Below are 70,937 nucleotides of genomic sequence, written 5' to 3' on the forward strand. Positions count from 1 at the left end.
AACGTACTATGGGTTTGTTTATTTTATTTAACTTTTTATATATTTTGGATTTCAAAGTATTTATTCTTCGATCCTGAAAAGATGATTAATTATATATTTACAAAAGTTGTTACTTATAATTGAATGCAATTAATATTTATGCGTTATGATTACAAGTGTCCAAAATAAAAACTATATATTTCGATCGTTAAATTACTTAATTACTAGTTTATACTTATTATTCATATCTATATGTCTAATCATGATTCTGAAATACTTATTCTGTGCCTAATTCAGTACCTCGGTGCATGATTTAATGTGTGTATGATCGATATTATATTATATTATATATAATTTTATATATAAGTCTCAATAAGACAATAACAGAATAACTAGTACGTGGCTTATAAAATAATATCATATATATATATAGGAAGTGATCCCTATACAACTTATTTTTGTCATACACAATAAATATATGAATTAAATGATTGTACTGTACAACTGTATAATGCACACAGTATTGTATATGGCTAAAAATTGTTGTGTAGGGATCGTTTCCCTATATATAATCTTGTTAGCACTAAAAAGTAACTAAAATAAAACAAAGTTTTTAGATCGTCAAATTTTTGATCAATTGGAAAAATGCAAACAAGATATGATATGATGGTGCGTCTTTATATACTTATTTTGCAAAACTTTAATTTGTATTTAATAGAGTCCATACGGCTAGCTACCGATCAAGTGGCTCATCAAACCATGAGCCAATTGTGAATTCAAGTTTTAGCAAAGATATGGTAGATTTTTAAGTGTGTAAAATGAATATGTAGTAGTACTTTTAATAAGGAAAATGATGGGAGTTAACTGCTGATGTAGCATCTATCATATATAAGTGTTATTTCTCCTACAAACTTTTTAAACAATATATATATATATATAAATAAAGTGTATATACCTATACTCTCTTATAAAGAGTATTGGATTTTTTAAAATTCAGCACTTTTTGTTTTCTTTCCAAATTACCCCTACTTAAACATAAAATCATTATATACCATCCTTTTTCACATTCTTTCTAATCATTACACATTCTTATCGATCTTTGATCATCCTCCTCCACCGCCTCCATCGATCTCTACCACTGCTTCCCTTTTATATTTTCATCACCTTTTAGCCGGCACAACGCTCAGACACTATGCTCGTATTTAATAAAAGTGTCACGACAAACGACATGGAAAAATAAACATACATGTTATACATCCCTTCAAATTAATTTATAATATATGAATATAATTGCCTTCATTACGAAATTCTATCTCCATCAACAGATTATATCTAACCTTACTTGGTGTTTGGTAAAAAAATAATAAAAAATAACATAAATTTAATGGAGAATGAAAACAGTAACAAAAAGAATAAGTATTTTGAATAAAAACAGTGATAAAAAGAATAAAAAATAACAGAAATAAATTTATATACGAGTATAATCTTTCATAATATTTTTTTTATTTCCATTTCATTATACCTAGCACCATTTTGACCGCGTGCAACCAGAAAAAGTTTCTAAGGATGATGGCAATGGTCTAGGCATGGGGTTAGGCATGCCCATGCCTAGCGGCAAACACCGCCGCCAACGTCAAGGCATGAGCTAGGCATGAGTGATTTTGGCATAGATTGACGCTTAGGCATGGAAGAAAGAGAGAGAGAGAATATCAATGATTTAAAGAGGGATAGGAGAGAGAGTGGGTATGATTGGAGGAAAATAGTAAAGGGATGGTGAGGCATGGAGAGACATGGTTGTCATAGGTTAGACATGGTTAGATATGAATTAGGCATGAAATGATGTGTCAGTATATTATTGATAGATGGCTAGGCATAGTTAAAAATGAGAATGACTATTGCAATCATCCTAACTATCTGAAAAGTTGAAAGTCATGACTACCAAAGTGTTGCTTTAGAATATTTAAAAGAATTAATAGAAGTATTTCATGTTGCAACTTAAATATGCAAAAGAATACATTTAAAAATGCAAAAGAAAACATGGGATTGTAAAGATAAAAAGAAGCCCAGCACCTAGGAATCATGGGAATATATTTCTATTTTGGGAGAAAGACCATATTAAATTCATGGACCAGCTCCAAATAGGGAGTGTAACCCTTGGCCGCACAATCAGATTCTTGGATACTACAATATCAATATGAAGGAGTGCCATTAGGCGTTGATTAGACATCCCACTGGAATAACTTTGCTTTACATTTTCAAATGTGTTGGTCTTCCATAGGCTATATAATATAGTCCTAATTAACATCTTGTTTTTATTTTTTATTTATTTAATGTCGACAAAACCAGGGATGGAAAGACAGCTACTACATTCGAAACTAGCTACTACAAAGAAAAACTACATTCGAAAACCATTTAAACAAATCAAGAAAACCAAAATACTAAAACACATGCCTCATTCTAAACGCTTGGTTTTTAATTTTAAAATACCAATCTCAAGTTCAATTGTATGAGCAAAAGAATTTACCCCATTGAGGCCACAAAGCAGCTGATGGCTGCCCTAAATATAGACGGTTCGTGAAAAGCTCTCAGATACTTAATCAACAGCAATGGAAAGTATATATGTCCGTTGGAAACCGAATGAGAACACATTGGCGGGATAGGATATCAATCATATCATACATTCATACTTAATAACGGCAATTTTTAAAAGTTGAGTAAATGGAAGAAAAAAAAAATGTCAAAACTTAACCAATCTTTAGTTACAGACTATCAAACGCTCTTGGACAACAATATGTGAGGTGGCCCGTCAATAAAGAGATTTTGAGTTTTAATTTCATGGTAGACAAATTGTAAAAAATAAAAAATAAAAAAAAAAACATAATTGTTAGACTGTTTTATATACGAGACAATATATATATATATAGTTTACAAACTCTACTTACCAACTAGTTGCAAGTTACGACCGGCCAATTAATTGGTTCCAAGCAATGTTTTAAATACCGGTAAATACTGCCCGGTATTACTGGTAATACCGGTATCGGGGGTGCTCTGATATTTTAAGCCCGGTATTTTTCCGGTATTTTCAATATTCAATACCGGCCGGTATTCCCAGTATTTTCCGGTATCCCGTTCCGATATTTCCGGTATTTTAATTTTATTTTTTTTTAAAAGCTATTTTTATGATACCTTAATGTTATATTTATGTTATATGTGAACTTTAAAATTTATATTTTGCTATAAAATACTTATTTGGCATTATTTTTGTATGGATTATACTTGTATTTTGACTATTCTCATTAAATTGTAATAAGTTTTGTAGTATTTTTATAGAAAAAAACTAAAATAATAAAAGATAGTCGTAGCGGCCGGTATGTTCGATAATACCAATAATACTGGTAATACCGGAAAGTTTTTCAACACCGGTATAAATAAAATACCAGTTTTTAAAACATTGGTTACAAGTGAGAAAAAATGAAATTGAGAAAGCTAAAACAACCACAAACAAAATTTTAGAGACCATCAACGTTGGCCATAATTTATGCTAAAAACTAGACACTAGCACATACAAGGACCATCAAAAGGATAATGATGTAGACAAGATATGGGACTCGACCAAAAAAGAGTACCACCTGCAGCTAAGATCATTAGCTGCATCTTTTAAATAACCAAAGGCCAATTCCATAAACACACACCACCAATTTGGCAGCAGCCACAATACAGAGATCATGCAGCAAGACAATAGCCAAATAGAAAGACACATATCGTGATATCGTCATGAACTCCCAAACTATGCTGTATATTCCAAGGACTTATAAACCATTCAAAATCCATCCAGGGATATGCTTTTTCAATATATTTGATATCCAATAATAAGAATTCATGGCACTTCATCACAATAAATTTATCAAAATTGTCATTGCTATTTTCAAATAGCTTCTTGTTGGGGGCTTTCCAAGTAGTAGCATATAGCATGGACAAAAACACCGCTTTCCAAACGAAAAATGATAAACAACATATTTTATTTGGGTTATACAAGTAATTATTTTTGGAATGATGCATTTCAAAAAACAAATACAGGGTAGACGATAGTGTTTTAACTATGCCCTGGATAACCCCCACCAGGTGTGCCACTTTAAGGAGCTCACAACTTTGTGGGTAAAGCCCCATACCGGCCTCAACCAGCTGAGTTATATTATTATCATTGGTTTATTTTGGTTTATCAAAAACAGACAGAGTTCGACTAAGATAAATAGCATGAAAATATTAGTTTAAACGATGCCAAAAAAAAAACAGACTAATAAGTATTAACCACTCTATTAAGTTAAAAAACTCATCAAAATTTATGTAGATCTTATCTTGAGCTTTGGTGAACTTATTGCTGCAATTTCGATTCCAAAGACTCGTGACGTGACATAGTAAAGCTTTTTGTATTACATAGCATATGCTCTCAAGATTTACTGTACATTGATTTTAGATTGAACACTTGGTACAATACCAGCATTTTTTTGACGGTAAGTGCATCAAACCACAAATAACTGCCTGAAAATCTAAAAGACCAACGCAGCCTTGTGGAATTGGGTTCTGGGGTTACCCTTGATCTGCTTCTATTTAAGCTTCGACAGCAGATACAAGCAACAAGAAGAAAGTAGCACAGAGCCTGAGAAGCATAGTAAATCTATTGGGGTTAGAATGGCCGCCCTCTTACTTTTTTCAAATAGTCCAATGAGCAGAAGCATCACTATGACATGACCAAGTTTGGTTTTGAGCTCATTAACGGATTTTATTTCCAGCCATTTTGGCCTTTCCTGAAACGTTTCAATAAGTAGAAAATCAGTCGATATAAGACCAATGCAAGTTTCAAGGAGATACCAAAGACACTATAACACAAGACCAACCTTTAGAACAAATAAGCCAAAAAGATTAGATTTGTGAGATGTTGATTCTTCTGATGTTGACTGTCCGATATCTAGATTGCTAATAAAAAGCTCATACAGACCCATGCCAAAAACCAACATGACTGTTCCCAGAAGATACACATCTGGTAAAGAATGAGCCAAAAACAGATCATGTCAAAAGATTTAATACATGTTAATAGTTGGTTGATATACTGGATAAAAAACTCAAACTTAGAAATTTGTATCAGTAAGGTCATTTAAACAGCCTTTAAATGATTCGTATCTTCCAACATTGTAGGGAGTAGATGGTTCATCTGGATACATAAAAAAATTTCTGTGTCTGCAGGGCAACCAATACAAAACCTTTTGCAAAATAATATTCCACCAGACTCGTTTTACAGTATTTTTTGTAATGGTAGCGCGAGAACTTTGGAACACTGTTTGGTTCATTATCATGTCATTCGTGGATTTGGAAAAAGCTTTTTAGTTGGTAGAATGGTTCAACCTATTGAAAACCTGTAAATTTCATAGATCATCAAACCCCACCCGCAAAACATATCATGTCTAGGAGCTTTCAAGGAACCTACTACATAGCTGTATGGGTCATTTGGAAGTGGCATAACAGGATTGTATCAGCCAAGGACTCGGAAATAGATAAGATCGAAACAGAGGATCCCTTCCCTTTATACAAAGGCTTTCTCTTCTCTGGCTCAAGAACCACAATAAAAGCATCGGTTCTGTATGGGAATCGTGAATTCTTGACCTATGTAGTAAAGGCTTTCTCCTTAGGCTATACTGCCCTGTTGCCATCCCATGTTCTATCAAAAGGTAAGAAAATTCTAAAATGTATGCAAAACTACTGGTTTCTAATTGGCTACCCTTCTATGTTTGTTATATGGGGTCAAAATATTAAAACTTTGTTGATTTACAAAAAAAAAAAAAAAAAAAAAAAAAATGTACATTACACATTACACATCTGAAATGAGGGCAACGGGTCACACTGCCTATCGCCAATAGTCATAAGCAAGCATATGTGTTTTTTTGTATTTTTTATCTTAAACTAAAGATGCCCAAGGAAACAAAGATCAACTGAAGACATGAGCAGAATCACAAATAAGCATATGTATTTTTGAAAAACAAGAGAAAAGATAGAATTTACCAGTGGCATCAACCAACATGAAGATCCCTCTCCCATGGTTGACAAAGAAATCTTGGAATGATGCCAAAACATATGCACAACCCTAGAAACAGCAGTATACACACTCTAATTAAAACCCCAGTTTTTCATCATATACAAAAAGAAGACTAATGTTAAATGGGCTAAGCGTTATGTTCAAACAAAAACCACAAAAAAAAAAATCAAAAAAAAAAATCAAGAACTACGAGAATTATTCATGCATGACTAAGTTCATTTTTCATAATATTTGTGGTTTCTGTTTCAAACCTTTGGCAGTGGTCTAGATATATAAGTGAGACATTAATAATAATAATTATAAGGAGGTTGAAATGCTACCTTAATAAAACATAGAATTGATCCAATCAAAGATCCCATAACAGCTAAAAGAGTAAAAAACCTGCAATTATATATAACCTGCACACAAACCCACCAATAAAAATATAATCTTTAACACAAGTACATCATCCATATCCAATAAGAATTAATAATAATAACTAAGAAAAGTAAAGATTACTACTTTCTCTAGAGTCTCCTCCCAAAGCTGTGACTTGGGTGCGGGAGAGGGCGGCGGCGGGACGTGAAACATGCCGGAAGAACCAACGTCGACGATGTTGGGCGCCAACTGGGTATCATGGGCTGAGCTGGTGGCCAAACGGAATTTAACACCCGGTGGCCGAAAACGACCATAAACCCAATCAACATGTGAAGTCAATTTAGGTGCTGTAAAAAAGATTGGTGTTGAAAGACTAGTGGTTAGTAATCTGGTGGGTTTCATGTTTTAGAAAGAAAGAATAAAAAAATAAAAAGATTTTGCATAGATTGATTGATAGATTTTGGGTGAAATTGAAGATTGGGGAATAAAACAAAAATACAATGTGACAAAAATTAATCAAGTGAAATGGAATGGAATGGAAATAGAGAGTGGTGTGGAGGTAGAAATACGCAAGTGTCAATTTTATAAGTGGCCGTGTGGAGTTGGTGATGATTCAATGTATGTATCACGACCTGCCACTTTTAGATTCTCATCTTGTCTCGTTACAAATATCTTCAACCAACAACGCTTTGGTTCTCGCTGGGTAAGTTTTTGATCTGGATATGTTACTTTTCTTGTTTGGGCTTATTTTTAATTTGGGCCAGGCTTTTGATATTTGGTTTTCATTGCATTTTATTACATGTTTAGCTTCTTTTTTATTTATTTTTTTCCTTTTCTTTTTCATAAAATAAATATATCAACTTTTGAGCAAATATATATAGAATGAAGTGGTTGTGATATTGCATTTAACTAACTTAGAGACATTTAACATGATAAACTTTTGATCAGACATACCTATATTATAGTGATTTTGGTTTTGCTTTGAAATCAATCACTTATGGGTTTGTTTTTACATATATTCCTTGGTTTTATTTTTCTTGACGATGTTTGACAAACTTTACAGCAAATATATCTACAATGTTATGATTACGGTATTGTCCTTAAAAAATAATAATAATAATAATAAACAACCGCTTAGCCCATTAGTTTTGATTATATATATTTGGACTCATGAATCCAAATACCTACAAATGCAATGCAATGAAATGGTCGTCTACTTGCAAATCGGAGAAAACCATATAAGCCACAAAACCTACATGACGTTCTCTCGTAGTAATATTCTCGTTGTAGCTTTCCCTTTCCCAAATGTACCATATCTATTCTCAATGCAAGCAAAATAAATATGTTGATATTTAAAATGAAACCCATATATTCATCCAAGTCAAGTAAGGAATATGATACTTTCCCCAAAGACAAATGTTTAAACTCAAAGAGTTACTAGAGATATGTGGTTGTAATTCGCACACCATCTTTTTCTTTCTCAACAAGTGACATGATCGTATCTTGTTTCTAGACGAGGGAGACATCATATTCCAAATAACCTCTTTCAAAAATACATGTTTACATATACATACATATATATATATATTTCGACAATCACCTAACATTGTACGGTCTTCTTCAGATAATGCCACCAGACCATACCTTGGCCTCTAATGACCAATTCATTGAGATCGGTGGCCCAACTAACCAGCTCTATTGGTGTTATCAATGTCATCAAACAGTAAGAATAGCGTCTAATGATAACTCACAAATAATGTGTCCTAGGTGCTTCGGCCAGTTCATCTATGAAATCAACATAGCCAGGCCACGGCTTGTGGTTGACTTCACTGAATTTGACCCCTCGCCTGAAGCCCGTTTGCTAGAAGCTCTCTCGCTCATGCTTGATCCTCCTGCTCGGCAAACTAGCAGACAAAACGAAGGGCTTACGGATGTTGGAATCCAACCGCCATGGAGGCGACGTAGGGTGAGTAGGGACTCACCCTTTGATGACATGGATGGGTGGGGCCCAGAGTCTGGAATTTTAGCACGACCCAGGGCCCCATCACGCTCTTGGATTATTCTGACACCAAATAACCTCCCTGCTAGGGTTCCTCACAGTAGGAACCCTAATCATAATAATAATAATAATAATAATGATAACGATAACAATAGTGTGGTGCCAAGAGGGGTTGATCCTAGAAACTATTTTGGTGGAACCGGGTTAAACGAGTTGATTGAAGAGTTGACTCAAGATGACCGACCAGGCCCATTACCCGCACCAGATTCCGCTATTAACAGATTACCAAATATTAAAATTACGGAAACACATCTACTCAATGACTCACAATCTTGTGCGGTTTGTATGGAAGATTTTAAAGTTGGTGGAGAAGCAAAAGAGTTGCCATGTAATCATATCTTTCATTCAAATTGTATTGTCCCATGGTTAAGACTACATAACTCATGTCCCATATGTCGAAATGGGTTGCCCGTGCCAATCATCACCACAAACGGAACAACTTATTCTTCCTCTTCTGATGATGATGATATGTATTCTTCGTCCATCGATAGTAGGGGAAGGCGACGACAAGTTGGTTACAGGTGTCGAGGATTAGCGTCTGTGTGGCCCTTTCAACCGAGGCGCCAACGTACTAGCTCACATGGTCGTGTTAACGTTTCAAGTCGTGAAGAATCCAGACTAAACTCGTGTAACATCCTGTAGCTAGCTAGACCATCTATACTTGTGTTGTCCATATATAGTTGAATTCATTCTTGTCATTTATGTAAATCGTCTAGCTATATATGAAAGCATGATTTATTTACGTGAAGCCTTATTAAAAAGGTAAACATAACGACACATTTACATGATATAACATGAAATTCGCCCAACTGCATGTACTAGCTTAATTAACAATACAACCACTAATTATACGAGGCCAGAGGCCGGCTTGATTTAAAATCTGGAGATGTATTTTTATTGTTGCAATTTAAACTGGTTTTAAACTTTTATCTCAGTCAATGAAAAAGTCAACTTTACAGGATGTTGACCAAATTGCAAGACTTGTGCAGTTAAAAAAAAAACTCGTATAATAAAAACACAAAAATTTAGTCCTAAAATAATAGATTTCAAAGATTTTTATCACTCAAAAGTCAAAACTATATTCTCGTACACGAAAATGAAAACTCAAATACCCAAAACAAAATATAAAATAATCAGCCGATGCAGTTTTATTCATCGTTCGAACTTTCTGTAGTTTCAATGAGTATTTAGAAAAAAAAAAAAAAAAAAAAAAAAAAGTTAAAACCCGCATAACGTCATCAATACACACGTGTGAAGTTTTCAGTTCAGACTGTCATCATTAACGTGTCGCTCATTCCCGTATCTATGTCGCCGCCTGTGCATATATAATACACAATTATATTACTCGTATATATTTATTATACATATATACACATCTATCTCCATCAGTCTCACTTTCACTTATCCTCGCGTAACAAAGGTGCATTTATCTTTCTGTTTTTTGCATTTCATTTCCTCCAAGTATTCAAGATGTCTTTTTCATTGTCTGCATGCATATAACCTGTTCGATGATTTGTCTAGCTGAAAAACACTTTCTGGTTTCTTTTCTATACTTGTTACAAATAAAGGGTTTCATTCCTTTGCTATGATGTGTATATGGGTCATGCATGTTTTTTATTTTTTCTGTACCTGTTGGGTTTAGTTCTTGGGTCAATTCTGTAAAGAATGATATAGGTGATGTAATTACTGCAGGAAATTGGTAAGTTTGTTAAGAAAAATTTAGACTTTGAGATTACCATTAATTAATCTTAAAAGAATTAATCTTGAAGAATAGAGATTTGCTTTCAGAAGTTCACAAAATTGAAAAATTAGCTTATTAGCCAAAGAAAAATGAGCCACAAAAAGCAGGTTTATAAAAAGTAAACCGATTCGATAATAATGCGTAAGCTTCAATAATTAGTTGTCGAAGTATTACATAGAAGTCCAGAAAATAAAATTGTTGCTTTTATATCTTCTGGCATTAGTTGGTCTATTGTGATGAATGCTGATTATATGGTATTTTTGCCTTCAAATAAATGCAGAGCTTCCAAGTTAAAAAATAATTTTGATTGCAAAAGGAAATGGCAGAAATGTAGATTGATGATGGTGGATCAATTATATGTTGGACAGGTTTGGTTGCTAAAGTTGTGGTTACAATGTTGGTGATAATACTAAAGCCTTTCTCACTTTTTATAGCTGGTCTAAGGGGAACTTCTATACTTATAAACACTTGGATTGAGATGTTAAGTGATGCTATATACTTCGGTATAAACTTGTTTTGGAGATTTGTGTTTTGGACTCTGTCTGTAGTAACTCTACCTGTCCGCGCCCTGCTTGCACTACGCAGGGAGAAACAGGTCGGTGCCGTCTTCATTCATTTGTATTTATGTCTCTTTTCATATGGTTGTCCGCTCCTTTACCACTTGCATTTTCAGTTGGATTTGTTTTGTTTACACGTAGTGTGAGTGTGTGACCAGACATTATGTTTACATGAGTGCTGTACGTCCTAGTTTATTGGATTGGGGAGGGTATTTTTTGTGAATATTAGTTACACCTTGCTTCTTAGTTCTTACCCTTTTTGACACCAAAAGGATTCTTGACATTTAGGATTCTCCGTCGTAACGCTTCACCTGGACATCTTTTGTTTACAAAGTACTAAGCATAGCCGAAATGTCACGGGTTTAGATTAACTGCGTGTTGTACATGCTTGGGATCAGTTGAATTACCAAATGGGCTGGATACCAGTGTATTGAAAAAATGTGGTCTTTAAACTTGGTGCGCGACCGGAAGCTTCTAATCATTCTGACCACATAAGGACGTAACTACATTATTTACACTGCCATTATAATAAAACGTATTCCTTGAAATAGTTCTAACGAAATAAAAGAATGTAATCCCTAATTCATCATGATCTTGCCTCCCTTAGATTCTCTAACCTATATAGTTCATTAGATGCTCAAACCTATTGTATTTGTTGCTGTTTGCTGCTACCCATTCCCCCAGCATGACAGGCACCATAAGTGATGAAATAGGTAGTAAGCCATGGTTGTTTCTTCACAAACTCACACGTAACTGCAAGTTTTGGTTGTTCTTTAAGAAGGAAACATCCTCTTCAGAAGAAAAGTTCAAACTTTGGTGGATAAACCGTAGATATAACAACACATGAGGATGAAGTCCATAGATAAAATCTAGCTTTAACATTTTTTAATACTCAAGCCTTGAACAATAGGATCGGCTTTGAAAAGTTTAAATGCAGATTGCTTTTTAAACAGACTATGCACATGCCACTCATACAATAAACGGTACCCATTTTGATATGCATTTCCATTTTGGAACTCACGTAGGTGTCAACAGCCAACCCTGAACTCGCTTCTCTTGTTAGGGTTCCGGCACCTATATATAATGTGGTTGCATAGAGGTCAAAGATATATGATTTTTAAGCTAACGCTTTCTCTGTTTACGAACATCGACACACTATATCTGCCGGGGTTATCCAAAAAAAACATTGACCTGGTAATAATTCGTTTCAACTTCCAGTTACCAATATACAGGGCATAGTCTTCACGAAGTTTGCATCAAACTTGCATATTATCGATGCTTTCTTCAATTTGTGGTATTGATGCTTCCTTCAATTTGTGGCTTTATTCACAGATCAAACGTGTACTAAATCTCGATACCGGGAGTTTCACATATAGTAATTGAAACATGAGTAACCTGCTCAGTTTATCTATCGAAATTTTTATAGTATAATTTTAACGTTGCTTCTTTAGTTTCCAGCTTTCATGCTTATATTTCTTCCTACTTAAGAACTTCCGCCTGCAAGGAACCCTCAAATATGAACTGTTCTCCATATAATTTTCTTCCGATTATTTATCAAATTAGAATACTCTGTGTAGCTGCATGAGCAACTCTGTGAACTACAAGATAGATTGGATTCACTTGCATGGGATAGGAAGGAACTTCAAGAACATTTACAAATAGCCCTCAAAGAACAAGAAACGTTAGAAACGGTATTAGGTGAACTTGAAGATGAACATGATGCAGCAATCCATAAGATTAAACTCTTGGAGGCTGAGGTATGGTTTCTGTGTTCAAATTCTGCTAACATGTGTCATTATGTAACTTGATGTTTTTGAGCAGTTACGAGGCCTCAAGGATGAAAACCTGCGGCTGAAGGAAGCTTATGGCAAATCACAATGGGATACTGATAGTCGTGTTGATGCGACCTATGACTGTGGGAAAAAGCGTAAGGATGGAATTTCACTATGGAAATTCAATCACTGTAATGGTGGCGTATCCCTCACCGACGTTCTGATGCACAAAGATACTCTGAAGGATGAAAATAAAGGTACATTTGATGCATGTGATTTTTTCAAAAATGATGGTACCTCTATGATGCATCGAGTTACACCTGGTGTCATTGAAAGAAGTGTATTGGATAATATTCATGGTGAAAGGATGGAAGTTGCTTTTTCACAAAGTTTATTTAGCACAGTTTTGTCACTTTTGGTTGGAATGACCATATGGGAGGCACAAGATCCTTGCATTCCATTAGTAACAGCTCTTTTTATGGTTGTTTGTATGTCATTAAAGAGTGTGGTGCAGCTCTTTACCACCATTAAGAACACACCGGCCTCTGATGCGGTAGCTCTCTTAAGTCTAAATTGTTTCCTCCTTGGCACTCTCGCGTACCCTACTCTACCCATAGTTGCCCGCTTATCGGCGCCTTTGTTCTCGAAGTCATTGGGCCGGGCATTGGGTGAGTTTCTTTTCTTATTCCCTTTGATTGATCATCTTTTATGCTTTTTTGGTGGTTTCAATCAAGTATATATCTATGTTTTTGCAGGATGGTTTTGGTTTTGATATCAAGTTTAACTGGACCATTTGACAGTACATGAGCAACCCGAGTTAAGTTTTATGTTGGGGAAAGAGACATTCTTCCCTTTTTGTGTTCTAACTGGTGTCGCTGCTAGCTTGTTGTGTTTGGTTGTTTACTATGTTGGGGAAAGAGACATTCTTCCCTTTTTGTGTAAGTGTTCTTGTATCGTGCTTTTTCTTATGTACAAGGATAGTATTGTACATAGCTAGGCAATTTTTTCGCTGTTGTTCAGAAGTATGAATGTAGGTGGGGATCTCATGAAACTTGAGTTTTGTAACTGAAATTCGGGAACCATTTCACAATTAGTCATGGTCATTCCCACATACGGACCATATATGTCTCATAGGTATACTTGTATAACACATGATGTAAGATGTGTATATCTCAACTTACCAAACGATAATGTCTAAAGGTTTTCTACTGAAGAAGCAAGTAACCACTTGTAGAGACGAAGCATGGATTTCACGATTCGACTAATGAAGGTATTGGGCACCTGGGGCTCCAAAATATGGACGATGGTATGACTTCGTATGACTTCTTTACATCGAGTGTTATCTAACTGTTATCCATAATGCTTGATTAGAAGTTATATCGGATGGTTCAGTAATAATAGGTGCAAAATCCAGTATGGTCTATAATGAAATGACCCTGAAGGCGATGTGGTTTATAGCTGGTGTTTATCAAATGTTATTGACTGAATCTGATATGAACTGATCTGTCGGTAAATTCTATCATAGCCTCATAGGAATAAGTATCCAACCAAGTGATATTTCCATAAAGCAAGTACGCAAGGAAAAGACACTAGCACAACATGAACACACTGGAAGCCCCCAACTTTGCTACAAATACGTGATATGGAATCTCTTAAAAAGATCTTTAGCCTACCGACAGTTGAAAAGCTCCGACGACTAAAATGTTCCGTGTTTGAGTTTATTGGGAATATATATGCAAATATGCAAATAAAATATTAAGAAAAATGATTAATCCTATTAACCAAATAATCTAAAAATCATTTTAATCACCACATGTAAAATTCCCCTTTTCCAGGTATTTGTCACTTTGTTTCAAACTGATTTTGGGCAGTGAAGCTTATAAAAACACTCAATCACTGTACACTGTTTCAGAACTGTGGCGGAGGTAAAGAAAAATAATAAGTGGATTACATATATCAAATGCTTATGATATTAAAATGATTTTTAGGTTATTTTTAAGAGGATTAATCATTTTTCAAATAACTAAAAGATGTATGTATGGCAAGTGTCGTTTAATTGGTCATGTTCAAGATAATCGGGTTATTTGGCTTAAATCATTTGTCTATTTTTATCAACTATTAAGTCACATTATATACCAAACTGGGTTTATGGTCACCGGATCCAAATCACCGGGTTTGGCCTAACCTGTCAACTTTAATAAAAAACTTACATAAAACTAGGTTTATGGTCACCAGATCCAAATCACCGGGTTCAGCCTAACCGGTCAACTTACATAAATTTCATGCAGTTTATTTAAATAGTCATCTATTTGAAGTTTTAACCATTCAGATACTTTCTTGATTATTTGGACTATGCTATTATGGTGACAGATAAATGGTATTTTTTTCGTCTCATTAGAAGTGTAATATTTTGAATTTATAAAATTTTTATTTTCAATTTTGACCTTATATAATTTTGTTGGTATAATATAATAATTGATGAAATTTATATAAATTGATTGAGTTTCAAATATAGTTTTATTGGTATAATTTTCATTAACTGTTAACAAATATATATATATACTAGGGTTTTTACCCGCACGATGTGCGGTTATTTAAAACAATCAATTTAATAAAGTTTTCATTGATATTCTTTATTTGGTAGATATATAAAAATAAAACAATATCATATGTAATTATATCTAATCACATGAATAATATCATCAATAGTAATACTTTTCATAATAAATAATTATAATAGTATTAATAACACGAAGAGATGTCCACCAGCTACCACTTTCTAGGAATAACTTGAGTTCGAATCTTGTCAGAGGCAGAATTAAATTTAAGTGGTTGACTTACCTTGACACTATCCTTGTTGGAGGTTACATGGGTACCAATTAAATGCATGGGATCAAACGGTTCTCATCAATCTACCATTTTTTTTAGTATTAATAACATTAAGCGGCCACATAAATCAAAAGATGATGCATTGAAAAAATAACAAAGATATACGGAGTATAAAAACTGCGAAAAAAAATAGAATGTGAAACTTGAACTCTATTAAATAACAAACTCTAGTTCACATCCATTTCACTCTCCCGCTGATAGCCTGACCAAAAGTTAATTGAACAACAAAAGTCAATAAATGTAAGACCCATGTCAACAACGATTAACAGGAAATTAACAAATCCTTAATGGTTTATGTATGTAACTAAAAAGAAAGAGACAATAATACATACCCTTGGAAATTATAGATAAATATACTTTACATTTTTTACTCATATCAATCATCGCATCTTAATCAACTATTGTTAAAGTATCAAACTAAAGATCTGAATATAAGGAACTCATAAACTTTGAAAAATCATTGTATTAAATATAAAAAAAAGTATAAATATAAATTAAACTACAAACCAATAAAACTAAAACATGTAAGAGAAACATATCATATATTCATATTGAATTGGAGATGGATCATATATATTGAGAGAAAACCAATCTAATAAAAACATTCATACGGTGATATGATATCATCAATAGGATTTAAAGTATAACGATATATTCTAAGTAATATAGAAAATTCTTAAAATGTGATATTTCAAGTAATATAGAAGAATTTTAAAATCTAACCTAAAAAAAGAGTCTTAAAGTAATATAAAAGATTTGTTTACAGTAATATACGTAACTTCTTATTCTTATTATAATGTAATGTATTAAATATCTAATATACTTTTAAAATCAAATATATATGGTTAATTTGGAAGGAAATAGTTTTATTTTATTTTGAATCTATAATAATAAATAAAAAATAATAAATGTTGACAAAAAATTGTAGAGATGCCACATAGGATAAAATCTTACATGGCAAATTTATAAAATAGGTTAGATTTTTTAGAGGCTTTAGAATCGTTCGGTTTCCTACTGTTTTAATAATTATATAGATATTTTGAAAACCTTTTTTTTGCGAGAACCTTTGAGAACTTTTCAAATCAAGCCCAACCGATGATTGTTCTTTACATGAAAATTGTTTTTTTGATTGTTTTATTAATAACTTATGTGTAATTTTGAAGTTTATAATTGTGTGCAACATGGATTATCATCCGTTATACAATTATGTGGAGATTTAGATTTTTGATCACATGTGCACGAATATTGCTATTGCTATGATCACATGTATGCAAGTCGATCACATGTAATCATAACAATATTCGTACACATGTGATCAAGAATCCAAATCTCCACATAATTGTATAACGGATGATAATCCATCCCTCCACACAATTATAAACTTCAAAATTACACATAAGTTATTCAGAAAACAATCAAAAAATAATTTTCATGTAAAGAATAATCATCGGTTGTGCTTGATTTGAAAAGTTCTCAAAGGTTCTCGCAAAAAAAGGTTCTTAAAATAACTTTTCAATATATATATATATATATATGAAGTCGAAGTTAAAAAACAAATATTTTAAATATTTAAAATGTGACACTATAAAACAGACTGTGTATGACTTTCAGACTATTTGAATTATCGTCATTAGATATTTTTTTTCAAAACTAAACACATTCATAATTCATGTGTAGGCTAGAGCCCGATAACGGAACTAGAATCGAACTATTAAACCAATTTGCTCTTCGAATTCCCAAGAAAGTGAAATCAAAATCAAAAGCTTTAGATGAAATCAACCTAATCTAAAAGCCCAAACAGTAAAAGGATTAAATAAGATATCCGATTAATTGGGACACGACTATGTGTTTGTATGTATGAAATGAGAGAAGGAAGCATAAGCTTTTCTCTAGTTAATGGAATAATGGGTAGTGACTAGTGCGTATTGCATGGTACAAATTCAGAGCCTCACATGGACATATCTGAGGTTCTCCTAATTCCTAATGAAAAATAAATCTATAATATAACTAAAAGAGAGGTTGGGGGTACACTTGGTACCCCTAATCTATCTCTTTGAGTCTAATCTTCTCTCCTTATTAATCTTCTAATTTTTTTAATATTCATCTAAATTAATTTACACTTTAACCCCAATCTAAAACAATTAATTTACACTTTTTACTTTCTCATCACCAATTTACACTTTAACCCAATTTAAAATAATTAACTTACACTTTTTGATTTTTCATTACCAATTTACACTTTAACCTAATTTATATTTAATTATACTTTTATATATATAGTTTACACTTTTAGAATATAAGAAACTGTAAATTTTTTATTTAACTAAAGTTGAAAAAAAAAGATTAACTGAAATCAATATTTATATAGAGTTAATTTTCGTATATTTCTTCGTTGGGCGGATAATTTTTAGAGTATTTTGACCGATGGAGTAGCTATTCAGCTAGCAAATTTTCAAGTTGATTTCGGTATATCTATTTAATATATTTGAAATCCAATTTTTTAGCTTTAATTAATATATTTTGAGACTACCCGTCCATTGGACGGGTCTGACCACTAGTAAATAATAAAAGGTGAAAAAATAATAACCTTTTATGGGCGTGAGGGTGTGAGATGCGTTTAATTCATTGATGCTTGATGTGTGTGTGTTTTTTTTTTGTTTTTTATTTTCTGGTTTTTTTACAATATATATATATATATATATAGGAGAGAGATCAAATAAGAAGGTGTGTTAAGGAGAGAAGGGAGATAAGGTTATATTAACTAATCAGAGTGTGACACGTCGTTTTTAAAAAAATATTGTGCGGCGACATTTTTGTAAATAAATCAAACTTTTGGTCAGTCTGGGTTCTGGGTCAGCTTGGGTGGTCAGCTTGGTTGGTCAGCCCAGGTTCTGGGTCAGCTTGGTTGGTCAGCTTGGTCAACCCCAAGCTAACCCAACCCAACCCCAACCTGACCCAACCTGACCGAGAACCCAAGCTGATTCAACCTGACACAGACCCGAAGCTGACCGAACGTGACCCAAGCTGACCCAAAACCCATAATCTACATTTGTGTAGATTATGTGTAAATTGTGTCAAGCTAACCCAACCCCAAGTTGACCCAACCAGACCAGACCCCAAGCTGACTCAACCTGACCCAACCTAACCCAGAACCCAAGCTGATGCAACCTGACACAGACCCGAAGCTGACCCAAGTGACCCAAGCTGACCCAAAACCCATAATCTACATTTGTGTAGATTATGTGTAAATTGTGCCAAGCTAACCCAACCCCAAGCTGATCCAACCTGACCAGACCCCAAACTGACCCAACCTGACCCAACCCAGAACCTAAGCCGGTGCGCGACCGGAAGCTTCTAATCATTCTGACCACATAAGGACGTAACTACATTATTTACACTGCCATTATAATAAAACGTATTCCTTGAAATAGTTCTAACGAAATAAAAGAATGTAATCCCTAATTCATCATGATCTTGCCTCCCTTAGATTCTCTAACCTATATACTTCGTTAGATGCTCAAACCTATTGTATTCGTTGCTGTTTGCTGCTACCCATTCCCCCAACATGACAGGCACCATAAGTGATGAAATAGGTAGTAAGCCATGGTTGTTTCTTCACAAACTCACACGTAACTGCAAGTTTTGGTTGTTCTTTAAGAAGGAAACATCCTCTTCAGAAGAAAAGTTCAAACTTTGGTGGATAAACCGTAGATATAACACATGAGGATGAAGTCCATAGATAAAATCTAGCTTTAACATGTATTAATACTCAAGCCTTGAACAATAGGATCGGCTTTGAAAGTTTAAATGCAGATTGCTTTTTAAACAGACTATGCACATGCCACTCATACAATAAACGGGCCTAGTTTTGTTTAAGGGCCCAAAAGTCTAATTATTTGTTTGCTAATATTAAATATCATATTATGATACCCAACAATTACAATGTGATATTGTGTTCCAGTTTAAAGTTGCTCATTATAAAAGGTATTTTGTTCTTTTATAAAACGAGAGAATACCTAAATGATATAAAAGAGGCCCTTATAAATAATGCAATGTAGGGCTTTTAAAATCCATAGGACGGCCCTGATCACCATGATACCGTACCATCATCGTCACCACCACTTATCCACTACCACCATTGTCGACGTGTCACGTGAACATCTATCTAGACTAGAGACAAGGAAAGTGTCGAAACATGCCTGGATCCAAATACATAAATGAATAAATGATAAGATGTGTATATATACACAGCTTAGCGATATGTAATGTTGATAGATTAATATGTTAATAGGTCAAAATTATACATCTCCATTTAATTTGTTTTCCCCAAGTCTAGGCTTTGGATAAAAGATAGAAAATGTGAAACGCAAAGTTTCCATAATTCCATAGACAATTTACATAACTTTTTGAAAAGATAAATCATATTCGAATCAAAAGTATCCCCACACATATCGAAAATAATATTGTGTAAAGTTAAATTATTTGTCCATTTTCTTTCTTTTGTGTGCCAAAATGTCAAAAAAGTTGTGTTGTAGACATTTGTGAGTTGTGAGTTGTGACTCATCAATATCTTTTTGAAACTAGAATAATCGGAAAGTTTCTTCCCCGAATTGCGATTGAATCAACTCAGAAAAATAGACACATCATTAACTACCACAATTGTATGCTTGTTACGATATGAGACCTTACGATTAAAAGGAACAATCTCAAATAGACCAAGATCCAATTTCCCCCCAAGGCGAACGAAGTGACGTGAGGCGAGCGTCTAGGGAGTTGAGTTTCACAAAATTCCCTTAGATTGCTTTCATAGCTTTCTTTATGGTATTTATTAAAGATATACCTATTTAGTGCAATTTTTTTAGAATTGCTAATTAGTTATGAGACCAGCAAATAGAACTCTAAAACAAATTACTCGTATAATGTTAAAATCGATACCATCTATAAATGTATCAATATTTATTAAAAAAATAAAAAATATTTCTACATTAGGGCGCAATCAGTGACCTGATTAAAGTCAAAGATATTTTAATAAACTCGTGGTATTAAGTTATAATAATGTAACAACGATTGTAAAAAGCTTAGACGGTAACAATAAATAAAAACTAACTTGCACTACATAATGTAAAGCTAACTTCCTACATCTTGAGGACTCTTCTGATGATATGGGTAAATGGAGTTATTGAAGTTTTTCTTTTCTTTTTGTAGCTTCATTTGGTTGTATCCTTATCTTGAAACTTAATTCAGATTGTATCAAATATATCCGAAGTCATAATTTGTGGCCTGGCCTTTGTTGAGGAGTTCTTTTTGTCGTGTTTTAGATAAATATAATCGGGTGTGAAATTTTTTTCAGCTATTTTGCAATTTTAGTAGTTAAAGTTCTCATGTAAAATCGAGTAAGTATAAAAAAAAATATCTCTATATTCTATAACTTTAGCCTTTAATAACTTGTTGGATGATCTTTGATATTATTTTAATAATAGTTGTTGTTCGAAAAAATAAAATAAAATTGAGATCAAAATGCATATCAGTTACTAAAGACATTTAGTTGGATTGGTTAAAGCATTCACGTGTAGTTTAAGTGATACCATATGTTGGATAACTGATAGGCTTCGGCTAAAGGTGTTCAGATTTTATGACTAGTGAGTTTTCGGATGGATGAGCTTACCTCGAAACTTGTTGTATTAGGGACCCTGTTTGTTTGATTTGTGCCAAGTGATACATACCATTAATCATTATACGCCGCTAATGCCTAATGTTATCTTAGTTAGTCTCTTTAAAATATCATATATTAGCATAAATTATACTCGTATTAATAAAATCCATAATTTAATTCCGTGGGCAGGACTAAATTCCAAATACCAACAAATTTGACTTGATTCCAGAATAGTCAAACTGAAACCCCGCTCGCCGACCTCCTGTGACGCATCCTCACACCCTTTTACATTTCTACCCTTTTTTCTCTTCCACAACCACCGCCTCAAACCAGGGGCTTATCGTCAATTCACACAAAAACGGAATCCCGTATTCTGGCACTATATACTCGTATTATATATTTCAACTACCACCCCAGTTGCCGCCCTCCAATAAATTCTCACATTACCTAAGCCACCTTCCACATGTCGCTATCTCATTGGCTTATTTTCTCTCTAAATAAACCACACTTTACGCCCCATTTTCCTTCACAAACACACACAGATAGGGTTTTTCCGTTCCTCCTCCGTAGGGGCATACCACTGTAAATATTTTTACGAGTTGTTTCTCATTCGCTTGGTGCAGGTCGGGACGGTATTGCCCTTATTTCATTACTAGTCCCGCCTTGCATCAACTGAATCAGAAACTACACGCACCACCTAAAAACGCCCCAGGGATTCTCGATTTCTTTGGATATATATATATATATATATATTTATAAGTTTAATTGCATCTATTATTTTGCTTATAATTATTTCCGGTTCGCAACGTAATTAATAGTGATTTGATGTTTATTTGTTTATATATTGTTTAATGATTTGTTATGGTCGTATGTTATATACGGAACTGGATATAGTTTTTCTTGTGTGTGTGCCTGATTTAGTTGAGAAATTGCTATTTTAAACAACGTTGTTGCCAAATGCGCATCTACAAACCTGAATCAGATATTTATTTATTTTTGCGATATATGCTTTAGCTGGCTAGTTAGTTAGTTGTACCTCTGAAGTTTGTTAAATTGACTTTCAACTTATAATCATAGGTTCTTATACTGAATTTTAAGCTGTTTATTACAGAAATATATGTGTTGGTACCTAGTAAGACACTACTACTGCTTCTAAGTTCCTGGCAGATAGAGCGGGTTGCAAATCAATCCGATTTCTTCAACTTAGGGCCTGTTTCTTTTTTTATTCGTTAAGTGCTGAGTGGATTAAGTGACTGAATAGATATATAGGGGTTGGGTATTGTAAAACAAGTATTAGAGTAAAACAAATAAGACAAGATTTAACCCTTAGATCATGGTTAAATTGATGCACGATGATTTTCATGATGCACAGTGATTTTCAGTGGGGAAACCTATTGTTATATTTGTTTTACTTTGATACTTTTTTTATTTTACCTAAAACCTAGATATATAAAAATATAGGTAATTGAAGGTTATTTTTGTTTATTAAGTCATAAAAGAAACATGAAATTCGACTAAATGATTAAGTTCTTAATTATTAACTTTATTAAGATAAAAAAAGTAACAGGGCCTTAGTGTACTTGGTCTTCAATTTTGCTACATCAGTCATTCTGTTTTTGGGCTGTATTCTTATTTATTATACTTTTAGTTTCCGACAAATTTTTTTATTAGATTTATTGCAGGAGGAATATTGATGTAGCTTTCATTGCTTCTTGATCAATCACGAATCTATTTGATATGTGATGACCAAGTGGCGATAGTAATTTTGTTTGTGTTAGAGGCCGGTTCAGCCAGAGGTATGTGGATTTTATGTCTTTTGCTGTGGAAAGTTTAATGGCTTTAGACTTTAGAAATTATGGCACTAGTCTTGATTGCACATAACCTATTATAAGTGATTGTGAACAGACCATTGGTGAAGCATCTTCATCTTGAAGGACTGGACCATTAGGAATGAGTGGGAATGGTAACAGTTTAATGGCTTTTTCTAAAGTTCGGTCCAAGTCCTGATTGATTGACGACTATAGGTAGCTAAATCATGACTTCATGAGAGTGTCTGGTCAGAAAAGAGTACCCATGCATATATATTGCTCCATCTTGGAAGCTATACAGATGATATCTTCTATTGTTTGAATGATTCCTCTGAGAAAAAAAAAAAACTTTGATTATCTGACGAATTGTCAATGTTTGATTCACTTCTTTAGTTCTTTATCCTACAGTTCTTTGTAGGTAACTAGGTATGTAGCTTCTCTCAATATACGCTAAATTCTGCAACAATCATATTCATACCATTTCTTGTCCGATATTTAATATTATCAATAGGTTTCTTTGGGGATGGTAAAATCTAATTAGAATTGAACTCTTATCATAATATGTTCAAATTATTTATAATGTGTCATTTTGCTATCCAAGCCGTCAATACTTTGGTTTACAGCTCAACTGGTACCCTAGGCTCAGAAAATGAGACCACTAGAGTTACTTTGGGTGGATATTAGATCTTAGGTTGAAACCTGGCTTCAGCGTGCCCCCCCTGAGACAGGGGAGTTGACGGAGCCATCCCCTGGGCAGAAAAATGGCTGGTGTGAAAGGCACCCGTGGACCGTGGTCCAAGGTGTTCCGGGACACCTCTACCTTTTGGGTGGGATACTTTGTCTTGTTACTGTCATATGGGTATTGGAGGACATCCGTCTCATCAAATGTGGATGTGGTTGAACTTCTTAATCATCAAGTAGTTATCAATTGTTGTGGAAGTCGAGTCTGTTCAACGGAGTGACTATCTAGTCAATTACTTGGAAAATGTGGACAAAAACATCATAAGAGCCATCGTAGTTCTCTTTTGAAACGTAAATCCTTAATGGAACAAAGGATGTATCCGTTGTTAGAGCATTGAGTGTGGTATATACGACCTATTAGATGACCACGGACATCACATTATTTTTTCATCCCACAACATGCATACCACTTTAAGCTATGTTGTGATATATCATCACCCTGAACAATCATGACCCACGACCCACATGCATACCACTTTAAGCCATGTTGTGATACATCACCACCTCGAACATCATCATGCCGGTAGACATTAGATATGCAGAGTGACACCGAACACCACGCTGTTTGTTTTAAGTCTTGAGTTTAGAACTACGTGATTCAAAAACTTGATTGTTGGGGGTGCTTCATTGTGGCTTTTGGTGGGCAATCACAGGTGGTGTGGAGAATGGGGATATTACTCCCGTTTTCAATATCAGTCATCTTCTAAATTAGATGAAGTATCCTCTAAAGTAAATTGCTCAATAATATCTGTAAAAGTTTATTGAATTTGGTAACACAATCTCGTCATTAAGTAACACTACAAGATATAAAATAAAAAGAACACACCAAACTATAATATTATGCATATAAATCAGCAACTGCAAATGAACTTCAGACTGCCTCTTTCGCAGGTATAAATCACACTACAAATTTTTTTAAAATCGACAAATAGACGGGAAAATAACAAAATCATACTAGCCAAAAGGGAATACAGGCAAATGCTTATCATCAAAACCTATACATAAATTCTTACTGAAAAATTTGTTCATATCGAGGAATTACTTGTCACCAACAACAGAAACCAAGCCCCCATCATTAGCCTCTTGTTCATCCAAATACAAATCATCAGTGCTCCTGATTCCGGCATGAACCACCACCAAACCACCCCCGATACCTATAGCCACCAATAGAATCACTCCCACATCCGTACAAGCCAACGCAAAGATTGTCAACAAACTCAAAGCCATCAACACAACACGGTCGTCAAACACATGGTTAAATATCACAACAGGACTACGTGGATCGCGAAAGAAGTAAAGGAAAAACCAACCAATGAATACAACCAAAAACGTGATCATCGACACTGGCTGATATATGAGACTGAGGAAAAGTATGAGAAGAATCACCATTGCATAATTCACACGAAAATAGTTAAGGTTTCTCTTGATTCTACGTGTGGCATCGTCATAGCTTAATGGCCTTGTCACAGCTGTGTAATCCAAAAACTCTCTCCATGGACGACGCCTAGCGATAAAATTCTCCGTGTGGAACCTTGCCCGAGCGATCAATGTGTTAGGAGTCGTAGGCAGGGGCATATCAACTGTGGCACTGCTGCTGGTGATGGTGGTGCTGATGGGCAGTGTGCCATAACCGGTGGCCGAATGCTTGGACATTTTTTGATCAGTGACAAAGGGATAAACAACGGATTGTGGATTTGAATCCTGTTTTTCGGTTTCTTTAAGGAGGACCAAGATCTAGACAAAAGCGATGTAACAAAAAGTTAGCTTTGAAAACATGTAATCATTGCATTGCAAAGACACCCAATTGTTAAGCATTGATTATACATTCCATAAAATTATACGTTTTCAATCTATCAAAAAATGGTACTATAAAAATTTCAAAGTTTGAGTAACTATTTTTAAGTATAAATTTGGAAATGATGGTTGAATCTGTCAATACTTTTGACGAAAAAGTTGGTGTCATCAACCAACAAATGTCAGGCTGTATTTTAATTCAATTCAAATTCAACATAAATACAAGTATATTCATTTATAGTAAATGAAATGTTTTATAAGAAATATTGTTCACCCCTTTAATATAACTTTTTTAAGCTAGTTATATGTCAAAAACTGTTCACCCAAAATCGCTATTGGTAGTGTTCATTTTTATTAGTGCATTTTGTCGTATTTCTCTGGAATTAAAGTTGGGGCTGTGAAAAGTAGGGGTGTTCGTGGTTCGGTTTGGTCCGGTTTTGACTAAATCTCAAACCAAACCAAAATTCGCGGTTTCAACTTATTTCAAACCAAACCGGACCAGGTGTGTTGTCAAACCGGGCCAAACCAAACCATGTAAGCCGGTCCGGTTTGACCGGTTCAACGGTTTCGTAATTTCTTTTTTTTCATTTTTATCCCCAAATAATTTTATGCATATATATTCCGTATATATATTTTTTTTCTTTTATTACTCAAATAAATATCACGAACACTATGATCGTAATATTATTAATAAAAACACTAATAAAGTTACAATTATATTATGTTTTATACTTACAAAATATGAAATATTAAAGGTGATGAAGGACTCGAGTCTTATAATTTTGATCTTTGAGTGAAAAATAGTTAAGTAATGAAGATGAAAAAAATAAAAGGATAAACTAAAAATAAGAAAGAATGAAAGAAAAACTATATTTATATAATATAAATAAATGTTTATTAGTTAATCTTATAATTGTCTACCAAAAATTTTTTTTATAATATATCTGAACTAAAATACCTGATAATATATTGCACATAATACTAAAATATGTAAGTAGAATATCTTCGGTAAAAGTTGATAAATATGTGAAGTATATATATTATATATATACATATATATCTTTTGATCCGGTCCGGTTTTTACGGTTTACGTTTTGCTCAAACCGTAACCGGACCAAGGAACCCGGTTTTTCAAAAATTAAAACGTCAGACCAGGCTTTAACAATTCAATCCGACCAAACCAATTTAAGTACCCCGGTTTAATCCGATTTTGACGGTTTGACGGTTTTATGAACACCCTAGTGAAAAGCAATACATTGAGTACTAAGTTTTTAAAAAAAAGGTTAGTAACTTTTTTACTCCGTACTACAGCGCCGTATATTTTATTTACATTGAACGGAAAATTGGGCGGTCGTTGAATCCCTGTGTCACCACCCATCATTCCCCGCCCTGCAAAACCAACCCAAATTCAAAAGGCTTGGATTTTTTCATTTCTCTCAGGTTTGATCAAATCAATTCCCATTATCAAAATCAGGTATGCTAATCTCATAGTTCTATATATACAGTCGTACCCTGTTCAAAGAAAGGTACAAAGACTGCTTCTTTTTAACTCTGTTATATGATTAAAAACTCTAAACCCTAAATCTAAAACAATGAATCGAATTCCAATTAATCAAACCATTCTCAAATCCGTTTCAAAACCCTTTCAAAACCCTAATCTTTCACCCCTTCAAACTTCACCTGATTCTTTAATAAACCCACTTTACAATTTACTCCCAGACACCCAAAACCCTAACAAGATTGTTGATATAATATGCACTAATTTACAACAAAGAAAAAGCACATTTCTTGATAAAGATATGATCCCTCATTTGGGCCCCCAACAAATTTCAAGGGTTCTTCTTAGATGTCAGTCTGATTCATTTTCGGCGTTTTCGTTTTTCAATTGGGTTAAAAAGGATTTAGCTTTAGTCCCATCTGTCCAAGATTATTGTATAATGTTGCATATATTAGCTTGGTCTCGTAACTTTTCGCATACTATGACGCTTTTATCCGAGTTAATCGAGGTTAATGTTGATAACGAAGGAAAAGTAAGTATTTTTGAGAATTTGGTATTGTGTAGTAAAGATTGTAGTTGGGATCCAGTTGTGTTTGATTTGCTTCTTAAGGCGTATTTGAAAGCGGGTTTGGTTCGGGATGGTTTTGTTATGTTTAGGAAGATGGTTAAGCATGGGTTTGTTCCGAAAGTTGTTTCGGTTAACTTTCTTTTAGATGGGCTTTTGAAGTTGAATCGGATAGATGAATGCTGGGGGGTTTATGAAGAGATGGAGATAATTGGGGTACGTTGTAATACGTTTACTTTTAATATATTAACTCATGTTATATGCAAGAGTGAGGATGCTGATAAGGTGAATGAGTTTTTAGAGAAAATGGAAGAAGAAGGATTTCATCCGGATATAGTCACGTATAACACATTGATAGATTGCTATGTGAGGAACAGACGGCTAAAAGATGCACTTTATCTTTATAATATAATGTATATAAGACGTGTTATGCCGGATTTGATTACTCATACGTGTTTGATAAACGGGCTTTGTAAAGAAGGTAACGTAAGGGAAGCTCATAAATTATTTCACCGTATGGTTCAAATTGGGTTGAACCCAGATGTGTTTGCTTACAATACTCTTATATGTGGTTATGTTAACCAGGGCATGATGCAAGAAGCACGTACTTTGCTTCTTGAAATGATCAAGGAAGGAATGCATCCTAATGAGTTTACTTGTTTAGTACTCGTAGATGGATATAGAACGAAAAACGTTTTAATTTCAGCTGTGAATCTTATTGTAGAGCTGCAAAGATTTGGAGTATCGGTTTCTAAAGATCTTCAAATCAATCTAGTTGTGGATTTATGCCGAGTAGATAAACCATTTGCAGCCAAGAGTCTGTGGGAACGCATTGTGCAAGATGGGGAAGAAACACGTAAATTGGAAATCTACAATGCAATGATTGTTTCGTTTTGTAAACTGAATTGTGTAGATGAGGCTATACAGCTGAAAGATGAAATGTTCTTCAAAAGTATAAACCCGGATGTGGTCACCTACAGAGAAATCATAGGGTGTTTGTGTAGACTAAATAGAACCATTGAGGGTGAAGCCTTCATGAGGGATATGACGGAATTTGATGCTCACCCTGATACGATAATTTGCAGATCTTTGGTATATGGGCACTGTAAAGAGAAGAATTTTGATCAAGCCAAGTCATTATTAAGCTTCTTAGCTGAAAAGTTTCAAATATGTGACAATGAATGCTATAACGAGGTCTTTAAATTGGTCTGTGAGAAAGGTGATATTGCTAAGTCAATGGAATTTCAGAGCAGAATGCAGAAGATCGGATTCACTCCGAATAGTCTGAGTTTTAAGTACGCAATTGATGGATTGTCTAGAACAACAGCTTGTGGTATGTTGTATACATCTTTGAGAACGTAGCTCTTGTATCATGTTCTTTTTTCTTTCTTTCAAACTGGCTGAGAATCATTTAAAATCATTGGCAGGGTCTGCGGTTACTTATTCTGATATAGACAACCAAGCAAAGCATGTTTTATAACATTATCATATTATTTGTCAAAAAGAAGTTCCTTTGCCTAAGCTGTTGAATTACACCTGTGTCTGTTTAATGAGTGGCAGAATCAAGCTCAGCGTTTTGCTCTTCTTGCTGATGTCTCCTGAAAAGGTCAGTCATTTTCATACATCTATTGACACCACTGATTGCCTATTTAAGGGATTCGTCTCTCTTGATTATATGTTATTGTATGTTTTATCCATCTTGCCATATCTTCTCTAGTGGCATGCGTTTTGGTCTCCTGACCGAAGCCCATGTATCCAATCCAATGACTAACATAGAGCTGTAGCCTGTTGGCCATTCCTTTGTTCTTAATTTGTAGTTATGGTTCATGGTAGAAGTGGAAAATGGGAGGCTCGAGAGGATTGGGTAATGGGTTAAAATGGTTGATCGTGTCTTGATTCTGTTTTGTTTTCTTTCTAGAAATTAGTGTGTCCAGCATGATCGCAGAAGTTATATTATTTTAATAATAGCCTACTTTTTCCAGAAAATGATAGCGGTTTTATACAATGAAATTATAAAAACACACTTTGGCTACATTTGACCCGTTCAACCCGTTTAACGTGTTTCCTTTTAAGCATTTTCTACACTTAGTTACATGTTGGAGATTAAACATAACCTGAATCAATCTATTAAAGGTATATGTGTTGAAGTTGCCGCCTTTAGTTCATAGAAAAGGCGCTAATTACTTGGACCAGAAAAAAAGGCTTAGGATCAAGAGGGCGACAAACCATAAAGTTACTCTAAACTTTAGAGAAATTGTAATTTGTAAGCTAGACCTCAAGATTTTATAGACCACTTTTGAAGACAATATCCATTAGAGTAACTCTTTCTTTGTCACACAGAATAACATGTACACGAGCACATATTTATCAGAATTTATTTACATATATGGGATTATCATTTACACATATCTACTTATGTAGGATGTAGGATTTATTTCTCTGTAACTTAATCGTCATTTCTGCTCATTACCCTTTTGTGATTATCTTCTTAACAGGAGTTTGTTTCCAGTAAATACGACCCCCATTGATTTCCTTTCCTTCTTTTGGCATATAAACTGCATTCCTTGGGGTTGTCTTTTTTGAAGCAGGGGGCCATTGTCCACAAGTGACTGCCATGTCTTTGAGATTCTTGAGGCCTTCAAGGGTTTCTATTATTGCAGGCATTTTTGGTCTGTCTTTAGGGTTCGGGCTCACACAGTACAATGCTAAAAGGGCCATCTCTTTGGCCCCCTTAACGGAATATTGACCAGCCAACCTAGGGTCAATTATTCCACGAACTCTTCGGCTACTACTCAGGTATGGCTTAGCCCAATCCACTAGATTTTGCTCCTTTTTCGGTCTCTTTTTATCCATTGCTCTTCTTCCAGTCAATATTTCTAGCAATACCACTCCAAAGCTATAGATATCACTCTTTGTGGTCAAGTGTCCTACAAATAACATATCATTATCAATTTATAAGCAATAGACATTGTATCTGTCTATAATTGTATTTCCTTGTAAATTTTGAGTTTAAATACATAGGTGCAATTGGTAAAGAATCAGTGATATATCAAAGTTTACCAGTGTTGACATATTCAGGGGCAGCATATCCATATGTTCCCATGACTCTAGTTGTCACATGAGTGTTTGATCCTTCTGGACCCATTGTTGCCAGACCAAAATCAGATAACTTTGCATTAAAGTCCTGCCAATAGTTAATGGACCAGATAATCAACAATTATACATCTAGTTTAGCAATTTGATTGGATCGAAAGGGCTTTAAATCATACGGAATCAAGTAAGATGTTCGATGTTTTGAAGTCACGATATATAACAGCGCTTTCAGCACCATGCAAGAACGCAAGACCTTTGGCTGCACCTATTGCAATCTTTATCCTGATCCCCCATGGCAGACAAACTGAAATTCCTGCAAATGTGACAATGCTTTTCTTAGCTTACAATTAGATTTTATCTAGATATAACCACAGCAAGGAATGAAAACTTACTTTTGAACAAATGGTTCTCCAAGCTCCCACGAGGCATGAATTCGTACACGAGAACTCTCTCTTCTTCCTCACAACAATATCCAAGCAGTCTTACCAAATTTGGGTGCCTAAGTTGACCGAGAAATATCACCTCTGACTATAATCACACAATTGTCAATCAGTCACAGTTGTATGTTAAGGTTTCTTAAAATACAATTATTAATTATATTAAATGTAGACTTCGTTTCTTGAAAGATTAAGCAAGTTGTAATCATGCCATGTGATCAAACAAAACATTTAAGGAAATAATTTTCATTAAGGAACAAATCGGAAGGTTTGAATTATAGAGATAGTAAGTAATATAGACAGAGCTTACAAGCCACTCGCGGTGACCTTGCAATCCTTCGATATCAAGAAGCTTAACAGCAATCGGTTGAGCCTTCAATCCAGGCCTCATGTTCTCGTCCACATAACCTTTGTGAACCTTACCGAAGCCACCTTCCCCCAGCAAGAAATTACTGCAGAAGTTATGAGTTATGGCTCTCAACTCACTCATTTTAAAGTCGCACAAGTCGGGCCCAAAAGTTTGTGCTATGTCTTCACTAATACGTAAGGAAGATGACCTGCTAAGGTCTGAGAAAGACATGCGCCTGAAAGATGGTGATGGTGCCACGTTCTTGGAGAACTCGGATTTAGAGGGTCTGCAACGGCTAAAGTTGCAAAAAACCTTGTCGTTGGCGGTACAACAGTAAGGTTTCCAACGTTTTGGTGTATCTTTCATGATTATTGATGGAAATGATTAGTGAGATGGTGATCAGTGGATGAGTATAAGTATTAACCATCTGGGGTTATCTTGATACAAATCTTGAAGGATAATAAGGTTAGAGAAAAGGCAACTGCCCTTCAACCACTCTACTAGAATGAGGTACTTTGTTGCAATCTTTACCAAGATGATATTGTTTATGCTTTTAATTTTGTCATTTTGGTCTTGTCTTCATGCCACAGGGGTCTATATGTTGGAAAACTTATGGAGAAAACCCTCTTTGCTAGCCAATAATATTCTATACCCTAAGTTGAATTTGTTTGTTTTATATACAAGCAGTAATAATGTGTATACTTTAAATATAGGTAAAAAAAATGTCACCTTGAGGTGGTGGAGCTCAACAATGGATTTTAATTTTTGCATTTTCTTAACTTCACCTTTAATCTTGATTTAGAAATAGGCGTACTTAGTTAAGCTTTCCATCAATAGAACCCTAAGATTACTAAAAACGACCTTTCCTAAACATTTACAACACAATACACATTCCCTCAAACTCTAGTACTATTACGTAACGAGTGATAAGGATTTCGCTCTATCTTTCCTCATCTTCACTTTCAATATTATCAAGTGTCTTGATTTCACTTTTTAAGCATACAATTTTAGTCACATGTATCAAGTAAACCAAATAGCACTCTGTTACTTTTCAATTAACGTAATCCGTTGAAAAGTGTAAGAGATACGCGGAGTGATTGGTAGCAATTCAATTAACTAAATTAAGTGATTTGGGTTGCTACTTGCAATTAATATAGTTTTATATGGGTTGTTGGATACCAAATGCATTTGAGCATCTACACAACCACCATGGATGTTTTTTAGCACATTTTTCAAACTTGTGGGGAGCGTTTGGAATAAAAAATTTTACAAACAAAGAATTGTTTCTTGCACGAATTGTCCTAAAATATATTCAACCTATCATTTTTGGCTATGATTGAGGCCATCATTCATACCATTGGTTAAGTATCCAATGCCATAATTGTGTAAATATCCTAAGAGCGATCAGTTTTGTGAGTTTTAATTAGCCATCACTAGCAAATATATCATGTGGAAAAAAGAGAAAATGCTTGGTACGATGAACATGTTACTACATATGCAGTGGTTCGTGGTTGATTCATGGTTGAACATGATCCATAGCACACGTTCTTAGCATTAGCCTTATATTCATACAAGTTTACTAATAGTTAATTTTTGACGACCTTTAACAATACTTAAAAGAGGTTTTTGCAATCTTAAAAAACTTCATTCTATGGTAATTTCGACCATTGCAAAATCATTATTTAATAAGATTTTTTAAAAGATTATAATCAACTCAACTAACTTGTATGTATAATATTTTCAAGACTCAAAACACTAACATAGGAACATGTAATGCGAATTACCCCTCCCTTCCATATAGTACCTGATACATGTGTTTATATATTCGTAATTGTATCAACACTACTTGTAGATAATCCTGCCAAATTATCAAGGCATAAATTTCCTTCTTATACAGTTTAGATAGTTATGACACATGAATTATGATACTCTTTACAAGGTCAAATTGGTAATTTGAGACTTCTTTTGGGATTGTCCATGTATAGCTCCTCATGCTGTAGTTTTGATATTTGATCTTTATCTATCTATAATCAACTTAAAATGTTATGAATCTTCTAAATTTAATTAATATTTTTAAGAAAATAGTAAATATTGCCCCCAAATTTATATTTAAGAGGTTATTTATGCATTATCATTTTATAGATTAAATATAGCCATCTTTTAATTATATAAATTATATTCTAAAATTCCAAAGTTTTACGTATAGCTTTTTAAAAATAGCTTAAACAAAATTATTGTATATCATTTCCTTATTTTCAATTCTATTGATTTATCTGTTCCATTATTTACTTTTGACTTATTATCAAAATCGACTTTTTCCTTGCTTGAAAAACTCAGAGAACACAAATCCTTTCTTATAAATGTCGGGCATCAAGCCTCCCACGTAACAATTGGTATTGCGAAATGATATTTCCTCCTAATTAATCTTTTTAAATATCATCTTAACTATAAGATTATGATATTTGTCAAATTAATTGGTGAGATTAAAAAAAAAAGAGTTAGTAGAATTCACATGTCTGATAATGTTTGATATATTTTCAGGAAAATCTTTAAAAGGATTAATCATTTATGTTGATTTTTTGACCATAGTTAATGTAATGTACATTTTAATATCTAGTGATAAATTGGTCATATAATTAGTTTTATCTAATAAGTATTTTGTATGAAAACTTAACTTCTAAAGAAAATAAGTAATTTAATTATATCTTAATTAAAGTTATATTTGTATGTACAAACTATATTATATTATATTAAGTTATATTTGTATGTACAAACTATATTATTAAGTTATCAGAAAATATACTTTTCAAATAAAAAAATTATCAGAAAATATAGCAAATGATGTATGCATGGACCCACTATAATCCTTGTGTATTGAATTACAATATGAAAAGAACAAGAAGTACAAGGTGATGACGAATATAATACATACAACTTTATGTTTAAATAAAGATAAAGATTTTCTTTTTTTTTTTGGTTTGTAAAAAATGATTTTTATGTAAACCGTTGCCCTCTTGGCATAACATATTCTGGTACATAAACTAGTTGAGTGCTGATATATCATATATTTAGAGATCATATAAAAAAAACTCAGTTGTTTTGTTCATAAACTAGTTGAGTGTTGATGGGGAAATGATTCAAAGTTTGGTTGTTCATAAACTAGTTGAGTGTTGATGGGGGAAATGATTCAAAGTTTGGTCGACCTGTTTTATGGATTATAATGTCGGTCCTTATAGAGCATCGGACCTGCGTCTTGGCCCCGTCCGACGCACCAGAAGCACCAGACGCTAAAAGCACCGTCTGCGTCTTGGTGCTTACTTCCGTTTTTGGACGCACGTTGGCACACATGTGTGGCCCGAATGAATGTAAAGGTTATTTAAATAGTGTTAGAAGTGGGGTTAAAAGTCGGGGTTATAAGGAGGGATGTGTCTTGGTGTGTCTAAAATAGATGAATAGTGTTAGAAGTTGGTAGAATTAGTATCCTATAAGGAGAAGCCTAAGTAAAGCATAAAATAATGGAGAAAGGATGAAAATGTAGATAATGTCATGACACAGACACAAATAAATTGATAAATTCTCTTGGTTGATGATTTGGTGTGAGGTCATTAATTAAGGGGTCAAAATAACATTTTTTATATTATTTTTACGGGTTACAGACTTACAGTATTATGTTTTTAGTTTCTGTTTTATAAATATTTGTCCAACATTCTAATCATTAAATCATATAAGAACTTCAATCACTCCTATTTATTTAATGATTTAGGATTAGCTAATACTTGCTTTGTTTTTAAAATTTGAATAGTCAGAACCTGTTTGTTCTACTTGTTGGCCTTACATTTTTTGGGTAGGATGTCATTAATTAAGAAACCACACAGGGAATAAAACCTCCTATTGATCCGTCATATGGTACACTGATTAATAAGAGTAAATATTGCCTGGACTCCTGCTCCGTACTGGTCATTAAGGTTTTGCCACAATGATTAGTAGTTTAATACCTTGCTTATTGTTCGTTGTTTTTCAGATTAGTAATCAATATAAGTCAACAGTCTCAAATCCGAGCTTAGATTTATTTGTGGTTCTTTTTCAAGTGTACTTTTATGTGTTATGTTACGTGAGTAGAATAAGAAGACCCAATGACAATGTTAGCGTTTCTAACGAATATACAGAATTATCATTATTCTCGTTGAAAATTTATTTAAAATCTAACAACTATTATATGTGTCATATATCGATGGTCCAGTCCAATCGGCTTTCAGTCAGTTTGATGATTTACGTACGACACCTCTAGATCTTCATATAACCCCATGTGTTGACAAGCACGAAGTTTTTTTCTTTTTATAAGTTTCAACGTACCGACAATTATATATAGTGTTTTAGTACTTAATAACATCAATGTAATTCGAGAACAACGATACATGTAAAACCATGTTTCATTGCTAAATAATTAAGGTCGAGTTAAAATAAATAATGATTACATCTCTCCTTGATTGTCAAGTACTCAAGTCGGCACATGACTCGTAATGTAGCCGACAAATTGTTTTTAAATCAAGCAATGACAAATGCTCTTTGACTATATGAAAATCATGAAATGTTGATTATTTAGTTAACTATATTTATAAAAAAAAGTTGTTTGAAAACTTTGCACATCATTACCATTTAAAAGCTTTTAAACCAAATACTTTATCCAAAATGAAATGTATCAGAAAGAAATATTAATATATTAATTATTACAGATATACGAGTAATATAGCATACTTTTACCAATTATAGATTTTCAACATTTTTTTTTACTCGTTGTAACATTTTTTTTTTTTGAACGACATTCTACTTCTACTGGTAAATTACACGTATGTCTGAAAATCAGGACTCTCGAAAAACCCCTATTAATCCACCCTCACAAATATGAGAAGTGGTACTCGAACCCAGGTAAATCCTTCCAAAGTCAAAAACCTTAACAATGAGCCACCAACCTCATTGGCTTACTCATTGTAACGTTAACTTGAAATAATAAAAGATTGAATCCTATTCACAGATTATGTCTACTTTGTCTGATTTTTCTGAAATTTTCTTTAATCTAATCTAATTTAATTGTTTTAAAAACAGTATCCAATGTAGTATGTTTATTAAACTGCAAAATAAATCAAACAATATTCTTTTTATAAAATATAAATATGGGAGAAGTTATTTGGAGTCGTTGGTTGGAGGTTGATGTCATGCATGATGAAGATTGAGTTTCCCGTGTATGTTTTTTCCCTTTGGATGATATACACGTACTATCATCATCATCATACAATATATATATATATATCGTTGTACAAATTTTTATGCCTATATAAGCATACCCTTAAAAGTTACTGTAAAAAGCATTGCTTTTTTGAGATAATGGATTGGATTAGGTAACTATACTTAATAACATTTGGGTCACAATTTTTTTCTTTTTACAACCCAAGTCAGTTTGACCCGCATAACCTTTCTGTTAAATTACTTCTGAAATCGATTGGAACATTTTAGTTTCATGGAACTTCACCAAAATAACTATAATTCGAAAAGAATAGTCTTTTTTTTTTCTTTTTTTTTTTTTTTTTTTTTGTTAATTTTTTTAAAATTACTTATTGGCCACTGCTTATCAGAAGAATTTCAGTCCGTCAATAAGTTATAAGTTATAACACGGATCTTTCAAATGCTTTCAAATTGGACAAACAAAAGTGAGTTTGCGACTTTGCATGAACAAGTAATTAGCATGTTTCAATGTAAAATTCACAGAGTAGTCGTTCTTCTAACCAATGAAAATGAACTCTCCCAGTCTCCCGTCTCCACAATCCACATTCAACCAAGAGCCCATATTGTGTGTAAACAAATAATAAGCCCAAACATATGGCCCAAAGCTTACAAGAAGTTCTTTTTGTTTATTTTCAAATTCAATGTTTATCTTTTGAGGATATTTTACCATATTGTATATATATAATATCATTAATGCGGACGCCTATGAACAGTGCCACGCGCCACATGGCGTTGTTCTATTGGTCTCGCCTGTATTCCGCGTTTTTTCCAAATTTTGTCATATCGGATTCTGTTAAGGTTATTTTTTGTTCGGTTTTTCTTGGTTTCCTACATAGTTTTTTTTGCTTTTGTGTTTTCTTTCTATTGGTCCACCTATACCCCGCGTTTTTTCGGATTTTGCTATATCGGATCCCGTTAAGGTTATTTTGCTTTCGGCTTTTGTTGGTTTATTACATAGTTTTTTTGCTTTTGTGTTTTCTTTCTATTGGTTCATCGTATACCCCCCATTACTATTTAGATTTTGCCATTTTGGATCCCATTAGGGGTTTTTTCTTGGTGTTCATCATAGTTTTTTGGCTTTTGTGTTCTGAATTAATATATTGAAAACTTTTACACAATATTTAATTTTTCCTTTGTTAAATCTATTTTCGTTAAGGTTATTTATCTTTTGGTTTCTCTTGGTTTTTTGATAACTTTTTTTTGCTTTTTTGAGTTTTTCCTTTTTTTTTTTTTTGCATGGTTATCAATAGTCACCATGCTTATTAAATCTTGACACGTCGCATCGGTAATAAAGTGACACATCGCACGTTTCCTATAGTTTGGATTTTGCCACATTGCATCCTGTTCGGATTCTGTCACGTATTTTTCTTTTTTAGTTTTGTTTTTCCTTTTCGGATTTTTTATTACGGGTTACTTCTTTTGTTTTTTTCACACTTTTTAATTGTCATTCAACCTTATTGTGATACACCCCGTACTACTACTTGCATTTTGCTATATCGCATCTACCTGATATATGAATTATTATATTAATATTTTTGTCATATCACATCCCGTTCAGGTTTCTACTACGGGTTACGTTTTGTTTTCTTGCATACTTTTAAACAAACATATCAATGACAAAATTATTTCTATTAAACTGTCGAAAATTCACGGCATATATACTAAAACAACGAACCGTTTCAACAAATGAATTGAGACCCCGCAACGCGACATTACATTACATTGTAATCTCATTAATGACAATGTCTATGAACAGTTACGTGCCACGTGGTGCTGTTCTGTTGGTCCACCTGTACCTCGCGTTTTTTCCCAGATTTTGCCATATCGGATTCTGTTAAGGTTATTTTTCGTTCCGTTTTTCTTGGTTTCCTACATAGTTTTTTTTGCTTTTGTGTTTTCTTTCTATTGGTCTACCTATACCCCGCGTTTTTTCAGATTTTGCCATATCGGATCCCGTTAAGGTTATTTTTCTTTCGGTTTTTGTTGGTTTATTACATAGTTTTTTTGCTTTTGTGTTTTCTTTCTATTGGTTCATCGTATACCTCACATCACTATTTAGATTTTGCCATTTTGGATCCCTTTTGGGGTTTCTTCTTGGTGTTCATCATAGTTTCTTGACTTTTGTGTTATGAATTATTATATTGGAAACTTTTACTCAATATTTTTTCCCCTTTGTTATTTCTATTTTCGTTAAAGTTATTTATCTTTCGGTTTTTCTTGGTTTTTTGATATCTTTTTTTCTCCTTATATGATCTCTTTTATTGGTTTATCAAATACCCCGCATCACTATTTAGATTCTGATATTACGGATCCCATTTGGAGTTTTTTCTTTCGGTTTTTTTTTTGCATGGTTATCAATAGTAATCATGCTTATTAAAACTTGACATGTGGCATCAGTTATAAAGTAACACATCATTTGGATTTTGTAACATTGCATCCTGTTAGGATTTGTCACGTCTTTTTTTTTTATATTTTTTTAGTTTTGTTTTTTCTTTTCAGATTTTTTTATTACGGGCTACTTCTTTTGTTTTTTTCACACTTTTTATTTGTCATTCAACCTTATTGTGATACACCCCGTACCACTACTTGCATTTTGCTATATTGCATCCGTTTAAATTCTGAATTAATATATTGATATTTTTGTCATATCTCATCCCATTCAGGTTTCTACTACGGGTTACGTTTTGGTTTCTTGCATACTTTTAAACAAACATATTAATGACAAAATTAAGCAGTCAAAAATTCACAACATATATACTAAAATAACGAACCGTTTCAACAAGGAATTGAGACCCCGCAACGCGGGGTCCAAAATTTTCTAGTCAACATGAACAGATGATTTCTTAAAAATAATAATGATAAATAAACTTAAAAAGTAGGTCTACAAATACATATAAATTACACATTTTTTTCTTTTTAAATCTTTATCAATGATTTTACACGTGTTAATCATTTTTGGTTAGAAACATGTTTAGATCTATCGATTAAGAAACGTTTTCTATTAACCATTTGATCTCAAGTGGCCACCTGAGTCTTCTTTGAAATATCTGGAGAGAGGATGTCGACTTGAAGATTAGAGATCAAATTTCAATTAATTTTTTTTTTTATGGTTTCAAGCATTTACCTTTTTAGACGTGTGCGAGCTGGAAACGTTTTTTATATTTAAAATATCAACGAGATATGAATCATAGATCTCAAATCTAATATAAAAAAATGCAATTCAATTAAAAAAAAAAATGACACACTTGTCAAAAGATGAAGTGGGGTATTGGATGCGATCGCAGTGCGTGACAACCTCTTTTCTTTTCTTTTCAACATTCCTCCTCCGATTTCTTAATTTCTCATCAAAAAAAGAAAAGAAAGCCGCTTTTCTTCTTCTTCAATCATCATGAGCCTCTTCGGTCTCGGCAGGCAAGCCCTAATCTCTTTCTCAAATTTTCCATCTTTTCTGTTTTTTTTTGTTAAATCAGATCATCTCTTGATCTGGGTATCTCTGAATTCATCTCTTGATATTTTTTATAGATAGATTTGGCATGGATACAGATTTATTTGATTTGGGTATGTTTTGAATTTGTATGCAATGTATTGAAAAGAGTTGTATAACTGGATCTTGCTAATCAATAATTGTTTCAAGAAAAAATGAACAAGCTAGGGTATTGGCTAATAGGAAATGATATAATAAAAGCCGAAAAGGTTACGTTTAGAACATTTGAAAATTTAATTTGTTGTTTGAGATGAACTGGACATGTAACGACATTTAGTTAGCACATTAGCCGAACCAGCCTTTTCGTGTACATTAGTCACTTATTTGTTGCTTTTGAGTTTAGCACTGGTTGTGACAATGGTTACTAAGGATATAGAACGGTGTGGGATTCGGATAGGACGTGGAACTCAAGATATTAAATGGTTACTAAAAGGGATTTACCACGAATTGTTCACAACCATAAAGCTACTCTAGATGAAAATGAAACACATTATATGTATAAATCCTGGATTGTGATTCTGTTATTTATGAATGGTGTGTTTTGTTATAGTAATGGTATGAAATGAACAAGCTCTTATTAATTTGTTTTTCTGTATTATGCCAATGATGGCAGGAACCAGAGGACATTTCGTCCAAAAAAGAGTGCACCTTCCGGGAGTAAGGTTAGAACCGTCCCCCATGTTTTACTTTCGTATCAGTAGAAATCAATTTCATTGGAATCTAAGCATCTACTACTATAAGAGGCATGTGAACCACTAGGGCTTCACTTTCAACAATAACATACATGCTTTTATTGTCTTATGATGTCCTAGTGCATAGTGTATTAGTAAGCACCTTTCACGTATGACACTTGTTCTGTATTAGACGTATACACATTCAAGCATGAATTACATACATATACTTCAGTACGTTTTGGTTCCATACTTATGTAACCGTACGAGAATCATTAAACCATTAATTTTATTGTACAGGGGGCACAACTTAGGCAACACATTGATGCTACTTTGGGTAGTGGAAATTTGAGAGAGGCTGTGAGACTTCCTCCCGGGGAGGATATAAATGAATGGCTTGCTGTCAACAGTTAATTTCTTTCCCTCTATTTCCTTATGACTTCAGTAGAAAGTTGTAGAGGAAAGTGAAATTCCATCTTTATGGCTAATTTAGATTCACAAGGGTATAAAATGTTTCTTATGGGCATTATTTTAGCCGATTTTCTCTCTATGATGTCCACTTCAAAGGAGCATGTAGACATTATTTTTTCCCATATAGACTTGTGCAATAGAATTCATTGTCAAAACAAAGATGGTATGACTTTTGACTTTTAATTTTCAGCTGTGGATTTCTTCAATCAGGTGAATCTTTTATATGGCACACTGACGGAGTTTTGTACCCCGGAGATTTGCCCCACCATGACGGCAGGTCCCAAGTATGTGCCATCATTATACTGCCACAATTATTATTATTATATCATCTTCTAATGTATAAAGTTTGTTAATTGTTAATTCGATGCCTTTTGCCATTTTAGTGACCTGGTGATGCATTTAAATTATTGACTTCAATGAAATTTTCCAAAAACACTGATGTCATCCAGTGGTAAAAGGGATGATAGGTCCATGACTTGTATGGTTTATATGTAATGATATATTCCAATGACGTATTATAGCATGTAATTTCATACTCTCCAATAGTTAATTTTGCTATCCTTAAACTAGAGTCAGCATATTGTACAACCAATACTGTCTTATTATGGGAGTTATAAAATAATTTTATGTTAACAAACTTTCAGATACGAATACCGATGGGCAGATGGTGTGCAAATTAAGAAGCCCATTGAAGTTTCAGCTCCAAAGTATGTAGAGTTCTTGATGGATTGGATTGAATCGCAATTAGATGATGAATCCATATTTCCTCAAAGGCTTGGTGAGTCTTATTGCTTACTCTGTATTCAACTGTCCATTATACACTACTCACTTACAAATTGGGAATGTATTTGTATGTGTGTTTTCAAACTGATAGTATCAACTTGAAGATTTATAATTAGGTAATCAAATGACTGAAGTTTTGGGCAGTTAGTATTTAATTTATTCCAATTTTATAAATAACTCCTACTTTTCCAGATTGGAATATTAATTATTAAGTGAGTGGCACCCTGTGTAACATACCTTTTGGTCTACAGTCAGATGGTAACGCTCATTGTATTTATTACTTTTCAGGAGCACCATTTCCAGCCAATTTCAGAGACGTTGTGAAAACAATATTTAAACGCCTATTCCGTGTATATGCTCATATTTACCATACACACTTTCAGAAGATTGTTAGCCTCAAAGAGGAAGCCCATCTCAACACATGTTTTAAGCACTTCATACTGTTTACATGTGTAAGTTTTCTCCAATCTTTATCAAGAGCTAGTTTCATCTCTTTTTATTGTTCAAGCCCAGTGTGGACCACATACATTACTAACACAGTAACTTTTTTGGTATGCAGGAATTTACATTGATTGACAAGAAGGAGCTAGCCCCACTTCACGAACTTATAGAATCCATTGTCCCTTATTAAAAACACCTTTTTGATTGCCATATGGTCTGCTTTGATTTTATTTTGGAGCCGAATAAGTTGTTGGTGCTTACATATAGTGTGCTAGACGTTTTCTGATGTAACTAAAGTTGTTTACTGGCGTGTATCCTTTTTGTTGATAATGCATAAGTTTTATACATGAATCAAATAGAAAATGTTGTGTACGTGTTTTTTTTTTCTTGGTTGCGTGTTTCCCAATGATTCAAAAACATATGGAAGTCGCCTTAAAAATAATATTTGGTAGTATCGGCCAATCTTACTTTATTAGCGACTTACCTTGAGCTACTAGTGAATCTCAGCTAATGGAGAGTGTGAAACTGACAAGTGAGTGCATCAAACTTTAGCTATAATATATATGTATAGCCCTGGGCTTCACTTTCTTGCATTAGCTATGCTAAATTGTTTCAAATCCATAAAATTTGCTAACAAATTTTAGAAAAGGAAAGAAATACAAATTCAAACTTTTTTAGGTGAACAGGAAGAAAAGGGTTAATAGACGGTCACAAGAGAAATCAATTCCCTTTATATTTGTTTTGCCATGATTATTCACAAAAGTCAAGGACATGATTTCAGCCAAGATGGTTTGTATTTAAAGAACCCAGTCTTTAGCCATGACTATGTACAACTTTCACGAATAAAAAGTAAACAAAAAGGTTTTGATTTTGGACACGCAGACAAACAATGTTAAAATAACCCTCTTTCTTAATAAAAAATTACTTCGTAATAGAGTATTCAGGTTTATTGTAAAGTCCAAAAGTAAAAGCCCAACATATATAGAAAGAGGTTCTGCTGCTGACAGATTAGACCCCAAAAAAATAAAGAACGAATAGATTAAGCAGCTTACCAGATGATCTCATCCATAAAATCCTCTCTTTTGTTAGCATCCAGGATACTGTCCAAACCATGGTTTTGTCATCTAGGTATAGATTTATCGATCTGGACTGCTATGCCTTGCCTCAATTTCTCGACTCTGGAATGTTTTAGAATACGCGCCGGGGAAGTTTGTTAGACAGTGTAAGAGAGATTAATGACAAAGGATAAAATAGCAAAGTGGAAGGGTAATGGATGTATGCAGTGTGTTCTTTGTAAAACTGGAACTGAAAATCATCATCATTTATTCTTCAATTGCAAATATACCTAAGATATTTGGGCTAAGCTTGGAAGTCTAAGGTGGGGAATGAGAGATCAGTATACTGTAAAGGAAGTAATGCATGATACGGTGAGATTAAAAGGCAAGAGTAAAATTGGGGATGTGGTTAACAAGCCTTATTAGCTGCTGCTGTGTACTTTATATGACAAGAGAGAAATTTTAGAATTTTTCAAGATAAAGAAAGGAGTGAGGAGATGGTGTGTAATATCATAAAGGAAAGTGTAAAAAGCAAGCTCCTTTCTATCAGAGTTAGAAATACCAAGAATGTGATAAAAATAGGTGCTCTTTGGAAGCTGAAATGGGCTAATTGCATGTTTGTGGCTGATTGATGGCTTGCTGCTGATTGGTTCTGGTATAGCTCAAAGTGTGCTTGCGAATTGGAATAGTGAGTTGTGAAAGATGAAACTACTTGGTCCTCTTCTAGCACATTTTGGGTGAGTGATTGGTTAAGAAGATGATATTGATTGAGGAGCCTGCTTGTGTGAGTATGTACAGGTTGTGAATTGTATAGAGGTTCTATTTGGTTTGTATAGTTGCTGAATAGTTTTGTATGTTTGATTGTATTGTCTTGGTTTTGACCAAGGTTTTGACTTTATTGTAAATATTCTGAATATCAATATATTTCATAAGTTTAATTAAAAAAAAGTTTGTTAGACAGTTTCTCAAGCGCCGAGATAGTCGAACAGACGTGTCTTCTCTGAAACTCACTTTTCGTATCTGTAGAAAGGATAAAGAAGCATATGTCAGAAACCTTATTGATGCATTCTGTCACAACATCCATGGTATTCCATTTTTTTTAGTTTTGCCAAATTTGAGTCAGCTATGGTAAATTTGGAATTAAGTATTTCCTATTCAACATCTTACTGATCTTGAGTTCTACTTACCTAAAGTTTATATATTGACATCTCGTAGCCGTTTGTTTTGATGAATCGATATATGTATCCTATACAAGGGCGGTTCTTTATAGGGGCCCGTGGGGGACCCAGGCCACCACCATTTTTTCGATTAGTAATGCTAATATACCCGTATTTCGTTCGAAAAAATTTATGTATATTAGTCGGCCCCCAGTTATAAATATGTGGTGTGTATGATAGCCAAATTTTGGTATAAATACCAAGTGGACTAGTTATAAAATTGTTAAAAGTCGTTGGTTGTCTATGTTGTCCATTTCAGCTATTTGACCCATTTGGTTGTTTGTGTAAAAATGAGAAAATGGTTCATTGGAAGGATTGAATATGTTTGTTAGAAGAAATTTGCGGATTTAGGTCTATTTAGAGTAATATTAGCTTCAGGTAAATAAGTTGAGTTTCAAAAGTTGAAGAAACGGGTCGGCTGGCAACTTGGGTAAAAATGCAGAATTGGGCTTGGGGCAGTTTTTGAAGCAATGTACCTCTTTGTATATATTGGTTTTATAAAAACTAAAATAAGGTATTTAAAGTATGGGTGTAGTTCTTTCAAATGGTATAAGATTTTTAGGGAACGGATGTGTCTAGGTGGTACAATTACGGGTCACAAAACAGCCCCGTGAGTGCTGTTTGCTGATATCCTACAGCAAGAAATGGCTTTTGGCTGTTTTTGAGAGGTTAACACTTTCCGTGTATTATGTTTTAGAGAAAAATGAAAGTACATATTGAAAGTATGTTCTTAAATCTTTGTAAGTTGTAACGGTCTATTTCATGTTTGTTTTAGAAAGGTTTTGAGTATCCAAAACAGGTGTCCAGGGCGGATGTAATATGCTTCTGCAAGACTTAATAGAGATCTGAGAAGTGAATTAGATTTGTTGTTGCTGTATCACTGATGTATTACTTGGGGATGTCCAAGTTTATGTCTATGACTTGTACATATTTTTTGTTAATTAATACAACATCATCGTTTGCTAAAAAAAATATTACAACGAGGCATACATGTTTTGTATTCATCCGAATGCAAGTTTGAAGTATATATGATACTTGAGTTGTTTAGTTTTTTGAAAAAAAATAACACTACAGGCGTAAATAGACCATCCCAAGATGTTTACTTAATGAGATTCGAACTTGGGTCTCTTCAGAGACCATTAGGATGTCTTAAAACTAAACCACATTAGAGATGGTTAGTTGGAACCAGGAGAAGTTGCACAGCTCTAATGCACTACCGGTTCATTAAATCAATTTAAAATTTCAACAAGAAAAGTTACTGAAAAATACAAAATGAGAAATTCAAATCAAATAAAGATCTTACGCAAGTACTCTGCTACTTCAAAAAAATAAAAATCTAAACTTTACAACAAAACCTTTTATAACTGCACTTAGAATCCATCAAGTGGTTTCTGCTGAACCATTCCATACTTGCCCTTTCTGGATTGTTGATCTGCACAAATATAAGCCCCCACAACACCAATAAAAACCAAGAAAACAAGCCCAAACATTTGTACATTAGCTAACAACTGTCCATGAACCTCGTGTTCATGAGAAGAACACGTAATTTCATCCGCTTCAAATTTACAGCCAGTTGGCATAGAGGGCCCATAGAGGCTGAACGCAGTTTGATAGAACCATAGACCTTGAAGGGCCATAGCAACACCACTGCACAAATCAGCTGGGAAACTTGTGGGCATTATAGCCCCGACTACTACGGATAATATGCAAAGAGCTACCAGTAAAACAAGAAGAAGATGGTAATGACCCTCTAGCCCTTGGTGTGTTGTTGAATGGAAATAGAATAAGAGGTACTCTGCACAGAATGCTGCTGCTGATAATAAGCATAGGGCGCCTTCGGGTAAGGGGAGGAAGCTGAAGATTGACCCAACAAAAAGTCAAAGATAAGAACTCGACATAGAAATTCAGACATTGCTATAGTAGATTGAGTTCTAAGTTACTCTAATAGACTTATATACAGAGAAGTTATACACAAGTTTGTCAAACTGGTAGGGAGTGCATCACTTTCTTGCCCCCATCTATGCTAAATTGTTTCAATTTTATAAACTTGCTAGTAAGATACTTCAAACTATATTTATAGGGAAAGTAAAAAATATACAAATATGTTGTAACAAAAATAGAACATGGCAATTGATAAGCCACAACCAAAAAGGTGGCATAGTGGTCAAACGTCCTAATGTCTCTCCTTAGGTTAATAGGACCGAAAAGGTTCATAAAAAAGTCAACAGAAAACTGACCTGGTTTTTTCAGAGAGCACAGCAATGATACTGAAAAGAAAGAACATCAACAACATTCCAACATGTTCAAATTCATTCATATGATATGTTTTCAAGGGGTCATTAACAAAGAACTTAATGTAAATCGAATCCAAAAGCTCTACACACATATCAAAAAAAGTTCCACAAACAATAACATAAAGCTCCAAATACTTCAATTTCCCATTAAAACCTGGAACCGGGTTCCAAACTTTAACACGGAATGTGTTCGGGTTTGTTGCATAGCGAACCATGGTGCACCATATATGCCATACCCCGACTACAAGAAACAGTGTCCCTGGAATAACATGTCCCACAAAAGATCCCATATCTACAAAATTCTGTACAAGTATAAATTTTGGCCTTCTTCAAATCAAGATTTGAGAAAATGGGCATCAAAGATAATTAATTTTTATCAAAAAAAGACTGGGATCGGGACAGTGAGAGAAAAAAGAAATATAAAGCGACAAACTTTTATCAATCATGAATGGCTATGGCCTATGGTTACATCGGACTTAACATTTCACTATATGTGGTCCCACGGCCTCTAAAATAAATTTTTTAAATAAACGAGCATCTTATCCGCGCATTGCGGCGGATACCATAGACATGACATATCAAGTCATGACTTTTTTCTTGCCCGGTACTCGTATTTATTAGGAGAATGAGATATTTATTGAGAGATGAAGGATAACTATGAGAAAAGAAGTAAAGGTAAAAAAGTAAAATTGCATGTCCTAAATATGTAAATTTTTTCAACACCCCATATAATTTTTAATAAAGAGTATAGATAAAAAATTGTCATTTCATGAAACTATGAAGGATATGAATGAGACATGTATCAAAAATTACAGAAGTTATTAGAGTAAAATATTGAACTACGATATGCATATCTTGTTTTCTTATCTTTATGTTTTCTGTGAAAAAAATTTATTTTTATAAAACATTATTGATTTTAAAACCATTTAAGTTTCTATTTTTTATAAGAGAAAAGTGAGTATGAAGCTGTTATGCACTCATTTGGGTAAAAAAAACCCTCACATACCAATATTTTAATATTTTGAATAAATGTTTGTCTTCTATGATTTTTATGATTAAAAAAAAATATATGAGAGGTTTTTCATCCAACTTAAGTGCCTAACAGCCTCATATTCCCTTCCCCTTTTTATAATGCATGAAAGATTGCACCTTTCGTATTGAAGGTTGCAACTCTTTACTAAAAAAAAGTTGGAGAAGTTTAACATGAAATACAAACCATCAGTGGCGGATTCAACTTAGTAGAGACGGGGGATGATGAACCCAGCCCACTTAGTGCAATACTAATAATTTTTAGACATTATTCGGTCAGGATGAATTTAAGATAGTTAAAAGACCCCAACCCAAAAAGTTTAATGAACCTAACACATCAGCCCAAAAATTAAAATGAACTCTACACTTTAGGGGGGGAAAATATCATATGATTAATCAAAATCATGGGGGTATTTTTAAATAGATATTATGAGTTTACCGATTAAACAAAAACTTGCGTTCATACTTTGCGCTTAGCTTTTGATGGAAGCATCTAAAAAGCAAGTAGATTATCCCCAATTTTACTTGGTAGTAGATTATAATTATATAAATGTTATTATTATGAACCTTTTTATCATGATTTATGAACATTGTAATAAGGAGAATTCAACAAAAACTTGTTTATATTTTGGGATTTCGTATAAATTTTCAAATTTCAATTGTGAATTTTTTTAATATTCAACTCATGTAGGTGATATATTCTTGAACACATGTTTTAATTTGTGCGGTAGAAAAAAGAAAATTCGGCCAATCTTACGAATGAATAAGTCATTAAATACTTTCAAAAGACGACTCCCCGCAAAAGACTATTCTAATTTGTAATTTGGTTCTTTTAGTTTAAAGAAATTTACTTTTGCTAGTGGTTTTTATGTTGATTTTATGCTAATTTTTTCCTTTTTCTAGGTAGTATTTTGATGTTGTTTGTATTGTAACACCCCAATATTTTAAGGTAATATAATATTAACCCTTTTCATAGTTTTGACATTAAATTAATTTCCTAATATTTTGTTTTGAGTTAAGGGGTTAATTTAGTTGAAACTTTAGAGGCTAGCGGTTATTTTAGCCACAAAAAATTCAAATGGGACGTGGCTATCAGGCATGAAGCCAGCCACACATTCCACTTCTTCTCCTATTTCAACTCCTTCCACTACTACTCTTCTATGTTCTTCTTGAATCTTCAATTCCGTTTCAATCCATGCAATAGAAACAACATCAAAGAACTGAAATTTTAGAACAATAACAATAATCACCACAATTGAATAAGAAATTTAAATTGGGGATTGTGAAGGTAGTGGTGGTGGCCGAAATTTCCTAGGAAGAAAAGAGGAAGAATTGTGAATTTGAGAACCCTAATCCTTGTCTTCCACCTTGAGGTATTGATTTCTCAAAACCCTAGCTCCATTTGTTATTGAAATTAGGGTTTTTAGCATTACAATTGGGGGTTTTTGTTATTGGAGATTTTCAAGTGAAACCCTAACTAAATGTGTTTGATAAATGATAACTTGATTGAAAGAATTGAAGTTAATGAAAATTCCCCTTGAGAAGAATATCATAGCTTGTGGTGTTTGGCTAGAAATTATGAAAGAAAGCTCTTTTATGAGAATTTGAATTGTTGGAAAATGTTGAGTAGCCAAACACCATAGTGTTAGAATTGATGAATGCAAGTAGATTCATGTGAGGTATTTGAGTCATGGAGCTCATAGATGTTATATGTTTATTCTTGTATAGGTGTTGAAGATTGAATTGTGAATTGTAGCCTTTTTGTGTCAAGTAGCCAAATTGAGGTGAGTGTATATGCATATAATCATGTTCTTGTTAATAGAGGTCATAGGTGGGTAAATTCCTATGACCCAAATGATTGTTGAATGAATAAGCTAGTAGGTGGGTAAATTCCTACTAGCAAGACTTGAATTATGAATATGTGAGCTAGTAGGTGTGTAAATTCCTACTAGCCAAATTATATGTATAAGAACTAGTAGGTGGGTAAATTCCTACTAGTCATGTTGTATGTAAGAGCTAGTAGGTGGGTAAATTCCTACTAGCCAAAATATCCATGGCCATGTTGAAAATGTATGTGTGATGTTTGCTATGAATGATATGGCTAGCTTGCTAGGCATTATGTGGTGCTTGATGCACAAAGTTGAAAATGACATGATTATGATCATATGTATATATATTCACTAAGCATTGCTTACGTTTTAGCTGTTTAACTCTCTTATAGGAGTTGGTAGTAGCAAAGGTAAAGAAGTGATCGAGTGAAGTTAGAATTTGGAAGCTCTTGCCATTTGGAAGGTTGGCATTTTGGATAATTTGGGTAGATGATCCCTTTTGGCACCCATTGGCTTTTGATACATGTCCTTTGGTCAAATTATTTTGGATGAACTTCTGAAAAGTTGTAGTTGCGTTGGAAACTTTAGTAATGGTAGAATTTGTAACTAACTTGACAATTACCCAAGTAGGGTTATTGACCCGCTTGTGGACCTTTGTAGTCAAAAGTCTTGTAAAAAGGAATGATTTCGATGTATGGGAGATTTATATGCTCTAAAGGTCATGTTTTTGGTATTTGGAATTGTTGAAGTTGAAATGGTGTTTTGGTTTAACAAGATGAGTCAAGTGCAGGGAAAACCTGGTTTTGAATAAAAGTTTGCTGCAGGTAGTTCCCACTGAGTCACAGTGGGAGGTGTCCTAACCCCACTGAGTCGCAGTGGGAGGTTTTTCGCTCGCAGATCAGAGATTTCCCACTGAGTCGCAGTGGGAGGTGTCCTAACCCCACTGAGTCGCAGTGGGGGTAAAAAAAAAATTATTCGATTTTGTTTAAAAAGGTTTGGGTTCTTACATGTATGTTGATTTAATTGATGTTTTTAATACAGTTAATAGCTATTTTTTATTTTTAACAGCAGTGGTGATTGAACTCAGCGGCATGCCTCTTCATCGTCCGGTAGAGATTGACCACGTCACCAACACAGTCAATCCGAGGGCATGACTCGTGGTGGAAGTCCCACTACTGTTCTTGGAGAAACCAGCTAAATGCTAGAGAAAACCCCCATGCCCCACCACATTGGCAAGGACTTCCCAATATGTCTTTCATAGGTTTTGAACCTGTGACCAACACTTGCTGAAAGACATAAGGGGCACTAAATGTCCAGTTGGGCTAAATCCCAAGGACAATACAGTTAATAGCTATTGAAAGGCTATATTGTTGGAGATTGGGTGCCAAAAGTTGTTGATATTAAAGCTTGTTAACACCTTATTTCGCTGTAATTATCGCTAGTTTAAGATTAAAAAAAAAAATTACCCCCACCACCCTAATTTTTTGGATCCACCACTGCAACCCATGGTGCACCATATACGTAGTAACCCAACTAAAAGAAACCAACGAAATGTCCCTTTTTTGTTTGCTATTTGATAATTTAATCCTTTAGAAAAACGAAATGAAAAGAAGTTCCTTTCTTGTAAGTTTTGTTGAGATAATTGCTTAATTTTTATTAAGATTAATCTAACTTAAGCTGGTTTGTGTATTTATATATCTAGATTGCATGGAATTAACTTGAAGCTGCTGGTTATGAGATACAAGGATCGTTTGTGAAAGCTGCTTGAAGATATAGGGCATGTCTACTACAGAGACCGTAACTTTGAAGTGAGAGGACTAAATGATGTCAAAAGCCAAAGATAGAGGTGCTTATTGTACTTGGCTGCTCTATATAAACACAGCTTTGTCAGACCTAGGGATTTTATGTTCATTCCCTTGGCCGTTTTCTTATTGTTACCGTTGTGTCTCTTTCCAAATAATTTCAATGTAATCGTTTATGGCTATTAGGGTTTGTTTATCAAAACTTCTTGTATTAAAACCTTTTTATTTTAAGTAAGTAATCATATGGCTTTTTCACTATATTGTGTTCTAATAGTAGAATCATCTCGTATTATCCTTAGATTTATATAAGTTTTAAATAATGTTACAAATTTAAGCGTAAAGATTGAAGTTTGCCCTTTGATCTATTTGTGAGGACAAAAAATATATGTTTGGTCAAGCTTCTGCTGGATTGGTTTGTTAAATTTACAAACCATGCTGACTTGCTTGGACCCGGTGTTTAGCATCAGAACCTAATCATTCACACAGCACTTAATCAAAAACAAGAACATCCAAAATGATATCCGTGACTTTATTCAGTTCTAGTTCCAAATGCAGTACTAATTGATTAAATCGATTTAAAATTACATAGGAAAAAAAAATTACAGAAAATTAAAAAAATTGAAAAATTCAAATATACATCTCATCTTATGCAGATACTCTTCTACTTCAAAAAAGTCAAAACTTTGTGGGAAATTTTTTTTTTTTTATAACTGCACATGAAACCCGTCAAGAGGTTTCATCTGAAGCACTCCATACTTGTCCTTCCGGGACCGATGATCTGCAAAAATATAGGCCCCAACAATGCCAAATAGAACCATGAAAACAAGCCCAAACATCTGTACATTAGCGAGCAACTGTCCATGAACCTCATGTTCATGAGAAGAACACGTGACTTCATTTTCTTCAAGCTTACAACCAGCTGGCATCGAGGGCCCGTAGAGGGTGAAGGCGGTTTGATAGAACCATAGACCTTGAAGGGTAATGGCAACACCACTGCACAGATCAGCTGGGAAGCTTGTGGGCATTATGGCCCCAGCCACTATGGATAATATGCAAAGAGCTACCAGTAAAACAAGGAGAAGATGGTAATGGCCCTCTAGTCCTTGGTGTGTTGTTGAATGGAAATAGAATAAGAGGTACTCTGCACAGAATGCTGCTGCTGATATTAAGCACAGGGCACCTTCGGGTAAGGGAAGGAAGCTGAAGATTGACCAAACAAAAAGTCAAAAACAAAAAGTTTATAACGTAAAAATTCAGATATTGCTATGGTAAATTGAGTTCTATATCGCTCTTTATAGATTTATATACAATCTTAGATTACTGGGCGTGTTTAACAAGAAAGTGCATCAAACTTCATCATTGCTACAGTCTTAAGTCTTAATAGTCCAGCTTTCATATTCTTACCAACATAAATCATTTCAAAAACAGATACTCGTATTTGCTAAGAAAGATACAAATGTGTTTCTCATGTTCAGTACAAGCTCATCAAACTGCAATTATATAGTAATACCACAGTAAATTACTTCCCTTCTTATTCGTTTTGGAACTTTTGGCTTAGCACCAATCCCCTTTTTTTTCATCTTTCATATACATGACTTCTAACTCCAAAAGATGATTTATCCGCATATAATTACTCATAAAAACTGAAAATGCTCACGAAAATTCGGTACTATTCGGTACAAAACCGAAATACCGGTACCGTATCCATATAATCGGTACGGTATTCGGTTCTCATTTTGGGTCATTTTCGGTATCGGTATTACTCGGTACGGTTCCGGTACCGATCTCATCCCTCATATAACATGATCATGAATTTATCAACCGAGAAACATGAGATAAGCATTTAGACGGTAGTGGGACCCACTTAAGATTCATGTATAATATCGACATGTTCCATTAAGACACATATGATAAGCATTTGGAGTTTTGGACCTATTCCTAGTTCCATTTCAGCATAAAATTCTAGGGGATTCTAATGTATGCAAGAAAAAATACTCTCAAACTATTTACAAATTGTGCCATCGAAAAGCAGAGACAAAGTAGAAAAAACTGACCTGGTCTTTTCAGAGAGCAAAGCAACGATACTAAACACGAAGAACATCAGAAGCATTCCACCATGTTCAAAATCATTCATATGATGTGGGTTCAAGACGCCATTAACAAAGAACTTAAGGTGTGTCGAATACAAAAGCTCTATACACATATCAATAAAAGCTCCAACTGCTATAACATACAGCTCCAAATACTTCAATTTCCCATTAAAACCTGGAACCGGGTTCCAAACTTTAACACGAAACGAGGTCGGGTCTGTTGCATAACGTACCACGGTACACCATATATGCCATACCCCAACCACAAGAAACAGGGTCCCTGGAACAACATGTCCCATAAAAGATCCCATCTTTCTCTATCTTTACACGGCTTCTGATCCTCAACAATTTTCTTCAAATATCAAATCAGAAAGTATGTTTGAGATGGCTTTATTCAATTTAGGGATACTCTTGGTTTCTTTGAAATTCTATAAACCAGCTAAATCAATTTCTGTTTCAAGAGATTGAACACTTTATTAGTCAAAAAAAGAAACTTCCAATATTATGACATACAAGATATAACAACACTTTCTTGTATATATATCATCCTAACATTCAACCATTAAAGTCAAACTTGCACCAAAGTCAAAAATGGAAGCTTGACACAAAAACATCAAGAAACAGACAGATCTTAAAGTTAAGAACATATTTATCACAACTAACAAACCACCACCCAAGGCGGTCTGGTCTGGGAAAGGTCACGTGCATATGAGTCAAAAGACTCTCACAGCCAGAACAGCAACCCTAACAGTAAAAAAAACCCTCCTCTGTTTACCCATTTAGTACAACTATAACAAATCATTCAATCATAATTACACCTTCAAAATTCAAGAAATTTCAAGATAGTTTCTTGAACATCAAGCTTATACATATATATATCGATCAATATAAAAAGTCAAACTATAACAATCAAGAAACATACAGATGAAATCTTGAAATCAAGAAACAAACAAATACAAAAATAGACCCATTAACCTAGATACTACTAGTATACATATGTAAAACATACATGGGTGGTTGTATATTATATAAGTATACAATATATATAATCTTACAAACAAATACGGAGTATATATGAACTTACACATATGTATAGATGTTCGCCACTTGTTTTCATGATTACAAAATGATCCAAAAAAACATACTCAAATCAAGATTCGAAAAGATGGGTATAAATGAAAAATGATTGTTATCAAAGAAGGCGGTGGGATCGGGTCTGTGAATAAAGTGACAAAAAGAGAAATTACGAAAGCTTTTTGACGGCAAAGGTTTATTACTCTTCTTTAATATAATTAATTAAATTGATCAATTGTTAAAAAGTTCACAATTATGGGCTATGGTTACATCGATTCAAGATTTGACTAATAACCCATATGGTTGTTTTTGGGTCCCACCGCTGAAAACATGTTCCCCTTGTTTGTTTGTGTTTACTTGTTGGGTTAGAGACCTGTATAGAATTTGCGATAAAAGATTTACATGATGATAGTACGAGTATATTTTTTGTTTATTTATTTACTGGTTTTAATGTTATACATAGTTTGATCAATTTTTTGTGGCTAAAAATATAAAAGATATAGTAATTTCATCTATATTCTAAATAATTAACCATAACTTAACGATATTTGTTTTAAAAGAAATATTGATTTGCAAGTGTTATTACCTGTCACCCTTCGCTCCAAAACCTTAATCAACAAAGTCACGATCTTTTCGTGAAATCGCTTGACATCTCGTTAGTTTTAAGGCTCGATCATCAAATAAGTCAATAAAGCTATTATTTAATTTATGAAAACGATAATAACAGCCCTAAGGGTTATCATTAACAACTTATTACATACATAAAAAGTAATACTTTATATATTAAATTAATTAATATTGACAGCCCCTAAAAACATTAACAAAACTCTTTAATTTATAATAATGGATATGTATATGACTATATGTATGTTTTGATAATGTAATATATACAAACATTATTTGTAGAGCAGAGTAAACAATTAGATAAGCTGTTAATTTACAAATATAATCCATTGTCTCTCGAAACAAATATCAAAAGTTTTATGGTTATTACAAATATTATAATCAATCATAAAGTTGGATAAGTGGTTAATAGTTAATACTCTTATCTTTCAAGACAAAGGTCAAGAGTTCTATACTCATGTCTTGCAAGACTTGAGGTCTTTTTAAATATTAAATAAAACATGAAAGCAAACGCTCTATAACGTCGAGGTAAAGGTAAACCTATATATGTCTTAACCTCCCTCATATACAGTCGTAATATTATGACCCAAAACCCATATAAAACGATATTGAGTACTAACTTAATTACTATCTGTTAAATTACAAATATTGAGATTGTTAAAGTTGAAACATGAAAGACAAAATGAAATGTGAGTTGGTGTAAACTTGCAACGTGAAACGTGTAATATGGACTTCAAAATTCAATTGAATTCCCGACAAGGGTGGTGTGACTTGTTAGAGATACACGGTGTTTTAGTTTGTTGATTGGTTGATACGTCTAGCTTAATTCATATGCATAATAAGACGGATATATCGTTCTTGATTCAATTAAACTGCCTCATTTTGACTTTTTTTTAAAAGACAAAAAACTACCTCATCTAGATCATTGAATGGAAAAGAATGCTTGTTTGTACATTTCATAGTTTCACATGGAATAATATTTATTTTCACATATGCCTATGCATGCGCTGATGCGCATATAGAATAATAGAATGTAAAGGGGGTTCCGAAAACGCCAAACCCGCGTCCCCTTTTGATTATTACAATCTTTTCGATTTTATTTTTTTTTAGATTTATCTAAATTTCTTAATTAGAAAATATATAAAATGTTTTTGAACAAAAAAGTTTTAGAAATAATCTATAAATAATTAGAAATAACATAGCCAAAGAAAAGGATTAAAATTTCAATATCTATCAATAAACTAACATAAAATTGAAAAATTATTTAAACGACATGTATCATATTCATTGATGGGCATGTATCCTTTTTAATTTATTAAACGATTTACTCAGTATTATTTTGAGTTAATCTATATCTATCAAGTTTTCTAATTAGTATCAAATATAACTTATCATATGTATCCATTGACTAATTAAATCAAAGTGGATATGTATGATGGGTTTGCCCGTCATGATCTATCTTTGCAAGAAAGAAATCATTGCTCTTATTGTGTGTCTATGTGAATAGACCGAATGTTTTAACAGTAAGTTTTTCTACTTATAAGTATTAAGCTCAGTTGAAACAAAGAAAAATAAAACATATTTGTGTTAATTTTGGACAGGTGTTTAAAATGGACATATCACATATGTGATATTTTTCTATTTAAATGGATAAATATGTAATTTTAAAAGTTAATAAAAGGATATATGATAGAAATCATAGAATTTCTTTAAAAGAAAACTTTTAAACACTCTTACAAATTTTTTAGTAAAAAAGCTTTTATAAAACTTGTATAGATGCTCTATTGCTCTAATATCAAATCCGATAACACAACGGCGCCACCGCGTCAAACCCCTAAAACCAGGCCACACTGGGAAATCACCGTGATCTTCTTCCACTACGGCAATGGCCAACATCATCCTTCTTTTTAAACTGTCATTGGGAGAACATTTGAGTGTACGTTCATCGTTCTTGTCTCTCCTACCGATTTACCTATATGTACATAGACAGAAGATATGGTTAATCTGGTGGGTTTAGTTATACTTTCTTTTCTTTTACTTATATTTTAGTACTACTAATTTACATATATTAATATATATGTTTTTATTTAATTTTGAATTATTTTGACTGGTAACCCTGAGGTTGAAGGATGCAGCCCGAAACAGGTGTTGGATTTTGTTATTATAAAAAAATTATTTAAATGTATAAGCTTACAAACCTTGATTTGCAACTAGAAAAAACATGTTAATGAGCAGTCTTTCAATTAGTAGGTATGAAGGGTTTAGGTAATGAAATGCACTCTTGTATTGTTAACAATTTTGCTACATTATAGTATACTGATCAAATTGGACTCGACTTTAGAAGAGGATTATATTGGCATACCATGCCATAAATATTGCTCACCATTAAACTACAAGCAAAATTTCAAGGATCACACACGGAGCTCAGAAATTAAGTAGGATTGAGAATAGTGAGGCATAAGTAATTAGTTACAAACCGTACGAAAAACGCAGGTGCGTTTCTGTTTCCTGTGACTATGGTCTAATCCCTTGGCCTATCACATCTACATTCGAGTTTCACCCACAATGGGATAAGAACCCGCTTGCAGACGGGTGGCTCAGAATCAACAATTGTGGTGCCCATCCGGTGATAATCAAACCTCTGTTACAGCTTTATGTCTATTTTCTACTGATAATATCCTATCTCTTCTTCATCCTTATTTTAGCCGCACCCAACCGGATTGGGGTGCTTATTTTACCTGATCCGGGCTGGATCACCCGTATATGATAGGCTTGTTTGATAGACGTTGGATAGTACGTTGTACTCTTTAAGTTCACCCTCACTCCCAAATGAAAAAATAGATCACTGATCCAATTGGTTTCGATTTCAACCATTCAATTACCTCATCTTCTGTGTAATTGGATGTATGGTAGCAATGGCTCCCCCAGACTGGAACCTTGGTTCAACGATGTAGTTGAAGAACAAGCCCTCAAGTTTGACACAAATGCTGATAAGCAAAGGCCACAGAGCCAGTCCACCCAATGTGGCATTGAAATGGAGTGTGAATGTGAACGGAGTAGTGGTGAAGGCAGGCTGAGGGACAGACTCCATGAATGCAGGGTTGTGTTATTGAAATTTAGTATTCTTCGATCTGTCAGTTATTTCAAAGAAGTAAACTCTATATAACTCAGAAGCTTCATCACTCAGTATCGTTCGACACATGTCTTACTGGTCACTGCACTTTCAAGTTTCATCCTACCCCAAACAGCTGTCCAACATATGCAGAAGCTCTAACTGGTACTTCAAAAGGTATAATATAACCTGAAGAAGTAAACGACCTGTCAGCAAACCAATGGTTATTAACAAAATGTGGACATCGTGACTTTTTTATCTAGAGCCTCTCCAAGAACAGCAAGATCATCACGTACAAAGTTTGTACGTATGGAGATTCGCATGTTGTTAATGATAAATGAGGTGGCAGAAGTAAGGTTCAATGCTATGTCTACGATATCCCAATTAATTTAGGCACGACTAATTTTGTGTAGTAACTAACCATCTTCTTTAAATATCAGGGTCATTTAAAGTAGTATTCTATGTCTACGATATCCTATATCTCCTTCATTCAAAATTCTCAATCCTTTAACATAGCTACTTAAGTACAAATAACGTTTCAAACTTGTTATCTTATTCATTTTGTCGTGCTTCTGAAGTACCAGCAATTCTTCTTTCTTTGCATTAAGTTTGATCCATGTCTGTACGACATGTTTTCAAGGGATTTGCACTTTTGCAGTGCAGCAGCAACCTCCTAGTGACCAACAGAAATGAGTTTCACAAGATAATAATGACAAATGAAAGTAAATGGTTTAATTTGTTTTGTAACTTTGTGAGGGAATGGTGATTGATGCATTCCTATTATTAGGTTTGACCATTTACATGTCTTTGATAGATTGAATTGTGAAAATTTGCTTTATATGCTGTTTATATGTTTCTTTCAAAAATAATTAAACTTAAGTACTAATTAGGCATTACCAGTGTTTTTATATGTGATGTATCATTCTGAATAGGTGTTTGATAAAGTGCATACAAGGTGTTTGATAATGGCCATTTTGGCGGAGCATTTCTCATTGTTTGAATTCATGATGGGAAAGCATCTCTCATTGCTTGAATTCATGTCAAACTAACTCTTGAATCTTGATCATTTGCCATTTGGTGTGCATGCTCATGATACTCCTTTGTCTTGGTGGTTTGGAGCAGCATGTGTTATTGCTCATTGTGGATTACATATTCTCTATCTGATTAGGAAATAAAACATTATTAATGGTCATGTCTAACTACTGTGATTGTTTCAGTTTTCACATGGCATCTCCATATCATACTCATATCTATCTTTAATATTTTGCAGGGGATGTGATATCAGTTCTCTTTCAATCTATAATCTGTCAGCAGTAGTTGCAAATGGTAAATGTAAGTGGTATCTCCTTAATCTTTAATCCATATGTTATATTTTAAGAGCTAGCATGCTTTTAGGTCTCGTTTAATAGATTCTCATATATATTGACATCACATTACATGCACTATCCAGTACAGGCAGCATGCTCTTCAATTGGTATTTAGCTACAAGAATATGACATAGTATGTTTTTTTTTTTTAGTTTGGACAGAGTAGGAAAAACATATGGAAGATGTGATACAATTGTACAAGTTGATAATGAGATTAAGGTTGTTTGATGCCTGCAATAACAAGGGTTGATATATTTATCTCTTACGATGGAGGGTTGTACCAATGTACCGTGCAGTTAAAACTTATGTACACAAGTTTGCCATTTTTTAAATGGTCTCTATATGCTTAATACATGTGTCTAGCTTTGAATTCTTGGGTGAGTTTTTTTTGCTAGTGCTTGTCATTTTAAAAGATCTGTGTTGCTAAACTTGCTTTTGTATGTAGTGCAACAGGCCCAAGACTTGAATGCTAAATATTTGAGTATGCAATGAATTTGGTAATGCTCTCTCTGATCATTCTTGAATCTTACTCAATACATTTTGTAATACATTTTTGAAAGGATAGAGTTGCTCGAATTTGGCTTACATGGTTTTTTGATTGGAAGATGAGCAGTTAGGTTTTTGGCATGTAAAACTTCGTTTTCAGTCACAATAAAAGAAGCATCGACATGATTGGTTTGACATTGAGACATTGTGATTGGTTTAACAATACACATGGATATTGTTAGGCCAAAGCGTGTTGTTTCCTATTCCTTTTTTGTAATTATAATTGATCACAAACACAACAATAAATGAATGTATATATGGTTATTAGCTTACGTAATGAAGCATATTTTTTTAATTGAGAGATCTGTATGTTATTTTGGAGGTTGATATTGATAATTGGTTCTTCTACTGTTGGATCAACCAAAAAAGTTTCAAGCCTTTGAATACACAGTTGTAACAGTAAGTTTTTGGTATATTTAAACTCCAATTCAGCTGGGTACTTCCACATACGGAGATAATGAAATCAACAATGAAAACTGAAACAAAATATAGGAAAGACAGTTTCATTTCCTTAAAAGAACAACTTTGAAAAATTCAAACTCAAGTATGATTAGTAGACGAAACTCAAAACCTTCATCTTTATAAGTTTATAAACTAAACATAGATGACGATGTTCATACACGGTACACGTGGTATCCACGAAAAGCATACACGGATCCGATTACTAGTGAACCATTTCAGGCTGCTTTTTGGCTAATAAACTCGACAAAAGCACCCAATGCTTTCACTGAACTCGCCGGAAATCCACCCTCAAATTCTTTGCCAAGTTTCTTTACTTGATTATGCACCTTTTCATCAGTCATTAATTTCTTAATCCCTGCTGCTATATCTTCCTTATTGAATCTTCCTTGCCTTCCATCAACACTTGACATAGTGAATCCTATCTGAAGATGGGTAGTCAACAGTTTTGCATTGTCAAACTGATCACCCCTAAGCGGCCATCCCAAGATCGGGATCCCTCTGCCTATCGCCTCTACAGTCGAGTTCCACCCACAATGCGATAAGAATCCGCCTGTAGATGGATGGCTCAAAATCAACAACTGTGGTGCCCAGCCAGTAATGATCAAACCCCTGCCCCCAACTTTGGTGTCTAAACCTTCAGGATAGTACCCTTCCTCTTCTTCTTCACTATCGGTATTAACCGGCCCCAAGAATGATCTGGGCATGCCGGTTTTACCTGAACCGGGCTGGATCACCCAAATGAAAGCCTGATCTGATTCCTCCAAGGCTTTAGCTAGTTCTTTGTATTCTTCAATAGACGGTCCAACCTCACTCCCAAATGAAATATAGATGACTGATCCACTTGGTTTCGCTTCCAGCCACTGGATCACCTCATGTTCGGTATAATTCGACTTGTGATTCGATCTCATCTCGGAATCATGAAGCAACGAACCGGCTGATTTCCAAAACTGTTCGGGTAGTAGCGGCCCAACTCCATAAACCGGAAGCTTGAGTTGTTCAGCTATATATTCAATAAACAAACCTTCAAGATCCTCACAAGTGTTGATAAGTAAGGCGACCGAGCCTCCCACATCATCCACCCACTTTGGTTTGTCATCTGGTCCGGGCCGACCCCTTCCACGACCACCTCCACGACCACGACCACGTCCTCCCCCCCGTCCACCGCCCCTCGATCCGGGCCCTCCCCTGCCTCTAGGACCTCTGTTTAGATCATCAAAAGTTGCAGCCATTTCAGTCGGTAGACCGGGAAGCTCACGAATCTCGCCCGGTTTGATATCACCGATCTTGGCCTTCCATCGCCCATAACCCATAGCGGAAGAAGTCGCACCAGAAGTCGAAAACGACACCACAGGAATATTGTAATCAACGAAAATCTGTTTACTCCAGCTCATCATGACGTCAAGGACAACACAGGTGGGCAATGGTACATCCTGTCTAGATGACATAAATGACTTGATCCCTTCACCCATTTGCTTATTCTGGGCTTCAAGTGGGCTCCCTCGATGAGGATGTGGTGGGGCCTCTTTTTCGGATCCGGAATCGGGTGGTGAGGCCGCAACCGGAATCTCGGCCACATGAATGAAAGATGATTGGGTGGCAAAAGTGGATGGAACAGATGACGAAAGATGAGTTGGGATAATTAGAGTGACATTGTAGGAATGAGATGATATGTTTTTGCACAGTTCCATAGCTGGGAACAAGTGCCCCTGGCCGAAAAACGGTAACACGAAAATCTCGCCTTTTGGTTCTGATTCCATAGTTGTTGTTTCAAGTTTTCTTTTCTTGATATGGTTCTGGTTTTCTTCTTCTTGTTGGTTATCCATTGATGATGTGGTGTATGTATTTATAGAAAGAGGTTAGTGTATCCTGTATATATGAATGTAATTATATAAAGGAAGGAGTGAAGTTGTGTCAATTTTAATGTCTTTGTGGCTAAGCGATGATGGTCGACTCCAAGAAGCAAGGTGGGCACGCCAAGAAGCTTCTCTTTTTACTTTTTGCTTCTTAAAATGACGTTGCCAAAACCGTGTTCATTCTCTAAATTGAAAATGAATTAATTAATACAACAAATTATTAATCAAATCAATGAAGCTAGCTAGGTCCAATAATACTTAATTAATGTCTATCATATTAATCATATTTATGGAGTATATGTGTTGTACTCCAAGGTCACGCTATGAAGACTTGCTACTGTCGTATCACTAACTTCGGAAAGAATATTCCGTTAAGTTCCAAATTCGGATTCAAAGTCGAATATAAATATAATGAGAAAACCATGACAAATTAGATACACGCCGTATAGTTTTTTGTTATACTTTGATAAGTTGAAAAGATAAATTTCAGGATAGACAGATTATTAAAAGTGCCATTTTGCAGATGTCATGACTCGTTAACAAAAGTCTTAATAGACTTGAAGACGAGACTGATAATTATATGTTGGATGTAATGGATATTTGTGGTAAAAGTGCGAGGGGGAATACCGTTCGACTGGTTGAGTGTGAACAGAACCAATGATAGCATATCTTCTAACACAAAAATCTTGAATATTATTATTTTGAAAGTTGGGTATATATTATTAAAAGTTAAAACATGCTTTTGTTGCCGACATATTTATTTAAATCGAAAATTTATAAAAAGGAATGAATCACTCTTCAATTTGCATTCTCAATGAAGTTATTGATAAATGATTAATTCATCACACAATATCTATACTTTTTTGTTATTGTTAATTAAAAATTCTACAACGATTTATCATTATAATTCATCACACGTACGATATCTATACTTTCTTTTGTTGTTGTTAATTAAAATTCTACATCAATTCATAGTATTTTTTTTTTATAAAACATCTACCAATATACTAAAACAGAATTGTGACATTCTTTATTAGACACATGGCACAATATTTAAGCAACACGTGTCTTTTTAGTCTAATAAAATTATAAAAAAAAATTTACTTTTTAGAATTCATATATAATTAGAATTAGTATAAAATTAATTAATTAATCTTATCATACTAGAATTAGAATAAGAGTTATGAATCAACTATATTTTATTTTTAGTGCATTAATATTAATTCAGGTAATGCCATACGTATATCTTAATTTTACTATTACTATTATTATATTATATATTATATTATACTATTATTATAGTATTAATTTATTTCATAATCACGAATCATGTAAAAACGTATATTCAAATTTCTTTATGATACGATTTATATAGCTACCGTACATCGTACGGGTACTATGACTAGTATATATATATACGAACTATTAGATGATATAGTTTTCGATCAGCTTTATCGATTTACTTTCTGAGATGTAAGCTAAAAAATAAATCTAGTACATACTTATTAAAGATTATTGAGAGTTTTTTGCATATGTTCATTATATACGATATATATTATTTCAATCTATACATCGTACGGGTATTAGTACTAATATATATATATATACGAACTATAAAAGACAATGATATAGTTTTCGATCAGCTTTATCGATTTAAAAGGTAGGAAAAGTTAAATGAATTTAATATATATTTAATTCTCTTAATTCATATTTTTAAAACTAGCTTTGTAATTCCATTAAACATTTCCTTTTTTATGAACGACAACATATATATAAATATATATATAAAAAGAAGAAGCTAGCCGTTAGCAAGGTAGTGTATGTAGTTGAAAATAATTGTGGAGTTAGGTTCAAGGGGATGGTATCGATATTACAATGAAGGGGGTCAAAGAGTTTCTGGATGGTAGGCAAGATTATAAGAGATTAAGAGTAGATTATATTTTAAATAGTCAAACTGGGTAAGTGCAACATTTTTGTACACTATGAACCGAGACCCGTGTTAAGAATTGTGTTGTTGATAATTAACAATGATGTCCACTAATAGAACATATGTTAGAGACCTGATTGACATGCATGACTCATGAGCATTGCTCATTTGCTCATGTTGGGATTGGAAGAAGAGAAAAGAAAATGTAAGGATATTTTTTTCGTGATTTGTTGGTGTATTTGGAAGGAAAAAAACGAGAAAAAATTCGAGGATACAAAAACGGATATGGGAAATTAAGATTATACAAAATATTAAACACTTGGTTTTTTTGTGCTAACAAAAACAAAGATATGTGAGAAAGGATAAGTTTGAAGGTTTGGTATAGTCTTAAGTCTTAACATCGATTTAAAGTTGATGTAATATTATTTGTTGTACCTCCTATTTCTTTCGGGGGTGGTTGAGTTATTGTGAATAAAAATAAACATTCCAAAGAAAAGCAGTAAATAATTGTGTGGAATAATTTCATATTGAATACTGGAAAGAAAAGAAAAACGGAAAAGAGAAGAGTGTGTAGGCTATTAAATTGTAACTTTGACGCAAAGCATTAGCAATAACGTACGTCCTAGCTAGTTAAATTAAATGTATTGATTCTTTTCTTTGGCTAATACTACTCTTCACGTTAAAGTCCCTTTCCCGGTTTCATATCTATTTGGAAGTTTAGAATCTTACTATATAAATTATATCATAAAAAAAATTTAAATATGTCTTATATATGATTCGTGAGTATAAAAAAATTTAAATATGCCTTATATATCATAAAAAATGTGTTTAGTTAAAGTTTTAGATTTAATTTTAAATTTTTACAATCACGTCAAAATCGAAATTTATAAGCATAGTGGATGACGGTAATAGTCTTATGATTTCAGATCGTAAACTCAAATTTTTGGAATCTTCATATTTATAACTTATTATTATAAGTAGTATAAGTAATATGAGTTAAAGAATGAAGAAAAAAAAAAGTAAAGATTTAATTAGTTGTTTATATCTACTTATCTATATTAGATTATAAAAACCGCCTAACTTATGTATTTGGGATAGGTATTAGTGATTTAGTGTTCAATCAACGAGCCCATTGTATATTCTAACATGTAACATCGTAAAAAAATTTTGGTATATTAATTTAATCTAAAACTTTTGTTTTTCATATTAATCATTAATTTTTATTTTTATTTTGTAAAAAGCGGGAACTCACACTAGGGATAAGAAAAAAACCGTTGACCCGCGCGCCGACCCGGAACCGGCCCGAACCAACCCGTCCGAAGCCCAAACGGGCCGGGTCACGGGTCACGCATTTGTGGTTTTCGCGAGTCACGGGTCACGCGGGTCGGGTTGGACCGGGTGAAGGCAAAAACCGAAAAAAAATGAAGGAAACCCGTTACCCGCCCGTACACGACCCGAACCGGCTCGGACCTTCACGGACCGGGTCACGGTTTCGATTTTCACGCATTCACGGGACGCCGGCCGGGCCGGGTTTTCGCAGGTCGGGTCATTTCCACGTCCCTAACTCACACAAGTGAGAAAAGCCAAATAGTAAAATCGATAATTTTAGAAGATTGAGATCGTACATAAATGAAGTACAATATTAAATTAGAGATAATAAATGACGAATGCAGAATATCACGTGCTGCCATTTGAATCGCGATAGGTGTCGACCTTACATAAGTACATGAAAAGATCGTTGAACCTACCGAACGAACTTAAATTGGAAAATAAATATATATAAAAAAAGAAAAAAAAAATACATAAATATTAATTAACTAATGAAAAATGTTAAACGCAGCCCTTAAGACTGTATTTAACATGTATAAAAATTTTATACTTTTTATATCAAAAGGTCACTCCCTGAATTTCATGATAAGTATATAACTGTTCAATGCTCATCCCTTAGGCTAAACGGAGTGGAGGAAGATGAAGATGTGGGGATATCTGCCATGTGACAAGAAAATTTTGATAGAAAAAGGGGTGAATGGTGTAGGGGGCGAGATTTGGGCAAGATTTGGGCGAGAAGGAGATTTGGAAGGAAAGTTTGGGCGAGAGAAAAATTCCACCCATTGGTGTTTTGGGAGCGTAAACGGCTAGAGGGGTAGTGTGGAGGGCGAGAGAAGAGGAAGATGCGCCCCACTCCGTTCAGCCTTATTAGCAAACTAATATATAAATTAAATATGGATCACGTTGAAACCAATGTTTGTCTTAACACGATTTATTATGTCGTTCAAAAAAAAATTTTCAAAAAAAAAAGCACGATTCAGGCATATTTGTTTAAAAACTTGTAGTACCAAATGAATCTGGCATACCCTTGGATTATTGGGTTTTTTTTTTTTTTCTTTTGTGAAAGGTTATTGACTTATTGTTTAATTTAATATACAATAACGAACTATCGACATCTTGTGTGAATTGTTCTTAACTTCTTTTTGAGGTGTGAATTACTATCAAATATTAAGAGATCGATCATATCACTGAATCTGCACTACTCTCTCGCAAAATAGATTTTTAAATCTCTCAATGAGAATCCGCTTCATCACGTAGAGAATGTATTTCTTTTTTATTGGACCATTTGATAAAGATTTCTACGTGTATCATTGATGGCGTTGTAACAAAAGCCATAATTATTAATTTAATTTTGTTTTTTAACACCACTTATTAATTATACAACTTATTTTGATATTAGGTGTAAACTAGTCATTTTATCCTTACGTTGGAGCAGAATATGTTATATAGATGACAAAATTTTAAATACAAACACGATAAAGTAGTAAGTAACAAGTATTATTTTAGGATTGTTGCCATACACACAAAAAATGATACAATAAAAATAATAGTCTCATCAAACTCAGTAAACATGGATGCAACTATATGATATATTGTCGCCGAGTGATGTAATAAGTATCAAAAAAAAAAAAGAAAAAAAACAAACAAAAACGAAACATACTATACAAAAGGTTTTATTTGTCTCTAAAAGAGTTATACGAATTATTAATAAAAGAGTATTATCATTTATAATCCAAATACATTTATGTAACATCTTTGAATTCGCTCTAAAAAAAATAACTAATTTCATGCATATAATGGTTTAACGATGGTCATGAAATATAGTGTCTCGCTATAGATATTACACGAACCCAAGAGTAAATAAAGATGAAAACTACATATAACCTAACAAGATAAAAAAAATCAAATCCAAACATTAAATAAAATGAGATTGAAAATTGTAAAATATAAGTTCGGGGTGACAAATAAAAGCAAACAAACAAAATAAAAATTCTCGAAGAAAAACCGTAAATGTGTGAAAGTTATGTAATAGAAAAATAAGAATGTAAATGTTTAGTGTCAAAAAATATAATTAAAACTTTGGTGAGAAAAAAAAAAGAGAAGTAAAACTTAAGGGGTAAATTTTTTTTTTTTTAAAAAAAAGAGCAAGTAGCAACCAATGTTGTAAATAACGGTCTTAACGACCATTAAAACGGTAACAGAGGTCCAACAATTTAACGATCGTTTTAACGGGATTGAACAGTCAAATAACATGATTTAACGGTCAACTAACGGATTTAACGAAGTTTAATGGAGCTTAACAATCAAAAGACATCCTTTGGACTAATTTTGTTAGGATATTGCTAATATATATATTTTTTATATAAATTCTTTATATTTTATATTCTTCGTTATAACGACATTATAACTCTGCAAAATGAGATTTAACCTGAAAGGTGCTCGACTGTCGAGTGACCTCCGAGCATTATTTACGACCTTGGTAGTAACATAAGTTTAAAAAATTATACTAGTACATACTATGTATTATTATGTGCTATAAAAACTTGTAATTTTTTTTGCATAATAAACTTATAAATTTTTTAGTATATATATAATTTAACCATAATTTGTCTATAAATGTTTTTTTCTTAATTTTATTTTTGTGTTCTCATGATTCTCTAATTATTTTTCTAAAATATTAATTTTGGTTCCTCCAACTTTCCATCCCTCATCCCTCTTACTAAATAGGTTTAGATCCACTGCTTAGTTGATATTTATCGATGAATGCTTACATAACGAGAAAAGATGAATCATATATCATTAGTATTTAAAGATCTTTTAGCTAGTAAATGATAACTTTAGAGAATAGTAAATAAAATCTCAATAAAATGACACTTGCATTTCTAATTAGATATTTCCAATTAATCAGTAATCCGTTTTTAAAATAACTATTATAAAGAAATTATATGTATTTCAATCAAACTCATTTATCTTAATACCAATCAAAACACAAAGGTGGACAAATGAAAAAGTGATAAAAACTATTTGTCATCATTGTATTTAATTAAGCATGTATAATGGTACTTGGTAGCCTAAAAATCAGAAAGCGATTACAAACTCAACCCAAAAAAACACTTATTTTAATCAACGAAGTGTATCATATTCTAACGATGATTAGGTGTTTCACAAGTAAAACTTAAAATGTCAAAATAACCTATAATGGATAATAAACGAAATTAAAAGAGATAATAATAACAATAACATAAGAATTCAATGTTAATTAATAATAATAATGATTAAAAATGAACAAAGTATATATAAATAAAAAAACCTTTTTCTAGTCGATCGTAACTTTTTTTTTTTGCCGTAGGTTTTTTTTAGGGTTGAGAATAAGTGAGGGTTTTTTTTAGGTGGTATAATAATAATAATAATAATAATAATAATAATAATAATAATAATAAAGATCTTTTTATAAGCTTTTTTTATTATTCAAGGCGACCAATTTTTATTAAATAAATATTAAAAAAATAGAAAATTAATAGGGAGGGAGTATTATGGTTAGATCAGTTGTAAACACCCTGACCTCTGGAGACAGAGGTCATGGGTTCGATCAACATCCCATGCAAAGGTTGGAGGGGGTCTTTTCTCTACCATTTAGATAGAAATGGAAACAACCTTTCTACTTAGGTAGAGGTAAGATCTGTCTACATCTTAACCTCTTTTATACACTACTGAGGTATTGGGGCTGAAAACCCGCGGAAGACGGCAGTGAACAGTTTCTTTCTTTCTTATTAGGCTAAAGGAGGGAGATTATGGGTGTCAGTTGTACTCCGAACCTCCTCTTTTAGTTATATATTATAGATATAGATATGGATATAGATAGATAGATAGATTAGTAAAACCACGAAAAATTCAAAGGTATCGTGTAAATAACTCAATACAAATTTACGAGCAATACTAATGAATATTTTGTTTAACAAAATCAAAATAGCTTTCGTGATCCACAAACAGCTTGGGCCTCATTGGCTAGTCCTGGCATCAAATTTTGGACTTCAACAGAGTCCAACAAAATTTTGAAGTCCAACAAAATTTGATCCTATAATACTTATATATTAGTTAACTTATACTCCTACATGGAAATTGGAAAGCAGACTTTATCTACCAGGCTACCCTATCATTCAATTATAAAAGGATTCGAACGGGTACTAATTACTTTGTCGCAGTCTATTGACTAGCTAAGAGTGCTCCTATGGTCGATCGCTTTAGTTTAATCTATGCCTTTGTGGTCTCTCTAGATTAATTTGTTCGTCGATCAGTTCCCAAAACTGAATAGACACGTACCTTTGGCTCTAAGTGAATAAGTATTATTGATAAAGGTGTGTAAATGTAATTGAAAATTAGTTTGTAAAATGAATGAGTTGAAGCTAATTAGATGACAAAAGTAAGAAGGAAGTCAAAACTCACCACAGAAAGCCCTCTAACATTTCTTACTTTTAAACAATATATTGAGATTCCTTTTAGAAATACCATCAATTATCACCACAGAAAAACCTTGATAAAAATCTTGAAAAAAAATGTGAAAAGAAAAAATCCATTATTGTCGTACGTGTTTTACAAGGACCCTGCTAGTAAAAATCATGGACTTAGGCTGTGAGGAGCAAGACCTTCTTTAGAAGGCGTTTTTTCTGCCATGTCATCAAGAGGGACACCTCTTCCAATATTTGGAGTAAGGCTTCCCCAAGAACCCCTAAAAAGCTTACACATTTATTGCTAAAAGACAAACAAAACAACCTTGGTCAAAGAGAAAGCTTACACCTAGCCGTTGCCAACTATATAAT

At 33.6% G+C, this 70,937-nt stretch overlaps 10 protein-coding genes and 1 long non-coding RNA gene across 13 annotated transcripts; 5 read left to right on the forward strand and 6 right to left on the reverse strand.

Moving 5' to 3' along the window:
* Nucleotides 1-4,387: 4,387 nt before the first annotated feature.
* LOC122578343 lies at nt 4,388-6,966 on the reverse strand. Its single transcript, XM_043750288.1, has 5 exons — nt 6,569-6,966; nt 6,388-6,465; nt 6,034-6,115; nt 4,875-5,017; nt 4,388-4,784 (listed from the first exon to the last, which is right to left on the reverse strand). The coding sequence occupies exons 1-5, from the start codon at nt 6,824-6,826 to the stop codon at nt 4,584-4,586; spliced, it is 762 nt and encodes a 253-aa protein (XP_043606223.1). The 5' UTR covers nt 6,827-6,966; the 3' UTR covers nt 4,388-4,583.
* A 1,085-nt stretch (nt 6,967-8,051) lies between these two features.
* LOC122580402 (E3 ubiquitin-protein ligase RZF1-like) lies at nt 8,052-9,225 on the forward strand. Its single transcript, XM_043752670.1, has one exon. It carries the CDS (start codon nt 8,052-8,054, stop codon nt 9,123-9,125), a length of 1,074 nt encoding a protein of 357 aa, XP_043608605.1. The 3' UTR covers nt 9,126-9,225.
* Nucleotides 9,226-9,607: 382 nt separating this feature from the next.
* Nucleotides 9,608-13,646, forward strand: LOC122580065. Its single transcript, XM_043752335.1, has 5 exons — nt 9,608-9,903; nt 10,505-10,819; nt 12,359-12,538; nt 12,603-13,221; nt 13,309-13,646. Exons 2-5 carry the CDS (start codon nt 10,619-10,621, stop codon nt 13,323-13,325), a joined length of 1,017 nt encoding a protein of 338 aa, XP_043608270.1. The 5' UTR covers nt 9,608-9,903; nt 10,505-10,618; the 3' UTR covers nt 13,326-13,646.
* A 9,033-nt stretch (nt 13,647-22,679) lies between these two features.
* Nucleotides 22,680-23,372, forward strand: LOC122580590. The gene is made up of 2 exons (XR_006320828.1): nt 22,680-22,891; nt 23,001-23,372. It is a non-coding gene; the product is annotated as an uncharacterized LOC122580590 (long non-coding RNA).
* A 1,211-nt stretch (nt 23,373-24,583) lies between these two features.
* LOC122610110 (PRA1 family protein E-like) lies at nt 24,584-25,312 on the reverse strand. Its single transcript, XM_043783104.1, has one exon. The coding sequence runs from the start codon at nt 25,295-25,297 to the stop codon at nt 24,683-24,685; it is 615 nt and encodes a 204-aa protein (XP_043639039.1). The 5' UTR covers nt 25,298-25,312; the 3' UTR covers nt 24,584-24,682.
* Nucleotides 25,313-26,782: 1,470 nt separating this feature from the next.
* On the forward strand, nt 26,783-30,542 carry LOC122610107 (pentatricopeptide repeat-containing protein At5g40400). 2 transcript variants are annotated; one of them, XM_043783101.1, is made up of 3 exons: nt 26,783-28,834; nt 28,929-29,107; nt 29,997-30,542. In XM_043783101.1, exons 1-2 carry the CDS (start codon nt 27,031-27,033, stop codon nt 28,979-28,981), a joined length of 1,857 nt encoding a protein of 618 aa, XP_043639036.1. In that variant the 5' UTR covers nt 26,783-27,030; the 3' UTR covers nt 28,982-29,107; nt 29,997-30,542. The 2 variants fall into 2 exon arrangements, with proteins under 2 accessions (XP_043639036.1, XP_043639037.1); XM_043783102.1 differs by having other exon boundaries at nt 30,090-30,542.
* LOC122610108 (probable serine/threonine-protein kinase PBL15) lies at nt 29,782-31,830 on the reverse strand. The gene is made up of 5 exons (XM_043783103.1): nt 31,342-31,830; nt 30,987-31,122; nt 30,771-30,907; nt 30,562-30,685; nt 29,782-30,428 (listed from the first exon to the last, which is right to left on the reverse strand). The coding sequence occupies exons 1-5, from the start codon at nt 31,744-31,746 to the stop codon at nt 29,968-29,970; spliced, it is 1,263 nt and encodes a 420-aa protein (XP_043639038.1). The 5' UTR covers nt 31,747-31,830; the 3' UTR covers nt 29,782-29,967.
* An 8,079-nt stretch (nt 31,831-39,909) lies between these two features.
* On the forward strand, nt 39,910-42,882 carry LOC122578675 (MOB kinase activator-like 1A). Its single transcript, XM_043750692.1, has 7 exons — nt 39,910-40,071; nt 40,758-40,806; nt 41,116-41,224; nt 41,477-41,570; nt 41,931-42,064; nt 42,358-42,521; nt 42,629-42,882. Exons 1-7 carry the CDS (start codon nt 40,049-40,051, stop codon nt 42,698-42,700), a joined length of 645 nt encoding a protein of 214 aa, XP_043606627.1. The 5' UTR covers nt 39,910-40,048; the 3' UTR covers nt 42,701-42,882.
* Nucleotides 42,883-46,002: 3,120 nt separating this feature from the next.
* LOC122579396 (transmembrane protein 45B-like) lies at nt 46,003-47,508 on the reverse strand. The gene is made up of 2 exons (XM_043751566.1): nt 47,020-47,508; nt 46,003-46,636 (listed from the first exon to the last, which is right to left on the reverse strand). The coding sequence occupies exons 1-2, from the start codon at nt 47,364-47,366 to the stop codon at nt 46,153-46,155; spliced, it is 831 nt and encodes a 276-aa protein (XP_043607501.1). The 5' UTR covers nt 47,367-47,508; the 3' UTR covers nt 46,003-46,152.
* Nucleotides 47,509-52,244: 4,736 nt separating this feature from the next.
* Nucleotides 52,245-55,129, reverse strand: LOC122578800 (transmembrane protein 45B-like). Of its 2 annotated transcripts, XM_043750839.1 has the most exons (3): nt 54,911-55,129; nt 53,791-54,277; nt 52,245-52,936 (listed from the first exon to the last, which is right to left on the reverse strand). In XM_043750839.1, the coding sequence occupies exons 2-3, from the start codon at nt 54,135-54,137 to the stop codon at nt 52,441-52,443; spliced, it is 843 nt and encodes a 280-aa protein (XP_043606774.1). In that variant the 5' UTR covers nt 54,138-54,277; nt 54,911-55,129; the 3' UTR covers nt 52,245-52,440. The 2 variants fall into 2 exon arrangements, with proteins under 2 accessions (XP_043606774.1, XP_043606775.1); XM_043750840.1 differs by lacking the exon at nt 54,911-55,129 and having other exon boundaries at nt 53,791-54,334.
* Nucleotides 55,130-61,026: 5,897 nt separating this feature from the next.
* LOC122579114 (beta-D-glucosyl crocetin beta-1,6-glucosyltransferase-like) lies at nt 61,027-62,907 on the reverse strand. Its single transcript, XM_043751221.1, has one exon. It carries the CDS (start codon nt 62,832-62,834, stop codon nt 61,227-61,229), a length of 1,608 nt encoding a protein of 535 aa, XP_043607156.1. The 5' UTR covers nt 62,835-62,907; the 3' UTR covers nt 61,027-61,226.
* Nucleotides 62,908-70,937: the final 8,030 nt, after the last annotated feature.

Source organism: Erigeron canadensis, chromosome 8 (assembly GCF_010389155.1).
Source record: "Erigeron canadensis isolate Cc75 chromosome 8, C_canadensis_v1, whole genome shotgun sequence".
Classification (NCBI taxonomy): domain Eukaryota; kingdom Viridiplantae; phylum Streptophyta; class Magnoliopsida; order Asterales; family Asteraceae; genus Erigeron; species Erigeron canadensis.

Bases quoted from the DNA above. Each gene is read 5' to 3' on its own strand.
- LOC122578343 (XM_043750288.1), bottom strand. From the start codon at position 6,826: ATGAAACCCACCAGATTACTAACCACTAGTCTTTCAACACCAATCTTT. The intron at 6,466-6,568 runs GTAGTAATCTTT...GTTTGTGTGCAG, and splicing joins GGGAGGAGACTCTAGAGAAA to GTTATATATAATTGCAGGTT. The intron at 5,018-6,033 runs GTAAATTCTATC...ATTCTTTACCAG, and splicing joins CATGTTGGTTGATGCCACTG to ATGTGTATCTTCTGGGAACA.
- LOC122579114 (XM_043751221.1), bottom strand. From the start codon at position 62,834: ATGGATAACCAACAAGAAGAAGAAAACCAGAACCATATCAAGAAAAGA.
- LOC122578675 (XM_043750692.1), top strand. From the start codon at position 40,049: ATGAGCCTCTTCGGTCTCGGCAG. The intron at 42,065-42,357 runs GTGAGTCTTATT...ATTACTTTTCAG, and splicing joins CATATTTCCTCAAAGGCTTG to GAGCACCATTTCCAGCCAAT. The intron at 42,522-42,628 runs GTAAGTTTTCTC...TTTGGTATGCAG, and splicing joins ACTTCATACTGTTTACATGT to GAATTTACATTGATTGACAA.
- LOC122579396 (XM_043751566.1), bottom strand. From the start codon at position 47,366: ATGGGATCTTTTGTGGGACATGTTATTCCAGGGACACTGTTTCTTGTA. The intron at 46,637-47,019 runs GTCAGTTTTCTG...GTCAATCTTCAG, and splicing joins GTGCTCTCTGAAAAAACCAG to CTTCCTCCCCTTACCCGAAG.
- LOC122578800 (XM_043750839.1), bottom strand. From the start codon at position 54,137: ATGGGATCTTTTATGGGACATGTTGTTCCAGGGACCCTGTTTCTTGTG. The intron at 52,937-53,790 runs GTCAGTTTTTTC...GTCAATCTTCAG, and splicing joins TTGCTCTCTGAAAAGACCAG to CTTCCTTCCCTTACCCGAAG.
- LOC122610110 (XM_043783104.1), bottom strand. From the start codon at position 25,297: ATGTCCAAGCATTCGGCCACCGGTTATGGCACACTGCCCATCAGCACC.
- LOC122580065 (XM_043752335.1), top strand. From the start codon at position 10,619: ATGTTGGTGATAATACTAAAGCCTTTCTCACTTTTTATAGCTGGTCTA. The intron at 10,820-12,358 runs GTCGGTGCCGTC...TACTCTGTGTAG, and splicing joins CACTACGCAGGGAGAAACAG to CTGCATGAGCAACTCTGTGA. The intron at 12,539-12,602 runs GTATGGTTTCTG...GTTTTTGAGCAG, and splicing joins TTAAACTCTTGGAGGCTGAG to TTACGAGGCCTCAAGGATGA.
- LOC122610107 (XM_043783101.1), top strand. From the start codon at position 27,031: ATGAATCGAATTCCAATTAATCAAACCATTCTCAAATCCGTTTCAAAA. The intron at 28,835-28,928 runs GTATGTTGTATA...AATCATTGGCAG, and splicing joins GTCTAGAACAACAGCTTGTG to GGTCTGCGGTTACTTATTCT.
- LOC122580402 (XM_043752670.1), top strand. From the start codon at position 8,052: ATGCCACCAGACCATACCTTGGCCTCTAATGACCAATTCATTGAGATC.
- LOC122610108 (XM_043783103.1), bottom strand. From the start codon at position 31,746: ATGAAAGATACACCAAAACGTTGGAAACCTTACTGTTGTACCGCCAAC. The intron at 30,908-30,986 runs GTAAGTTTTCAT...TCACATTTGCAG, and splicing joins GGAGAACCATTTGTTCAAAA to GAATTTCAGTTTGTCTGCCA. The intron at 30,686-30,770 runs GTATGATTTAAA...AACTATTGGCAG, and splicing joins CGAACATCTTACTTGATTCC to GACTTTAATGCAAAGTTATC.